General features: G+C 42.4%; 1 protein-coding gene and 1 non-coding gene across 2 annotated transcripts; both read right to left on the bottom strand.

Annotated features, from left to right (window-relative positions):
• Window positions 1-28,205: 28,205 nt before the first annotated feature.
• On the bottom strand, window positions 28,206-35,987 carry Zbtb14 (zinc finger and BTB domain containing 14). The gene is given in 4 exon segments (XM_028874069.2): window positions 28,206-31,063; window positions 31,066-31,474; window positions 33,681-33,764; window positions 35,899-35,987. Coding segments are annotated over 3 exon segments (1,347 nt in total). The 5' UTR covers window positions 33,684-33,764; window positions 35,899-35,987; the 3' UTR covers window positions 28,206-30,128.
• Window positions 35,988-47,657: 11,670 nt separating this feature from the next.
• Trnak-cuu lies at window positions 47,658-47,730 on the bottom strand. The gene has a single exon. It is a non-coding gene; the product is annotated as a tRNA-Lys (tRNA).
• Between the last annotated feature and the right edge of the window lie 24,359 nt (window positions 47,731-72,089).

Raw genomic sequence — 72,089 nt, 5'->3', positions numbered from 1 at the left:
TGTATTGATTGTCAGAATATGGAAAATAGTTTGGTGATTCTTCAAGAACTTAAATATATATAAACTTTTCATAAAACCAAACAATTCCACTCTTTCAGCCCCCAAATAATTGAAACGAGTACTAAAATATGTATATATGCCCACTATTCATGAGAGTATTATTTACAATATCCCAAAGACGCAGAGTTCTGTTCCCAGGACCCACATGAAGGCTCACAACTACCTGTAATTCAAGCTCTAGGAATTCGGGTTGCCCTCCAAAGACACCTGCACTCACAGGTACACTGCCCAACACAGATACAAACACACACACACACACACACACACACACACACACACACACACACACATACACAGGTAATTAAAAACATAAAAGAGGAGCTGGGGATTTGGCTCAGTGGTAGAGCACTTGCCTAGCAAGCACAAGGCTCTGGGTTCGGTCCTCAGCTCCGGAAGGAAAAAAAAAAAGACAAAGAAACCTATCAAAGCTATAATATTAAAGTTGAATATAATGCTACAGCATTATTATAGTTATATATTATATATTATAATATATAACATTATAGTGTTTTTATATAACACTATAGTGTTATATAAATAACAGTATTACTTCACATAAGGGTAAGTTTCAAAGTTGAAGTTCATTTAAACAAAATATTTTAAAATCATAACCAACATTACTGAACATTTATCATTAGCTTGGTACTCTCCTAAGGTTTTCAAATATATTGATGCATAGAGTAATTCAGTCAGTTTTAATGCAATACCTACATGCCAAACTATGAAAGTATTCTTCACATGGCTGTTGTGGTGTAATTGAAAGATATCAGTACTTTTTAAAAAAACACTGGGAACAATCTTGGCCATTATCAAGAAAACAGACACAAAAACTGTCTATTCTTAGTGATGTATTATATAGCAACGAGATGAACTGATGAAACATGACACAACTTGGAATCCTAGAAACACAATCACAATTCAGTGAAGCTTGTTAAAAAACTTAAAACTCCTTAATATCATGGAACATCAACTACACGTGTATGTAACAATAAACTGTACTTTAAAAAGAATACATACAGGGCTGGAGAGGACACAAGTTCGGTTCCCAGCACCCACAATGGGAGGCTCACAACCAGTTTTAACTCCAGCTCCAGGGGATCCCATGTCCTCTTCTGGCCTCCACAGGTACCTGTCTGCACACACATGAACGCTCATTCCACACAGACACACATATATATATATGAGTAATTTTAAAAATAAAACTTTGGCCGGGTAGTGGTGGCGCACACCTTTAATCCCAGCACTCAGGAGTCAGAGCCAGGCGGATCTCTGTGAGTTCGAGGCCAGCCTGGGCCACCAAGTGAGTTCCAGGAAAGGCGCAAAGCTACACCGAGAAACCAAACCCTGTCTCGAAAAACCAATAAATAAATAAATAAAATAAAACTTTGAAGATATAAATAGGAAATCATGCTTTTTAAAAGCCGGGGATTATAAGAATACAAATGTCAGGGTGCTGGGTAACTTCGGGAAGATGCATTAGGGAGTAACACAGTAAATTCAACAAACTAGATCTTAACATAAGTCATAGATTCATAAGTGTTTGCCTTTTTATAATGCTTTATTGTTTCAAAATATACACATTCATTGGGCATCTATTCTATATCTGGCCACGTAGTTTTAAAACAATTACTTTACAATAAATGATACTGCAAAAGAATGCATATGGACACCACTACCCTCAGTGTTGGGAGCATTAGTGCCCAGACTTAATGCGTTTCACAACCTTCTATTTCACACTAAAGACAAAGTAAAACTCTTGACTTTCAAACACAAGTGACATTCCAGTCTGTCACTCCAGATAAGTGCCATAAATTATACTCAGTAGCTGGTGGGTTTTTTTGTTTGTTTGTTTGTTTTTCGAGACAGGGTTTCTCTGTGTAGCTTTAGAGCCTGTCCTGGAACTCACTCTGTAGCCCAGGCTGGCCTCGAACTCACAGAGATCCGCCTGGCTCTGCCTCCCAAGTTCTGGGATTAAAGGCGTGAGCCATCACCGCCTGGCTGGTTTTACTTTTTTGAAAGAAAGAAAAGAAAAAAGAAAAAAAAACCTGAAAACAATTATCCTTCCCCTCAGAAAAGAAAATAATCTTGAACTATAAAAATACAAACAACATTATGTCGTCCAGAAACATTGAAAACGACAGAACCCTGGGCACCAGCAGCGGAACCGCAGCACCGAGGCGCCTGGAGACTTCAGAAATTCCCGCTGTCCCTTTAAGACGCCCGAGAAACCGGAAGTGACAGCACGCCCCACGAACCGAACCCCTCCTCCGAGCGCGGCCTTCGCCCAGTGCGTGCGTTCGCGGTTCCGTGGTTTCCCTGTCCTCGCTGCCGTCCTCTGCCCAGTCCCCTCCGCGTTCGCAGGTCGCATTTCGGTCACTGAGTCCCAGAGACCCAGCCTTCCCGCGCTCTAGCCCAGGCCGGGCCTGCTCCCACGATCCGGCCCGAGGCCAGGCTCGCTCTAATGACGCACTTCCGGCGGCGACGGGGGTGCTCCTGGGAATCGTGTCCCGCGGTGTGGCCGCGGCGGGAGCCGGGTTGGTGGGGCTGGTGGTGCGGAACCCGACCCCGTGCCGAAAGGACAGCGAGCTCCCTGACCAGGTGCGAGCCGGTTGGCGCAGGGACGGCCGCCGTCCTGCCCTGTGGCTTTGCCCGGCGTGTTTGACGGCGACCCCGCGCGGCTCCCCGACAGTATGATCCAAGCGGCCCCCTCCAGGACATTTTCTTCGAGGCCAGAGTCACAAATAACAGCCAGAGGGTGGCGTTTGCAATTAGCCGCTTTCTGGTCCCGCAGCGCAGTGGGTGACCCCCATTACGTCCAGAGGGACAGCCCCATCCTGGCGCGAGTTGTGGACGCACCGAAGCGGGCCTTTGGCGGAAATGGGTAGAAAACCGCCTGGCCGGGGGTAGTCTTGTCCACTAACTCTCCAACTCCAGGCTGCTGGGCTCCAAAGCTTTGGCCGCCGCTGCTTGTTTGTGTTCCACTGCCCCAGTGTCTCTGCACAGTCCAGCACCCCCTGCCGCTTGCCGCAGGAACCTTAAATAGACAGGACTTGTCACAGTATCCCAGCCAGGGTGTGTCACACACCCACTTAGACCAGATGTTTCTGGTCTCCCTCGGGTTTCCTCCCCGGAATTACTTAGTTTTACACATTTCGTTTCACATGCATTGTGCCTTTTAGATCGAGAAGTTCAGGCAAAAGTGTTTACTTTCCAATTTTCTTTGTATCTCTCACAATACCCTATGCCTAGGACTGAGTGTTAAAGGATGAAGATAAGACGTATGTTTTCAACATCTGCAAAATATTGTAGGGGGGAAGATTCATAAGCTCGTGTTTGGTTAAGTAATGCTTCTATGTAAAAAAAAAAATCGTTCTTAAAACTGTTTTTACTTTTCACCCCTTCACACGGTTGGTTGGTTTATTTTGTAAGAATATATGCAGCTTAGAAAGCTACACAGAAAACTCACCTTGAGCAGTTTTGGTGTTTGCTGCTGAAAATGGTGAGTATAAAGTTTGGTGGCAAAAGGAAAAAGAAATGAGTACAGTGCCTCCACTGAGGTACAACCTCTTGGCTTTCTTTGTTCCCTTAAACTAAATGGAAGAGAATTAGCTCACTGTCCCTGGGCAAGTCACTACTAATAAAGCTGCAGTTTTCTTTAAAGGCATTACCTAAATCATTAAAGTTTGGTTTAGCACTCTGTGACTTTTTTTCTGGGTCAAAGAAGGTAAGGAAGAAGAGTTTGCCTCTTAAGTAGAGGTTCTCTTAGAAACCCCTCGGTGAAATCTGACCATCTTGAAATGTTCATGCTCTTTATCGTTGGATGGCCAATATAGTCTCACACAGGCATCTTCATGTCAATTTAAAAGCTGTCTCCTTCATCGACAGTTTACACTTCTGAGAACTATAGTAAGGAAAAGAGTTAAACACTTTTGCAAAATATAGTTTAAAGACAGGTTACGGTGATTGCCAGTTATTGTTAGAGAGGTTTGAGAGTGGGAGTGGGAGCCCCCTACATAGATTCCATGTATACTTACAACACATGCATCCTTTTCTTTTTCAGTTATTTTAAGGATTTTTGGTTTACTAGCCCTCGGAAATTTGCACCATCACACAGTGCAGATCACTGCAGAATCTCTGCTCCTTTTCTTGCCAGCACCAACATTGGCCTTTGCAGTCCCCGTGACCTTCATTCTGTTTTTGTGTTCCTTTCCCTGTTTTCTGGTAGTCTTTCTCTGCTCATAAAGGTCATGCCTTTTGAGTCTCTGTCTAAGTTCATTCTTCTTTCATTCATAATCCAGAGAATCATAAATTGTGCTGAAGCCAGGTGACTTTCGACCACTAAAATGGCTTCCGAATCCAAATACGAAGATGGTGTTTGGTGTGGTTTCGTGCATTTTTGCTAGCTTTCCCCACATTTCTGCCTCCAGTACTGTCTCCTTTCCTGGGTGAAGGGCCCCGGTGGTGAATTGTACCCCCACCCTGAAGCTCAGGTTAGACATAAACGCCCAGGTTAAAGAGCAGTGCTGTGTCATGCATGATGGCAGCTGTTGAGCAGCCAGAGAAGAAAAGAGTTTTCAATGTTTTTAAGATTTATTTCAGGAAGGCAGGGGTGGTGCACGCCTTTAATCCCAGCACTCAGGAGGCAAAGCCAGGCAGATCTCTGTGAGTTTGAGGCCAGCCTGGTCTACAGAGCAAGATCCAGGACAGGCACCAAAGCTACACAGAGAAACCCTGTCTCGAAAAACCACACACAAAAAAGATTTATTTCATTTTTTATGTGCACATGTGTTTTGCCTGCATGTGTTTACACTGCGTACTTGGTGCCGGAGGAAATCATGTCTAATTCTTGAATCTAGAGTTGCTGATTGTTGTTAGCTACCTTGTGCGTGTGGGGAACTGAGCCTAGGTCCTAAGCAAGAGTAATAAGTTACTCTTAACTGCTGAGCCATCTTTCTAGTACTGTACAATGCCTGGAATTTAATTTAACAAAATTCTATTAACTTTAATTGGACAAAGTTAATTGAGCTTGGGTCCTACCTGATAATTTAAAACAAGCAAACAAACAAACATGGGTACACACAACAGAAAAGAAAAATAACATCTCACAAGAACACATATTTGATAGAATATAAAGACTTTCTTTTTTAAAAAAAGCATTCGCATGTAATAAATCATGAAATAAAATCTAAATATACTTGATTTTCTGTGGTTTTTCTTGTAATGATCATTGTGATCTTCATCAGACAACAACAAAAAAGAAAGAAGGAAGGAAGGAAGGGAAGGAGGGAGGGAGGAAGGAAGGAAATACACAAGTGTAGGCAGACTTTTCTCTCCCACCCTGCCAGTTTCCAAATAACCAATATGGAGACTTAATTATAAATATTCAGTTGACAGCTCAGGCTTATTGCTAACTAGCTCTTAAATTAACTCGTTTCTATTAATCTACATTCTGCCATGTGGTATTACCTCTCTTTCATCTTGTACCTCCTGTTTCCTCTCCATGTCTGGCTGGCGACTCATCTGACTCCACCCTTCTTCCCAGTGTCCTTAGTCTGGTTTTCCCACCTAACCTTATCCTGTCCAGCTATTGGCCAGTCAGCTTCCTCTATTAAACCAATCACAAGGACATATATTTACATAGTGTAAAGGAATATTCCAGACCCAAGGCTGGCTTTCAGACAGTTACATGGAGAGTTACATCAGATTTGTATATACAAATGAGGTTGTCAGAGAAGCTTATCAGTAAATGTTTTCTTAGTCTTCTACTGAAGACTTCCTTTTCTGGGGTAATGGCTCTCACCTCTCCCCTGGGTAATCTCATTTGTAGATTGAAGTTTCTCTTCTGTCTTCTACACAGACTTTCAGTGACAGGTATCTCATCTTGTTGTCCTACTATGTGATCTTCAACATGCTTTTATCCTTGTTAATTATGATCGGCTTTAGTCTTGCCTCGTACTTATCAAATTTCTTCAAAAAGTGAGAGACAGATTTTCAAGGACTTATATATCTGCTACTTTGTTTGTTTGTTTGTTTTTTCCCTCAGAATGTTTTTGATTCCAGCTTCAGCAAGCTCCTTGTCGGATTTGAGGTGAAAGTCTAAAAATCTCATCAGTGATGTTCCCCATCTCCAAGCATTTTTTTTTCCAAATAGAGCAGGCATAATTGCTTTTCAGTTTCAAGTTTCCAAGATTTTACTACTTCCAGATCCTATGTAAACTACAGTATATCCATGGTAAGCTGCTGAACAGAGTGGAGGGAGGAGGGAGAGGTGCTCATAAGATGTGGGAGCGTCCATCACAGGAACACCCAGAGTGCCTACAAATTCAGGGTCCACTGACTTCATTTCAGATGGACATCTTAGGACTGATTGGTATCACAAGAGCTGTATTTGTTTCAGTGGCCTTTGAAGCCAGTTTTCTGGGCCTAGGTTTCAAGAGTGCATAAAATTCCATGCATAAAGACTTCTCATGTTAGTCTCCTTGGCCCCATGCCTAGAAATGTAGCTGCGTCTCTAATGTTCCTGTGCTTCTGGTAGGCTCTGGCCCCTGCCAAAAGGGGGAGCAGGGCTTACTCCCCAGCTGCTCTCATGAACTCATTAGCCAGAGAACCTCTTGTCCTCTCCTTGTGCTCAGTGTTCCAGTACAATATCTGTCCTTAAACCTATCTTCAGGTGCTTTGAGTTTACATCCAAATTGAGAAAGCAGTAAAAGACTTGAGTCCCTACTAGAGAACCAAGTAGTTAGGAAGCTCCTCAGGGGGCTGGTAGCTAGTTCACTGGACTGCCTCTTTGTTTTTAATTTAGTAATTAACTCATAACAAATAACCAGTGACTTTTCATAAGTTAGAAGATGAACTTTAGAACCAAATAGGCATAGTTTTTGTTTTGTCTTTTGTTGTCTTTGGTTTTGTTTTGTTTTGTCGCAGGCTGTTGAGGTTTGGCTGTCCTGGCCAAACTGAGATCATACATCTTTCGTTTTAGGTGACCTAATTTCTTGCCTATTAATTGGAGCTAACATGCTAGCAGAGAAGATGACCATCAACTCAAATATAATTAAATCTTCTACCTTACCCATATTCTCTTCCCATGGTCTGCTGTCAATCCTCTCCACAGATTAAGCTTTAGTCAGTACCATCAACATCATCACCACCATCATCATCATGAGGGAAGTTATTTTTAAAAGTCTCAAACTGCTACACTCAATCTCCAGAGGTTCAGACCAAAAGCTTGGGATGGAATCTAAGAATTTACATCTCTAAAATCCCTAGGGGACACTATGGAGGGATAAATCTAAAATAGGAATAGCAATAAGACTGATTCTCACTGATACAGAGAAGGTTGTGCCTGTTCCCCACCCCTCCCATACTCGCTATCTGTACTGTGTGTACATTTCCTTTAGAAAAGAGGTCTTCTTGTGCTTCTCTGAAATCTATGTACATTTTCCTGGAAGCTAAATAGGTTACTCCCCACTTTTACAACTGAAGAAAGGATTCCTTGTTGACCTGAAAGCCATCTAGATGGAATTTTATCATGAAGCTAGCACCTCTGTCTTCAACTTGCTGCCACATTGTGTACCCCAGTGAACACCTGCCTCCAGACTATAAATCTACCTGCCAGAAAGAGATGGGAAGATTTTTTTTAAACTTTGAACAGTGAACAAATTTATGGTTACCAAAATTGCAAGGTTAAGTCTAGGATGGTTTCTGTGTGGCCAATGGTCCTGTCAAGTGCTCTTATTGGAGAACTAGTTACAATGAGAAAATTCCATCAGCTTAGCCTAAGGGTGAGACTTCCTACTTGGCAATCTCCTTAGAGATTGCCTGTTACACATATAGCATTCTGATATAATGCTTATTCAAAAAAAACTGACACTTGTCTTCCCTCTGTGTGGGCTGATTTTTTGAAAAAGATTTGGGTTTGACTGTATCTTTACAGCATTAGTATTAGTTGAAGCCACACTTAGAGACCTACTGCACAATATGAGCCTGAATTGGAACTTTAAATTTCTCTCTAGTTCTTTCAGCCTGTCCTCATAGTTTGTCAAAGACTCTTTAAATAGTTTCATTTTTAACTTTGATTCTATCACCCTTCCCACCTTATGGTCTCTGTAAAGTTGGACATTCATCATCTGCTTTCCAAATCAGTAGTGAGTCTTGGAAAGAGACCCCAAAAGTCACTGGAGCCAGGCGATGCCCACATTGTTATTTGTTGGACAACTACATAGCACAGACTGATAGGCACTAGGGAAGCAGCTATGGGCAAGGCAATGTTGACTAGAGTTTATGACTAGGAAGAGGAAGAAATGCTACAAAGCATTTTGCTTCAGTAGGGAGAGTGTTGGAAATCTAAAAATGTGTCTCAGAGGAACTTCCTAGGATAATTGACTAAGTTGCTACCCAAGGATCAGTAGGAAAAGGGTATGGGGAAAAAATTCACTGGTCTGTAGGCAACAGAATAGTATTTGCAAAAGTCCAGAGTAGTCAGAATGTGGCATGTTCAGGGAACTGCAAATAGGTAGTTCAGTGAAATCAGAGTAGGGAGATGGAATGGGCCATGGGCAGACTGTGGAGCATAGGTACAATTTCAGCCATTCACAGATCAGTCTAATGACAGTATGACCTGGCCAATTACTCCTTTTACCCATGTCTATACCACACTCCTTGGTCAAATGATGTAAAATTGTTGACATGCACTAGGCATCCATCCAGTCCCTCATGCAAGTAATGCTACTGAAATGAAGTAACCCTGACAGGAATGTTTATAATTATATGTTGTCCCCTGATAACTACCACTTCCTCAAGCAAAATACAAATTATCTACACAACAATGCATTATAAAAATGCATGATTCTTTATCAATATTCTGGTCTATGATGTGAAAGGATTTTTTCTTTTGACATTGGGCATATTTTTGTGGATTTTATTTATTTTGCTTAGTCTTATGTGTTGCCTTGTTTACATTTTATGTCACACAGTTTCTGTACATTGTACATATGTGCATCAGTTTCTGTCATTGCCCTAGAAGAGCCCTGGTCTCAAGACAGTGTGTATTGTGTAGCTGCTTTCTGTGTTGAATATGATCATTGTTTCTGGATATGAAAATCAGAACAGCTGTGATTACCTAAAAGAGACCCACACCTGAGATTCTGGTCTCTTGGTCTCTCTGCTGTAACTGCACGTGATCCTGACCCAGCCGCACATGTTCTTGGAGAAAAAGCAGAGTATAGAGGAGGTCGAGGGTTAGTGCTCTGGTGCAGCCTTCATGAGTCATCAGCCATGCTGGGCTGGGGCTTTTCCATGATGCAGCTGCCTCAGAGTCATCTACACTTCTGCATGTAACCGCTTAACCAGGCTCCTGTAACTGACCTCAGTACATTCATTTGTTCCACAAGCCAGGCTTAGGTGGGATCATATCTCTGGTTTGCTGGTGTCCTTTCTTGAGTGAGTAGGTATTAATTCTGTGCATCTCCCCAGAAAATCATGCAACAAACAAGATGAATGATTTCCAGAAGAACTTGTTCCAGCCCTCTTCACTAATGAAATTTAGCGTCCTTCCATTATGTTTTCCATCTTGAAGAACTCAGGAAACTAACAATGGTCAAAACTAAAGAAAACATTCTGACTCATGAAACTATATGCTGGATTCATCTTTTTCTCACTGAAAGTCATACTTAGAATTTTCTGCAACCCCTGTTGTGCTGTATGACTTTATATCAACTTGAAACAAGCTAAAGTCATCCGAGAGGAGAAATTAAGAAAATGACTCCCTAAGATCATGCTGTAGGCAAGCCTGTAGGACATTTTCTTAGTTAGTGATTGATAGGGAGGGCCCACCACTTTTTGGGTGGTACTACTCAGAGATCTGAGCCAGTAGTCTTTGGTTCTATAAAAAATCAGATTGAACACGCCATGGGGAGCAAGCCACAGTCTTTACAAATTCAAACACATTAAAACTTCAGTCTCTTTAAAACATCCAATCTCGGGTTGGGGATATAGCTCAGTGGTAGAGGGCTTGCCTAGTCCTGGATTTGATCCTCAACTCAAAAAAAAAAAAAATCCAATCTCTTTTTAAAGTTTAAGTCTTTCTTCTGTGGGCTCCTTTAAAAATCAAAATTAAATACCTTCTTCAAGTAGGAAGAACCAGGGCACCTTATCTGAATCGAGCAAAATGAAGCTCCAACAGTATAAATAACTCAATGTCCAATTATCTGGGATCCACTCACGATCTTCTGGATTCCTTCAAAGGGCTTGTATCAGTTCTTCAGCTCTGCCCTCTGCAGCACACACAGCTTGTCTTTCGGGCTCCAGCTGGCTCCACTGCACTGCTGCTGCTGTTCCTAGTGGTTATCTCATGGTACTGGCATCTCCAAAATGCTGGGGTCTTCTACTCAAACTGGGCTGCACTTCTATCAACAGCTTCTCATAGGCTCTCTTCATGGTGCCAAGCCTCAACTTCTTTGCATGACCCTTTCAGTCCTGGGCCTTCAACTGCCACTGAGGCTGCACCTTCACCAATGGCCACTTCTGGTTTCTCACAGTGCCCAGTCTCAGCAGCTCTCCATGACCCCTTTGTGCCTTCAAAACCAGTACCACCTGAGTGACTCTACACATTACCAAGTCCTGCCGCCAGCATGAGGTACAACCTTGGCTATCCCTGAAACACTGCTTCTCTGTGCTCTCAGCAAATACTTCCCACAGGAGTTCACCTCAGTGATGCTGGGCTCTTCTTAATCACCACTAATTTCTTAGCTCCAGCTAACCAGTATCAATTGTCCTAGTAACGTAAAGGTTTCACTTCGGTAGTTCTGGTATCTTGTTAATCACATCTGATTCTTCAGCCCCAGCTGACCAGAACCACAGAATCTTAAATCAAATTAGCAAACAGCCCTGGTAGAGTCTAATATTCCTCTGAAATTTCACAAGCCAGGCCTCCATCTTCTTCATTGCTCTCAACATTCTTATCTTCCAAGTTCCCATAGAGCTCTTTGTACTCAATGGCTCTTCCATCCCAAAGTTCCAAAGTCCTTCCACAATCCTCCCCAAAACATGGTCAGGTCTGTCACAGCAATACCCCACTATGCTGGCACCAATTTGTCTTAGGGTTTCTATTGCTGTGATAAAACATCACGACCATAAAGCAAGTTGGGGAGGAAAGGATTTATTTGGCTTACAGTTCAACATTGCTGTTTATCACTGAAGGAGTCCAGGACAGGAACTCAAACAGGACAGGATCCTAGAGGCAGGAACTGATGCAGAGGCCATGGAGGGGTGCTGCTTACTGGCTTAGTTCTCCTAGCTAGCTCAACCTATTTCCTTATGGAACCCAGGACCACCAGCCCAGGGATGGCACTGCCCACCATGGGCTGGGCCCTCCTCCATTGATTGCTAATTGAGAAAATGCCTTATAGCTGGGTCTCATGGAGGTATTTCTTCAGCTGAGGCTCCTTCCTCTCTGATGACTCCAGCTTGTGTCAAGTTGACACACAAAACAAGCCAGCGCACCAGACATGGAGAATATAAGAGTTACAGCATCATGGATGCCTCCTTCTAGATCTCAAAGGAAGACGGGGAGGGCACACAGCATACATTAGATTCAGGATTCTTGCAGGGTGCCCTTGAGTATGTGAGGTTCTAAAGGTGAAACCCAAGCTACACTGGGGACCTTGGCACATTTGAGATGCCGAGAGTGGAGACTATAGCAAAGCTACGGCTATCAAGCACAGCCAGCCTAGTAGAGAGGCCACGTGGACTGCAGTCACTAAGGCTGTACAGGGATGGGGCTGTCCAAGCCACCGAAGCCCACATCATGACCTAATGTGGCCAAAATGCTCTATGTGGGGGCTGCAAGATTTGCTATTTGTCCTACTGGTTTGAGTTTGGCCTCGGCCCACTCCTCCTCTCTGTCCATTTGGAGGCGATATGTTTATTCTGTCCCACTTTATGCTGAGCGTCTGTAACTTGTTTTGGTTTTACAGTGCCTTAAAGCTATATATAAGTTTGCTTCAAGCCTCAGAGGAGACTTTGAGATTGGAATCTGAATCATGCTGTAACTGTTAAGAGATGCCTGGAGATGGGCTGCATACATAAATACATTTTATATTATAAGATGCAAATGAACCTTTTGGGGGTCAGGGATAGAATATTATGTCTCGGTTATTGAGTACGCCCCCCTTTCTTATTTATAGAAAGTATGTCCTTGAGCGCTGTGTAGACTAATCTCTCTCACACGCTCTCTTGTTCTTTCCCTTCCATGATGCCATGAGGTAGAAATATACTATTGCTACCATGTAACTATCCAGCTGCATGTGGCCAAGCAACCGTGGGCTGAAATCTCTGCAAAGATCAAAAATAAATCTTTCTCCTAACTTGTTTGGTCAGATATTTTGTTACGCTGATAAAAAATGAGTGAACACAGTGTCACACTTCCTGTGTTGGTTCCTCTGTGTTTGTGGCTACACTGTGGGGTGGCACCATGCCTGTGGCCTTCTAACCACATCCACCTTTCCTTGTTTCCAGTCCGTTGGTCACATCGATTATAGATACTTTTAAAAATCCCAGAAAAGCTCATTAGATCTTCCTGAACACACTTGGAAGTCTACTTTTGGATTCTGATGATGGGGACATTGTTAAAATTCCAATTCTTTCTTCACTTTGATGCCACAGTCGCATCATCATCTTCATGATATCACATTGCTTGTGGCCCATCACTCTTTCACTGGACATTGTCGTTCAATGCCAGCTCTTTGTTCAGAGACATAAATATCTGCACGAAAATACAAAGAAAAGAGAGCGTCCAGTTGTTTAAAAATGGGAAAAGGTAATGATATTTTCCATCTGCAAAAATCTTATTGGAAATGAAAATATTCATTTAAAGTTATGAAAAATGCATTCACTAACCTTTATAGTTTGGCAAGCCCCCAAAGAGCAAGACAATTAAAGAAGACAAGCAAAGACTCCAAGAAAATCTATGAAGCCTGACTTATAAGCATGCTTGAGATAAACAGTGCATCTGCATAAGTTATTGATGGCCTTATCATTTCTGAGTTCTGAGAAAAATGTAACAAGGAATGACTTGTGGAAGGTCAGCCATGGCAACTAAGAACCCAGCCAACCCATTGCTTATTTGGTAACTGATTATTGTACAGGGAAAAAATAAACTGCAAAACAAGAAGGATATTAGAAAGGACCTATAGTTAGTTAATAGTGTCCCTAGAATTCATCTTTCAAGGCAAGACATGGAAATACCTTTGCAGATGCAATGAGTTAAGATGTGATCACATCAACTAAGGTAGGCCCTAAAGCTAATTCTGTTTAAATCCTTATTAGAAAAGGAGATGTAATGGTTTGAATAGGTATGGACCCCATGGACTCATGTGTTTGAATGTTTGGCCCAAAGGGAGTGGCACTATTAGTAGGTATGGCCTTGTTGGGGTAGATGTGGCCTTGTTGGAGGAAGTGTGTCACTTGGGAGCGGGCTTTGAGGTCTCATGTGCTTAAGCTATGCCCAGTACTTAGTCTCTCCTTCAGCTGCCTGTGGATCCAGATGGAGAACTCTCAGCTCCTTTGCCAGCACCACGTCTGCCCGCATGTCACCATGTTTCCCACCATGATGATAATGGACTAAACCTCTGAAACTGTAAGCCAGCCCCAATTAAATGTTTTCTTTTTTAAGAGTTTCTGTGGTCATGGTGTCTCTTCGTGGCAATAAAACCCTAAGACAAGAGGGAGCACAGAGAATCACAAGGAAAAGAAAGCCTTTTGATAAGAAAGGGAGAAACTGAGTGATAGAGCTTCAAATTCGGGGAGCCAAATATTGTCATCAGGCACGAGAAATTGAGATTAGTAAGAGCACTGAGTGAGTGAACTCTGCCCTACTTACACCCTGAAGCAGCCTCCAGAATAGTGAAAGAATGTATTTGATTTTGGCTTTGTTACTGCCATCCTAGGGAACTAGTACATAGTTCAAAAACAGAATATTTAAATGAGTCTTTAACTTTAGAAAGTAAAACAGTGTCATAAAGAATGTAGAACAACTGCAATGATGTGAATCATGATTTCTAATACTAAATGCAGTATTTATATTTGCCAAAATCACAGAGCAACATAGCAAGTCATATATCTGAATATAAACTTCACCTAAAAATATTCAGTTGCCTTCTAGAAGAAGCCTGAGAATGCTTAAGACCTTGATTGATAAAAAGAGAATTCAAGAAATTATAGACCTTAAATAGCTTCATTCATTATGAAAATAGTTTAACAACAAAAGAACCCAGTATGGTAAAAGACACAACACTAATAAATGCCAGGAGAACGCTGTAGTGATGGTTGAGAGAGTCAGGAGCCTCCGAAAAAGGATAGGCTGCAGTTGCGGAGCATAATTCTCGAAGTCAAGGATCGCTGACCGGGAGAGTCAACACCCTCAAGCATGTCCTACTCAAACTGTGCTCATCTCTGAGCAGTGGCTCACTCTGCTTTGCCTGCCCTCGATTGTTCATTCACATTTTCTTTGTGGAATCTGCACACTTGTGTTGGAATTAGTTCTGCTTGAGGAGTTACCACTAAACTAATAATAGATGAAGTAGCCTGAAAACAGACCAGAGGTGAAATAGCAAATGCATGTTAATTATGAACACACAAGTTAAATTTTGCTTTGAAATTAATCATTCTTTCCTTAATATGTGATTCTGTACTTACTCATTTAATAAAACTTTAAAACTCAAACATTTTCTTCTTTTAGAGTATAATCAGTTAATGCTCAAAATGGACATTATTCATGTTCAAAAATACAGCTGGGGAAACTTGATTACCGGATTCTGAGGAAACTATACTATGGTTGAATTAAGTTTTGATTGAGTAAATTTTATCATCCTCAGTTGTATAATCTTGTTACTTTAAGTATTTCTTTTCAAAATGCCATTTTAAGTAGTCTAATGTAGATCACTGATGAATGTTAAAATATATAAATTCTGGAAGTAATTATAAAATCTTATTAATGTTCCCAGAACTCAAAAAAAAAAAATACTTTTAAAGAGCTGCTGGGCCACCCAGATCTTGGTATTCAATACTGTTCTTCAATAAAAGGAATCAGGGCCCCTTCTAGAGATTGCTGTTTTCAAGCTGAAGCCGAAAATGCACAAGCTGAACCTACAACATAGAGTGCTTCTGAAAGGAAAGAGGCATGGTGGGATTTGGGGGGGCGGGGAGGGTCATGTAGGTTGGAGTGCTATGCTGAGAAACCTGAAACAAGCTGCATGACAAGACTAGCGCAGTGCTGGGTCATAGGTCACAGAGCAAAATAATCATCTGCATGCCCATACTCATGCCAATAAACGATTGAATCAGTATGATATAGGAAAAGTGTCATCTCATATCATAAAGAATTTTAAATAGGTTATACAGATACTCTATTGTGGAGGGAGCATGAGTGTGGGTGGTGCAGAGTCACCTGCTTCCAAATGATACAGTATACAAAAATGGGCCAGAATCAACCCACAATGAAGAAATCTGGCAAGCATCATCAATGCTAAGTCCTGCTGATAACATGTGCCCACCATAAAACATGATGACCACAGCATTTCATCTAAACAAATGGAACTTCTTTCCCCAAACCTACAGCCTCCGTACAACCATAGGAAAATTATCAGACAAGCCAAAATTGAGGGAGACCGCACAACATAGAGACGCGATATATGAGAAGCAATAAACAAAGGGAGCCCCACATTTTCTAGCTTACATCTAGAGATGCTTTTCTTCAAGGAGAACCCACAAAAGGCTGCTGCCTCAGAAGGGCCACATTCACCCTGGAGTCAAAGCTGTCTGCCCCAACCCCCCGCCCAAGAAAGTTCTAAGCCTTAAAAGATCAAACTTCTTTTAAGTAAATTGTTTATATCCTAAAGTTCAATATTGTTTAAGAAATGCAGAAATATCTTGTCCAATAAGATAAAATTCACAATTTCCTAAACCAAATCAAAGAAATAAACAATTAAAAATATGTTATCAGGAATATAAAGGACCATGAGACTTCACCACTTGCATAATCCTGGACTTTTAGACATTAAAACTATAAGCTATAGAACTCTGTTGTCTTTATAATGTATTCAGACTTGAGTACTTTATCATAGCAACTAATAGTGGACTATTTCAGGTGATACAGACTTTGTGCTCACATCCATCCCAGTTAGTTGTGAAGGCTAAGTCCTGGACTTTCCTTCACCTAGACTGAGACACCAACATTGCTCCAAGGCTTTGGTTCTACATAACAAGGCAGGTGTAATCTGTCTACCATCATAGTTATTTCCATGCCACTAGAAATTATTTTATAGATCAGCAGTTTGAAAACTTATGTGTGTAGTCCTTTATGTTGCTAAGAATAGAAAGTCTTGGACTCCACTTGAGGACTTCAGATTCAAAATCTTTGGTGATGGACTCTTTAAGCCTGATTATGCCACAGGTTTTTTAAGATAGAGGCACTGAGAAATTAACAGTTTGTGGGGGAAAGAAGAATGCAATCACGGGTCAGCAAGACAGCTCAGAGATTAAGAGAGTTTGCTGCCAAGCCTGAAGACCTGAGCTTGATCCCTGCAACCTACATAGTAAGAGAGTACTGACTCATGAACGTTGTCTTCGACCTCCACATAAGCACTAAGACACACACTTAGGAACACTCACTAATTAATTATTTAATCAAACATAAAATTTCAGATTTACTTATTTGCACACATATGCAAACATATGTAACAACAATCAAGAAAAAGCTATGCATTTGAGAAGGCATGCCTGGGGCCACTGAGGAAGGGGACACGAGAGAGAGATTAAAGGGGGGTTGTAATTATATTTTTATTGAAAATCTATACAACATATTCTGCTTGTGGTTTCTACTCCCTCATCTCCTTCCACAGCCTTCCCATCCATCGGACTCCATGCCATCTTTCTCTGCTTAGAAACCAGGAAAATGAAAAAAAGTAAACAAAATGAAGAAGCACAAGAAACACAGACACAAAGTAAAACTCATGAAAACACAAAATTGGAAACCATACTATACAACCAAAAGACCAGTAATGAAAAAAAAAACCCAAGCAAAGCAATGCACAAAAAAATCTAGGAAAACAACAGTGAATTAGGTTAGTGCTGACCAGCTACTGCTGGGCATAGGCCCCACACTTAAATGTGGTTTCTATACCCAGTGAGTGGGATTCCGTCACATGAACCTAATTTTTCCTTTTCAAGCAGCTGTAAATTGGAGATAGTTTCTGGATTCAGTATGGGAACTCTTCTTTACATCCCCACCTCTCAGCCCTGAGACCCAGGCTGACTTGAGCCTGCGCAGGCCCTCTGCATGCTGTCAGTCTCTGTGAGTTCATCTGTGTTTCAGTACTGTTGGGTCTGGAAGATACTGTTTGCATGGTGCCACCCATCCCCCCCCCACACTCTTACAATCTTCCTGCCTTTTCTCGTGTAGAGCTGCCTAAGTAAGCCCTGTGGGAAGGGGCCTTAGATAAACATTTAGGAATAAGTGTTCCAAAGCATGTCACTCTCAGCCCATTGCCCAGTTGTGGGTCTCTGTATGTTTTTTTTTCCATCTGTTGGAAGATGAAGCTTCTTTGCTGATGGCTGAGTAAGACACTGGTCTATGGGTATAGCAGAATGTCGTTAGAGATCATTTATTGCTGTGTTCCTTGAGCAGAACAGAAGTATTTGGTTTTGCCTGAGGCCTATGGTCTATCTAGTCTCAGGTTCTTCACCAGCCAAGCAGTGTCGGGCATGGGTTCCATCTCGTGGAGTGGGCCTTACATCCAATCAGAGAGTGGTTGGTTACTCCCACAGTGTTTGCACCACTATTGCCTCAGCACATCAGGTAGGTTGGTCATGATTGTAGATCTCAGGATTTGTAGCTGCGTTGGTATTTATCTTTCTCCTTTAGTAATATGCAGAGTACCTTCCAGTATCATGAACACTAGTACACTAGTCAGTAGGGTGACCAGTCAGTAGTCTAGTTAGGCACCAGCTCAACTTCTTCATAGTCAATGAGAGATGTAAGTGTTGTCTTTAGCAATAGGACCTTGCCATAAGTTTGTGGAGAGCAACCAATAGCCTTGACAATAGCCTGAGATGTTTGGAGGCTTCATTAGGGCCCCTTTGGTCAATGACTCAATTAGATATAACCTATTCCTGGCACTATAGGTTTCACTTGATGGCAAAGAGGTCTAGGTGGGCCTTTGTCTCCCCCATTATTTTTTGACTCCACTTGGCTTCTTTCATATATGTGCATAGTTTAAGAGGCTTCTACAGTAGTAGATTTCCATATGGTCCTTAGTGTTAACTATCCCTTCCTGTGGTCCCTCCCTTGCACTTTTCTCTCCCCTCCCCATTTAATTCTCCCACTCCAATCTCTCCTGTTTTTCCATAACTATGTATTCTAATCTCCACTCCCTGGTAGGTCCTCCCCCACCCCAGTCCATTACTGTATACCTATGGCTATAGCATACCTACCAAAAGCTTAAAATACAATATTTGTGTTTAGGGGCTTGGGTTACTATACTCAGGAAGATTTTTTTCTAACTCCATCCATTTACCTGCAGCTTTCATGATTCCTTTTTTTTTTAAATCAGAGCTCAATAATGTTCCATTGTGCAAATGTACCACATTTTTATTCTCCATTCACCAGCTGATAGAGACCTAGGCTGTTTCCAATTTCTGGTTATTATGAATAGAGCAGCAATGAGCATGGATGAGCAAGTGTCTCTGTGGTAGGATGAAGCATCTTTTAGGTATATGCCCAAGAGTGGTATAGCTGGATCTTGAGGTAGATCTATTCCCAATGTCTTTAGGAGCCTCCACATTGATTCCCATAGTGACTATACAAGTTTGCACTTCCACCAGCAATAGATGAGTGTCTCCAACCTCACCAACATGTGCTCACCAACAAGATCATTTGTTGTATCGATCTTGGCCATTCTGACTGGTATAAGATGAAATATCAAAGTAGTTTTGTGTTGAGGGCCATGAAAGTATACGGCAGGTGATAACTGATGTTCATATATCAACCCACCAAATGAATGACTCTTTGATGGGAAGCCCCACCTGGCAAGGCCATGAGGTTACTGACTATAAATGACCAGTTGCTCCTTGTCTGTGTTTCTCTCATATGCCACTTCATTTCTTCCCTAAGAAGTGCATTCCTTCCTTAAGAACAGCTCTGATTCCCCCATTTACCACACATTTCCATGTAATGTGTACATGTAACCTCATGATTACATCTCAATCCTATGGGCACACATAATTGTGGATAGTCAAGAAGGTGGTTTCTTATTTAACTGTATAATTTTTATGAATAGAAACATACTAAAATATGCTTCATACTAGGTCTACTGTTCCATGTGTACTGTAGACACGTAGAGGTCTTGTTCTCTGTCCTTAGCCATTGATAAGGCAAATTGGCCAAAGTGTCCTCATAGAACTTTCATAGCACAGAATTGCAGGTGCCTGGCCTTATTGGATGAAAACCCTTCAGAAGAATTATAGTGAACTAGAAGTGATAGTGCAGGTGTCTGGCCTTGGTATAGGTATATCTTAGTCCTTCAAGAGATCAATAGCAGCTATCTTGCCCTAAGCTTCCTCCACTGGCACCTCCCACTCTGATTCAAAAGACAATTAACACTTTGTATTTATTTCTACACCAGTTTTTAATGCAAGATTTTAGGCTTAGTAGACCAACTGTTTATATTATTAATCACATAAAATAGTACACACAGTCTTTGCCTTTTTCTTAAATCTCTCATTGGTTTAATTTCTTTCCTTGTAACCTTTGTAGCTATCCCTTTAAGAGATAGCCAGGACTTTTTACAACCTACAGCTGTTGTCAATCTCCAATTAAGCTGACTAAGTCTTTGCCAAATGTGACTCTTATCAGAATACTTGTCACTGAGAGTTGACTTTGTAGTTTTTAATTAACAAGTTGTTAATGAATGGATATATATAATTGAATAATAATGAATGGATAAATAAATATATATATATATATATTCTTGGGAATTTATAATGAGTAGAATAGAGATGTAGTAGAATAAAGATGTAGAAGAATAGCCAGGCAGTGGTGGCGCACGCCTTTAATCCCAGCACTCGGGAGGCAGAGCCAGGCAGATCTCTGTCAGTTAGAGGCCAGCCTGGGCTACCAAGTGAGTCCCAGGAAAGGTGCAAAGCTACACAGAGAAACCCTGTCTCGAAAAAACCAAAAAAAAAAAAAAAAAAGATGTAGAAGAATAAAGATGAGAGCAATAAAGATGGAAGAAACCAAGAACACGACAATAAAGATCACACAGAATGAAGAGCATTACCTGTGTGTGTAAAGTTATTATAGAAATCTTTCACTTTTTCCCTCGCTCCTGGGAAGCATTTCTCAGAGGACCCCGTGTAGGGGCTGAGAGCAGGCACCTCACTTCTACAGCTTTTAATCTGCATTTCCCTAATGACTAGGGATGTTTAATATTTTTTTGTGTTTCTCAGCCATTTGCTTTTCACCTTTTTAGAACCATTTAGTTTTAGAGCCCATTTTAAAACTGGGTTGTCTTCTTTATGTCCAGTTTTTTCAACTTTTTATATATTTTAGATATTAACCCTTTATCAGATGTGTAATGAGGAAAGATCTTTTCTCATTCTGTGTCCTGCCACTTTGCCCAAATGATGGTATCCTTTGTCATAAAGAAGCTTATCAGTTTCATGAGGTCCCGTGTGTGTGTGTGTGTGTGTGTGTGTGTGTGTGTGTGTGTGTGTGTAGCTAGAGACTTTTCTCTCTGGGTCCTGCCAAGCCCTGGCAGTCCAACAGCCCACTTATAAAATAAACACATAGATGCTTATATTATTTAAACTGTTTGGTCTAGTGGCTCAGGCTTCTTGCTAACTGTTCTTATATCTTAAATTAACCCATTTCTATTAATCTATACTTTGCCACGTGGCTCGTGGCTTACCAGTACCTTACATCTTCCTTGTCATGGCAGCGGCTGGCAGTGTCTCCTCCCTCAGCCTTCCACTTCCCCCAATTCTCTTCTCTCCTTGTCCTGCCTATACTTCCTGCCTGGTTACTGGCCAATAAGTGTTTTATTTATTAACCAATCAGAGCAACACATTTGACGTACAGAACATCCCACAGCGTGTGTGTGTGTGTGTGTGTGTGTGTGTGTGTGTGTGTGTGTGTGTCTTAGTGCCTGTATTATTGGTGTCCTGTTAAGAAAGCATTTTTCTCTGCCAATTAGTTTAAGTGTATTTCCCTACTAGGGTTCCTTACTTATAGAAATACCATGGCTTCCCTGTGAGAAATCATCCAGAACACTAGAGCTGAAGAAAAGGCTCTTAATAGTGCTTGTCTGGCTGGGGCTAATGCCCAAGGAAGAGCTGGCCCGGGACAGCCAACTTTAATAACTTATATTCACCTTAGGCTTATGTGTTTGACGGACACTCTTATCTCTAAATCTCTCTTAGACCCTGGCCCCAAGTTACACCTCAAACTATTTAAACAGAGACAGGAGACTGCCAGTCTGGCCCCTTGGACAGATGGGAGATATACTCCGCAAAGATGATGCAATATTTCTTAAGCGCACCTGTGTTGTTCTTTTTGGAGCGCTGCTACCCAGGGCTGTCTTGCCCATCTGGCAGAATCATGTCTTTCTCCAGGAGAGAACAGCGGGCTTTGTGGGAGCCCAGAACTTTGCATCTGTCGCGATCCTGTGCTGCCCCCCTGAGCATGCCAGGGGCATATTCTCTGGGGACGGGCCTAATAGCTGGCCAGTCCTGGTGAACAAGCATTTACATCCTAGCCTTGTAAATGTTGCTTGCCTCTAACAGACCTGGCTAACACACTGCTTGTCTGTGGGGCATTTTAGAGGCAGTGGCCCCTTAGCCACCTTCTACTTTGTGTGGTTTATGGTCTCCTAAGAAAACCCATCCGTCAATCTTTTATGACATCAATTCAATGACTTTGAGTTTCTTCTAAATCACTTTGAGCACACTTAGGTCAGTCTCATGACACTTGATTCTTCTCCTAGGTGAGCACACTTCCTTGTTAAGAACCTTACTAAACCAGTTTCTCAAGAATCCCCAAGCACAGTATCTAGTCTTCAGTTTCACCAACCTGCAGGGGATGTCCACCCACCCTGTCCTGGCTAGAGCAAGAATCTACTTGGTCAGTTTAGATTGCTGCTCTACTGAAAAACAAAACAAAATGACAAAAATGGGAGGGGGGGCAGAACAGGTTTAAAAAAAATTATTTATTTACAGTTTTGACCAGAACTGGGGGAATAGAGAAATTCTCAATCTCTGCCTTGACTGAAGACATTTGACAATTTATACAAGAAAGGAAACAAAAGACAGGAAATTTATGCCTGTAGATTTAGCTGTGACTGACATACATTATTAGAATGGTGAGGCTAGTTTTTTTGCTGGGTGATAGCTTCCTATAGGAGGCCTATCCTCTGCCTGCTTTACAATCTCCTGAAGTAATTCTCAGCCCTTGGACTATGGGTACATTGGACCAGATGCCTGTTCTCAGTATGTTCTGTCTGTGGCCTGTTTCCTGGTCCTTTGTAGTAAACTCCCACTTCCCCCTCTAGCCTTCAAGTCCAGTTCATTTCTGTCCTGAGCTCTCTTATCTATGATTGCAGTAGGCTTAGATAAAAATCTGCTTTTACTGCCTGAGGTACTGTTCCAGCTCTGATTTTTCCTTGATGTATCAAGGGTTAATCAGTTCTTAACTGTCTTAACTTCTACTTCCTCAAACTCCTAAAACAGAATGTTCTACAGTGCTCCGTGCAGAAGCTCATCTGCCTCACTGCCCACAACTGGCCAGTGGCAAGGGTCTTGATTTATCGTCTCACTGGGATGCGACTAGATCCCGATGGGACACACTCTCTGTTTCTCTGGTCAGCTAGTTAGTTTCCTGGGTCAGGTCTTGTCTCTGTTCTGACATGCCTGGGTCTGGTGAAACAGCAGACATTTGGCAGGTCCCTTCCCTGCAATGGTGAGGAGGGTGAGTTCTCATGTCATGTGTAGAACATATATGTGGTATTCTAAGAAAGTCTATTACATGAACTTGCTGGAATGAATTTGAAAATGGTGATCTTCGTTATCCACATATGAACTACAAATGTCCTTTTAACATTATTATTTAATCTCAGCCTCTAAGGAAATGAATAGCTTTATACTTAAAGAAAATAAACATAGATCATATATGTGTATACATACACATTTTTCTCTCATGGGACTTATGTGGGCCTAGAAAATTAAAACAGTAAAAATATATAATAAAGACAAATGTTAACAGTGTAATGACTGAAAGTTAATTTAAAAATCAAATGTTAATTTTAAATATTAAAAGTTAATTTAAATATTAAATTTCATAAAATTATTAAATATTAAATCATAACAGTTCGAGTTCATAGAGAAATGTGATGGCTATTTTTGTTTATCAGCTTGACCACATCTGGCATTAACTAAAACCCAAGCTGCTGGGTACAACTGTGAGGGATGTTTCTTTTTTCTTTCTTTTTTTTATTATTTTTTTTTATTATCAGCTTGATACATTACAAATTCTTATCCTAATAGTGAAATGTTTCACTGAAGCTTACCCAGTGATTGAGTAAAACCAAAAGAGGAATGTTTCTTGGTTGAATTATTTGAAATGGAAGACCTACCCTAAGTCCAGATCTTTTGGGGTGGGAAGATCTACCTTTAAATCTTTACCACAACTTTTGGTGGCCATCTATATAAAGGACATGGAAGAAGGAAGCTTTCTCTTTGTCTGCTCGCCCTCACTCTGGCTGGCAACTCCATTCCTTCCAATGGCATTAGAGCCTCCTTCTTCAGGATTCTGGTGCATGCTGAAGACCAGCTGAGACATCCAACCTCATGGGTTGAGCTACAGGATTCTTGAACTTTCCATCGAGAGACAGCATTTTAAAAAAATCAGACCATAACCTGTAAGTCACTCTAACAAATTCTGTTTGTGTAGCTACATTTTCATTCTACCAGTTCTGTTTTTCTAGAGAACCCTGAGAAATACAAGAGGCAAGTTCAAAATAAATATTCTTACAGGGAACAAATCACAGATTTTTTTTTTTTTTTTTTTTTTTTTTTGTTTTTTTTGGTTTTTCGAGACAGGGTTTCTCTGTGTAGCTTTGCGCCTTTCCTGGAGCTCACTTGGTAGCCCAGGCTGGCCTCGAACTCACAGAGATCCGCCTGCCTCTGCCTCCTGAGTGCTGGGATTAAAGGCGTGCGCCACCACCGCCCGGCCCCAAATCACAGATTTTAGTGTAAACATGCTAAGTCAGCAGAGGACAGATTGCTCAGCAGGCACAGACCTCTTCAGCGCCAAAAACAAATAAACAGCATCCAGTGCAGACCAGTCTGAGCTTCCAGGACACTGACCTCTACTTCTCCCAGGGCACTTCTTGCTTTGTTAAGTAGGAATTTTATCTAAATGAAGAGACATGCTTGTCTCTCCTTCCAGACTAAATTCTTAAGAGCAGGGTCCGAGACTTATCAGGTCTGTACATTCTTTCTCCTTTGTGCTTTGATCTTAGAATTCTGCTCATTCAGGGTAGTAGTGGTGGCGCACACCTTTAATCTCAGCACTCAGGAGGCAGAGCCAGGCGGGTCTCTGTGAGTTCAATGCCAGCCTGGTCTACAGAGCAAGATCCAGGACAGGCACCAAAACTACACAGAGGAACCCTGTCTTGAAAAACAAAACAAAACAGGGGCTTGAGAGATGGCTCAGTGGCTAAGAGCACTGACTACTCTTCCAGAGGACCTGGGTTCAATTCCCAGCACCCACACAGCAGCTAACAACTGTCTATAACTCCAAGATCTGATGCCCTCACACATGTATGCAGGCAAAACACCGATACACATAAAATTAAAAAAATAAAGAAGAACCATTAAATTTTTTTTTTTAAAGAAAAACAAAACAAAACACTGAATTCTGCTCACTTGTTTCATGATTGTGTTCATTTGAGTGAAGAGAGTAACAGGTGAAAGCGGGACATAGGCGCATGTGTTAGAGATGTGGACATGATACCTTTACGTTATTTCCTAGCAGTCCCTTCATATTTCCTAGGACAGTCTTTCTTCCATTCTTTCTTTTGACAATGCTTCTTGTATTAAATATTATAAAACACCCAAGGTGGAGAGCAGCTAAATCTGGTCTTCACATTCCTGTGCATGCATGCTCATATGCTCGTACACAAAGAAAACAGATAACCATACATATCTAGAGAAGGAAAAGAAGACTGTAACCCCGAACTAGGTCAGGATGTTGGGAAAATGGAGCAGGAAGGAGGCATTTCAAACCATAGATATTTGCGTCAGTGTATTGCTGTGATAGACATCATGACCAAGTCAGCTTATACAAGACAGCATTTAATCTGGGGGTAGTAAGGTCCATGACCATCATGGTAGGAAGCATGGCAGCACGTAGGCAGACATGGTGCTGGAGTAGCAGCTGAGAGCTCGCAGACAATCCACGAGCATGAGGCAAAGAGGGAGAGCTAACTGGCAAGGGCTTGGGCTTTTGAGACCTCCAAGTCTCTCCCAACCCCTGCCAGTAATACACCACCTCCACCAAGGCCACGTCTTTTAATCGTTCCCAAACAGTTCCACCAACTTGAGACCAAGCATCCAATTGTATGGGGAACAGAATAGCCAAAGCATTTCTGGATTTAGGAAAGGTGCTCATAATGCTCTGTTCAATTAAGTGTAAACACCCCAACTTCTGGGTCTGTCATTCTGTTTAAGGCCAATAATTCTTCATGTCGATTATGTCTTATTTTAAAGCTAAATTTGTTTCTGTATTTTGGAATAAGACTGATATAAACTGGGCAGGGAATCAAATACATTTTGTTGCTATTGTTTCAAGACAGGGTTTTTCTGTGCAGCCCTGGCCATCTTGGAACTTGCTCTGTTGGCCAGAGTGGCCTCTAACTCAAGAGATCTGCCTGCTTCTGCCTTCCAAGAGATTAAAGGCGTGGGACATCATGCCCAGCAGCAAATTAGAATTACAGGCAGTGGTGAGCTGTCATATGCTACTTGAGATTGAACCCACGTCCTCTGGAAAAGCAGCCAGTGCTCTTACCCACTGAGCCATCTCTCAGGCCTCAAATATACATCGACCAAGGAAATTAAGGAAAATTACTTAACCAGCAGAAGAAATTTTGCACATCTGTGGTGGCTACACTACTTTAAAGTCTGTAGAATTTTGTGAAGTGTGGAAAGCTGAGGCAGTCATTTCTGGATAGCAGGAACGCAGTCAGTCCTGTTCACTGCTGCATTCCCAGCACCTAGTCCAATGCCTGGAAATGTAAATATCAGGCATTCAACTAGTCTGTACATGGACACTAACCTACTCCACAGAGAGTGGTTTCCTGTAGGATTAATGAAAATATCCTCTAAAGAAAAGTAAACAGAAAACTCCAGAACTAAGATAAAAAGTTCTGGGATGGCAGTCTTAATCCTTTCAGCAAGGAAACAACAGATATTCTTGGAATTTATGCAACCCAGGAAGGGTAATGCCTGTAGTGTAGTCTGAAAAACACTCACTTTAGAAAAGCTTTATGTAAAAATGTTTTCTAAATGGATGACTTCACATATGGCTCTCAAAACTGCAATTCTGGCTGTGCTGTCATGGTTCCGAAGTAGGTTTGGAAGTCAACCAACCCAGGGTGTACACTTGTCTACATGCCAATGACCTACTTAAAAATGGACAACTGATGGGTGATTATGAAACCAAAGAAAATTCTAGGATGAATATGTTTGTAAGAACAAAACTGTGAATGGGCAGCTTATAAATGTCAAGATGAAACACAGCTTCTATAGATATGAGTTCAGTTATGAACTCTTTAAAGGAGGTTATCAGTCTACAATCCAGAGTGAGCAATTATAGAATTTACAGACACACACACACACACACACACACACACACACACACACACACACACACACAGACACACACACACCCTATTTCTGTGTCCACTGAGAACTTCCTTAACATGGTGGGATTTGTTGGCACATGCCTATAGTCCCAACACTGAGTATGCAGAAACAGGCAGATCTCTGAGTTTGAGGCCAGCCAAGCTAGAGTGACACCCTGTCCCAAAACAAACCAAAACCATAAAAACCCAGGAAATATTTTTGGTACACCTAGAGAGCCGAGTACTGGGCTCTGTGTTACATAATTTTCATGGTATGTAATGAGGTAGAAATCCATACCATTACCTTAAAAGCAAAGCAGTCCAGGTTCAAGGCAGTAGAAATGTGTTTGAATCTGTGCCAATGACCCCTCAATCTCTCAGTATAGGGGACTGGATTCCATGCATGATAGGCAAGCACTTTGCTACTCTGCCATATCCCTGCCACTCATTTGCTCAAAGCGGTCCTGAATTCACTCTTTAGGCACACAGGCAGGCTTTGAACTCATGATCTTGCCTCAGCCTCCTGAGTAGCTGGGATGACGGGCCTGTGCCACCAACGGCCAACTCTCTTGGCTGTTTTTACAGTCATAGAAGACTAGCTAGCACTAACCCTAACATACAGTTTCTAATATTCACCTTCTAACCCAATGCCAATAGAATGGAGTCAAGCATGAAAGTCAACATGATGTCTGTGGACATTCACTTTGTACAGAAAGAATTGGTACTGATGGGAAGGTCACAATGCCAATGCTTAGAATTCTCCTTCCACTCTCGCTGCAGATTTTCAGGAGGAACTCCCTCTGGAGAATCCCTTGGGATATCTAACATGATGTTTACTACCTAGTGGGTGACTAGAGCTAGGTGGATGAGGAGAGAGGGAGTGTTACTACTCAGGGCCAAGAAAAGCAATTTTAAGACCCCACTGTCACTAAAAATATCTAAACAAAACACAGACTCCAACAGGAACCCAGCACCCATGGTAGAAGCTGTAATACAAACACATTTCTTGTATAAAATAGTTCAAATGCTAACCGCATAAGACAAAGTATTGAAAGCTCCGCTTTGTACCAACATGATTACAGGCTTTCTATAGGGACTAATTCTATATGTTAAGTCTGCACCTCCACAAAACCAAGACTAAAGTAGTATGGATCTGGATGTGTACAACGATGCCATGAGAAAACAATCAAGAACAAGACAAGTCTATTATTTTCTTTATATACAAAAACAAAGGCCCAAAATATGGTTTGTTGAAGTAGCTATCAACAGGACGTCAGCTGATTTCACATTTGCTTTGGTCAACACAGCCTGGGAACAGCAGTCGGCCCCCTCTTACGAGCACAGAAACCCACTGACAGGGCTGCCTTCAGGACAGAACAAAGAGCTTTCAGGAAAAATAATTAATTTAAAACCAAAACATTTTACCAATAAATAAGAAAATTTAAAAGGTAGCATCCCCATCTGACAATCTTGGGCATAACACATTCACCAATTTGGAAAATAAAATTTTTTCTCACAATAGTAGTAGCAGGTGATAATACAGCAAGCCATGTAATGAAATTTTTAATGTAATTTTTTTTTTAAAAAAGAAAATCTTAAGAACCAAACATGAACTTTAAAAGTTGGCACTTTCTACAACTGTACATATCCTAAAACAATCGTCTAGTACTTTCTTACAGAACATAATTCAAACTCTGTTGGCGTTTCAATATATTCCTAAGGAAATAGTTAAAATCACATTTAGTATGCTGGATCTTAAACAAAGTTCATAATTCTGATTTATGGCTATGAAAAGCCTCTATCGAAAACTGTAGCCAGTGATAAAATAAACTTGGAAAACATAAACATTTGGTCTGATGATCTTTAACTTTAGTATCAGTTAAGACAGTCTGATGTCTGATGCCAATGAAAGGTACTTTAATCCAATGTGCAAAAAAAAAAAAAAAAAAGAAAAAAAGAAAAAGAAAAAGAAAAACGAAAAAAAGTGCAGCTGTCCTTTTCCTTGAAACACACAGGACCAACACTACTATTTACACATTCCAAAGGTTTTAAATTTCAGCATCTTCTTTAGGAGAAACTGAGTGCTGCTGTAGAGAGCCCAGAGCTTGATCATCCGTAAACCACAAAGACATCTCAAGAAGCATTTTGTTTCTTGTCCTAATTTTGATTTTAAATACAAAACCAATTTTGAAATCATTCAGGATTTGAAGACTTAGGAAATCTCAGGGTTTTTGTATCTGTGAAAACCTTGTCTCAGAGATTTTTCTCCTTTTCTCACTACGGGTTCACTCCACAGACACCCACAGGTAGAGTGGCCACACTGGACAAAAGAGGAACTCAGTCTCAGCACTACCAGCACCCCGGTGGTCTCACTCATCCTGAGGTACACATGGCCTGCCTGCAGCATTTGGGGTGGGTACAGGGGCCATCACAATGAAGAAACACTTCAGCAAAGCAACCATTATTGTCCACAGAAACAGTAAAAAACGATGATATATCGGTATTTTTTTTTTTTTAAAAAAAGCAACAAACCAAATATAAAACTAACACCTTTCCGTGTTTCCAAACTTAGTTTTGTACTCATACAGTGTTCTGCGTCAGCATGTGCCAACGTTTTCTGCATCAACATGAAGTTCTTGTATCCAGTTATTAAAACTGCTGTTTGGACTGTAAGTCACATACATTGGGAAGATTAGGAAACCAATTTATCCAAGTACTCTGCAGTGCACTCACCACCTTGGCAAGTGTAGAGAAATGAAGAATGGAACAGAAGCCGCTCACTTTGAACGGGACAAGGGGGTTTTCAAATTAAAACCACAAAGAAGGGCAGGGGAGCTTACTGGGGACATGAATACTAGACACCACACACACACACACACACACACAAAAAAAAAAAAACAAAAAAATAAAAAAAAAATAAACTGTTTGGTCAGGACGCAGGAACGTTAACTGCCTTGAGAAATTTGAAAATCACCTAACTGGAGTGAGCACTGCCTTGGGTCCAGCCAGCACAACACTTTTAAGTTGCCACAAAAGCAGTCAAAGGTGTTCCGGTGACCATGATCCATGCCACCTCGGCGTCAACCTCCCAGGCCAAGTGTTTCTGACCCATCATCCCCTCTAGCTACAGGCGATTGTCTCCAGCTGCTGCTCAGCCTCGGCGGCCATGGCTGCCGCCTGCAACTGTTCTGTCTCACTCTGGATGGCACTGGGGGTGACCTGTTTCCTCTCACTGTGCATATTGTTCTCATGTCTCTTCAGATCCGAGGCCTTGGCAAACGCCTTGGTGCAGGAGCCACACACAAAAGGCTTCTCCCCTCTGTGTCTCCTCTCGTGGTCCTTGAGGTGAGACTTGTGTTTGAAGGCCTTGTCACACATGTGACACGCGAATGGCCTCTCGTTGCTGTGAACTCGCTCATGTTTCTTTAGGTCCGGGGCCCGGATGAAGGACTTCCCACACACCTCACAGCTGTAGGGCTTATACCCGGTGTGAATTTTCAGGTGTTCTTTCAGGTGGGCCTGGGTGGTGAAACCTTTCGTACACATTTCACAAACAAATGGCCTGTCTGCGGTGTGGAGCTTCTCATGCTTCCTCAACCTGCCTTCGTCAGAAAACGTCTTACCACAGGCTTGGCAGGCAATCTGCTCCCGATGGTGACCGTAAAGCAAATACTCAAACTTCATGTCACTGGCGGCCGTGGTCCAGCCCGGGGTCTGTTCGTCTTTCACTTCACCCATCCCGTCATTAAATGTTAAGGCCTGAGGGGTCTGAGACCCCAAATCTTTGGACTCAGGAGTCTCCATGGATTCTACTTCCTGGCCGTAGCAATTCACTTTGCGAACTTCCTCGCTCCCCAGCTCTTTCAAAATCGCTTCCTGAACCCGGAGAGTAGTTGTGGGAGACTTGCCATCCTCCTGACTGGGGGGTGTGCCCTCTACGGTGTCGTCGGAAGGGCTGTCATCCTGATCCCCGATTTCTTCCACATCATCATCCTGGGCGTCAGCGGCATCTCCAATGGGGCGGTTTAATTTGAGGCAGTACTTACTCTTGGACTGCCGTTACTCTCATCAGGACTAGACACGTCCCGCTTCTGAGAACAGAGTTTATCCAAAAACCGGATACCCAGTATCTGACCCGACGACATCATCAAGTTAACATCCTCCTTTTTCACGGAAATCTTGGCTGTGTACATGTAGTTCAGGACCTCTTCAAATATGTCAGAGCGGAGGAAATCTATCTCTATGACCGAGGAACTATCCACCTCCAGCTTCTTGAAAAGCTTCTTAAAGTAGGTGCTGCAGGCAGCGAGAACACACCGATGGGCTCTGAACTTTACATCTTCAACCACAATGGCGATATCACAAAATTCTCCTTCCAGGCGCTGTTCATTCAGCGTTTTCAGGAACAGTGTTTTATGATCGTCGTCATTATACTTTATGGTTTCAGACATACTGATGAAAAACTCCTGCAAAAAATTTTTTTTGAGTTTAATTATTGTGTGGTACTCCCCAATACTCCCCCTGCAACCCCTGCCCAAAAGAAAAATCAGTCATACTACTGTGAATATTTGGAACCTAACAATTTAGAAAATCAGTGCTTTTTTTTTTTTTTTTTTTTTTTTTTTGGTTTTTTGAGATAGGGTTTCTCGGTGTAGTTTTGGTGTCTGTCCTGGATTTCACTTGGTAGACCAGGCTGGCCTTGAACTCACAAAGATCTGCCTGGCTCTGCCTCCCAAGTGCTGGGATTAAAGGCGTGCGCCACCACTGCCCGGAAAATCAGTGTTAATAACAGTCCAAAAACAGTTAGAAAAGAATGACCCCAGCAAGGGATTTCCATATTGCTATTTTGAAGTACTTTCAGTTTACTAACAGCTTCCTAGTTATAATAACAATGGCAACTTTTGACAAAATACAGGCATTATTCTATATGCTTTAGATGTCTCAATACACTTAATTACAAATAGTCCTATGAAGTGGTGCTCTCTTCAGCTTATAAAAGGGGTTAGGAAGCTGCCCAACATCCTACAGCTATTTAAGATGTGGTAATCAAATCCAGGAAATGTGGTTTAAAAACTTATGCTGTCAGACTGCCAAGACAGTGGAAAGACTTATAAACAGCCTGACCTCGAAGTCTAAGTTACAAGCTTGAGACAAGAATCCTCAAGTCCTGGAGCCGCAGACCTCAGTGGGTAAAAGTACTTGCACAAGTGTACGGGGGCTGTATCCCCATGCCAGGGTAAATGCAGGTGGGCACATGTCTGTCACCTCTAATTTTGAGACGGTAAAAAGGAATTCTGGAGCAAAGCTGGCTAGCTCTACTAGCTGAACAGTGAACTCCAGGATGAACTGAGAGATCCTGCCTCAGTGAACAGTGGAGAGGAATCAAGGAAGGAAGACTCCCACCCTGTTGGCCTCACTCAGGTCTCCAGAGGAATGGCCATACCCATGTACACGTACTCACACACATGCAGACATGAATACAGACACCACAAATACAGAAGGACAAAAAAGAATCCTCAAGTCCTATCTGTACGGAGAACCTGGGGAAATGACATCAGGGCAGGGCATTACACTTTCTTGAGAGGAGAGACAAACACCACTGAAGAACTAGAGAGGGCATCGCAGCCACCATAGTCTGCACGGTCTTCGAGTGTCTCCACAGCAGTTTCAGGCCACTCCTGGATGAGTGTCAAGGTTTAATCTGACTCCAAAAGACATCTGGGAAGAGACTGGTGAGTGGCTTCACGCCACAGGATGACAATCTTCCAGCCTTCCAGTTAAAAGTCTCACCACAACAGGTGTACAGGTTGAATATCCTTTCTCTGAAATGTTTGGGACCAGAAGTGTTTCAAGTTTTAGGTTTTTCCAGACTTTGCAATACATGTAACATGAGATAAATTGGGGATGGTAGTCCAAGCCTACATATAAAACTAGTTGGTATTTTATATGTACCTTACACACATAACATGAAGATAATTTATATAGTATTTCAAATAATATTTTATTTCTGGTTTCTTTTTTCCTGTGTGTGTTTTTTTCTTTTTGGTTTCAAGACAAGAGTTTCTCTGTGTAACAGCCCTGACTGTCCTGGAACTCACTCTGTAGACCAGGCTGGCCTCAAACTCAGAGATCAGCCTGCCTCTACCTCCTGAGTGCTGGGATTAAAGGCATGCGCCACTACCGCCTGGCTCAAATAGTATTTTAAACAAAACTTCACAGTACAGAATTTTCATTTGTGGCTTCTTATCAGTCGTCAAAAAGTTTCAGATTTTTAATATTTTGGACTTACGGGGAGGGGCAACCTGTACTCAGTAAGTGTTGGAGTATTTTAAAAGCAAAGAATTTCAAAACCATCATGAAAGACCTACCATTGTGTTCAAGAATTGATCTAAAAACAATGTGTTTTACACTTTCTACCAAAAAAAAAAAAATTGTCTTACTTTTATTCAACCAAGCATAAGTCTGAAGAGAAGAATTTTGTCCTCATGGAAATAGAATTGTAAATGTATAACAAGAATGTGTGTGTGTGTGTGTGTGTACAGTGGGGACCAGGGACTTGCTTAAATCAAGTAAATACACTACCCCTTATCTGATACCCTTAGACCAGAGATACTTATTTTAAATCAAATGCCAAATGATATTCTAAGCCTTAATATTCTAAGGCATACTTACCATGAACAATTCAGGCTATTTTCTTAATGCCTTGAACTCCGAAATCTTCAGATCAGAGTAAGTCTGATCAGAGGCAAGCCAGATCTGCCAGGAAAAGATAAAGACTAAGTAAGACACTGTTCTACCTCTTGCATATGAACCCATTTTTCTGGGAAGAAATGGGGGGGGGGGGGGCTAGCAGTAATCAGGCCTGGTTCTACACAAGGCCTACAAGTGTGGCAGGTGACACAGATTCTGAAAACCTCACTGTGTGTTCCTTAGCCCCACCATTTCCTGTTGGGCACACAGTTCTCCACATCTCCCTTTAGGATCTATAAATGTCTAAATATAGGGAGGGCTGTAGGAGACACACGCCCAGCAGTTAGAATGGGAAGGGGTAAGTATGCTACTTTGTTCATACAAGGACAAACTGTCCGAAAGACTGCGGTGGTGGAGAAAGCCCACCCTTTCCCCTCTATCCTTCCCTATAGGAAGGTTCAAAGAATTTTCCTGGATTCTTAACTCTCATCTAAAGAGATCCCGCTACTGCCTGCAGACCAATAAAGAACAAAAACATCCTCTACTGACCACTAATCCCACAAATACAGAAGTCTGTAGAAGCAGGTGGCTGTCCAGTCCTGCACAAAGACTTGGCGCCAGACTCCACCAAAGGACCTGAAACAAGTTCCTGCAATAGGGACCACAGAGCTCTGAACTAGCAGGCTTTTTCATCTGTACTATGTGAGGGCTGGTAAGATGGATTTCTAAGGATGCTCCATTCTTCATCTCAGCCTTCCTGTATTCCAGATGCAGCCTGGGCCTGCAGTCGGGCTGAGGGAGGGAACTCCATCAGAATCTTTAGTGACAATTCTGCTGTCACTAACTGTGGAATCAAAGGGGCATGGCACTTGGGGAAGAGTGGCCCTACAGTAGCCATGGCAACATATCAGCGTGCAGCTCCTCATTTCTGGTTAGTGTGTATTCTTTTTCAAAGGAGGTCACGGGCCAATCGGCTCGTTTTTTTCCCCTATAGAGATGTTCCCATTGCTAAGTTCAAATGAGTCAAACCGGAAGATAGCCATTGCCAGTATGTGTGTAAGTAGGTGTGGGACAAGACACAGTCCAAACACCTACAATACCATAAAGCAGCTCCTTGCTAGCAGTTTTCCAAATCGCGGGAGCGCTAAGGCTCCCTCACCGAGCAGGGAGCCAGGCTTTCCCAAAGCAAACTTACATAAGCAGCCGCAGCCGCCTCCTTATTCCGGAGCAGCTGCGACAATGGCGGCCACACCACTTCCCTGTTGCGACCGCACAACTTGAGAGTGGGGAAGACTGGGCCGGGCACCGGACCTGGGGCGCAGCCCGCGCGTGGGTAGCCCACGCTCGCATGCCCCAGCCCGTGAGCCGCCGAGTGCAGCGAGCCCTGAGCATTCTTTTCCCCCAAACAAAAGCAAGCTCCCCTGCGCGGCGGCGGCGCCCGCCAGCGACCGACCACTTTCCCTTCCGTGGTCCGCCACTTCTCCAGGTGGCGGCGCGGGAGCGAGGCTCCTCCTTGGCCCGCAGCAGCCCCGGCGGCGCGACGAGCACGGGAGCGGGCATGCGGCCGGTTCCGCAGCCCCGCGCCGCGCCGCGCCCTGCTCCGCCGCGAGCCCCGAGCTCGCGCCCCGCGCACTCCGCGGCCTGCGCGTCTGGTCCTCCCGCGCCCTCCCGCGGCCAGGGGCGGGGGCGGCGCGCGGCCGGCTCCCCGGAGCTCCGCGGACGCAGGCGGGGGAGCGTGCGCGGGGGTCCCGTCTGCTCCGGGGAGTGTGGGGTGGGGTGGGGAGTGGGGGTGAGGACAGCTGCGAGGGGCGGCGCCCGCGGGCCGCGCTCGGGCCCGGCTCGGCCGTCCCCACCCCCACCACGGTGCACTGCGGCGCGGAGAGCGGGGCGGCCATGAACTCGGCCGCCGAGCGAGCGAGCGAGCGAGCGAGCCAGCGAGCGCGCGCGCGGGCCGCCGCCTGGCCTCTCCTCCACCCGCTCGCTGGCCTGCGCGGTCCCCGGGGCGCCCGGCCCCCACGCCCAAACCGCGGCCCACGCCCGATCCCGCTCGCACCGCGCTGCGCCGCCACATCCTGCAGCTGGCTGCTGCCCGAGCTCGGCGGGGACGCGCCTCCTCTCAGCCGCCCCGCCGCGCCCGCCGCCGGCTGCCCCCGCGTCCCCGCGCCCGCCCCGGCCCTTTCAGCACCCGGCCCGCGCTTACCTGCAGCCTGATACAGCCACAGACGCTCGCCGTGGGCTCCCGCGTTCGGCAGCGCGCAGGCCAGGACGGGGATGGACGCGGGGGCACGGTGGGTGGCAGTGTTTTGGATTTTTTTTTTTTTTTTGTAGTTTGGGGAGGGGGTGGGGTGGGGGGAATCGTGCACGTCCCTGGTGGTAGCAGCCCTCCTCCTGCACGAGCACAGAATATCTAGCCTGCCGCGAACACCCCCACCACCCCCCCTCCCCGTGCATGCGCGGTGCGGGCTGGGGGAGAAGGCGCGCCTCCGCTTGCGCAGGCACGGAACCCGATCGGGCCTCTGAAGTGAGCGAGCAGGGAAAGGGTTAAACTGGGACCTTACGGGTCGACGCTTTCCTTGGGTCTACGGGGCCGCCCGCGGAGGGCCCTGGCCTGCGCACGCGCGCGCACGCGCGCGGCATGGGGCGCGCGGAGCCCGCGCGCGGGAGAAGGGGATGGGCGGGGCGGGGCGGGGCTTTCGGCCGCCGGGGGAGCGAATGCTCGAGCTCAGTTCTCGGGCACCCGCCCCGCCTGGAGCTCCCGACTCTTGGGCTCCCGCCCGGCGCCCGGCCTCGGCGCTGCAGCGGGAACGCGGGAGCCTGCGCTCCCGTGCGTGTGCATGTGCGTGGGCCAGGACTGCCCCTGGGCGCGCGCGATTCGGGCGCTGCGCTCGCCCTGGCTTTTGGGCAGGTGTCCCGGGCACCGTCTCTCACTGTGCACTCGCCCGGATACCCAGGCGCGGTTCCTGGACGCCAAGGGCTTGGTTCATGTCGCTGCGGCATTGTTTATGGGGAGCAGGCATTGGCAGAACAAATGAAGTGCCATCTTTGATTTGGAACGGAAGGGGCAATTCCAATCACCCAGGACAAACTGCACAACCCCAAAGCTCTGGATCTGCCGGACCCATCGGTGCCCTAGGGTTTACCCAGGTGCTTCCCTCTCTAGCCGGCAGGCACTTGACGCTCCCATGGGGAGATCTGATAGCTTGGTGCTGTCAGCACATCCGTGTACGTTGTAGCTCCCTTGCCATTGAACCTTGTGTTTCCTGTGCTGCTCGACCTGAGCCTCATTACCTCCCCTCAGGCTCAGAACCTGGGAAGTCCCTTTAGCTCCCACATTTTCTGTTCAGCCTACAAGACTGGCAGCTGGGCTGAGCTATCCTGCCCCTTAGAGTTACTTCTACTGCTGTATCACACTTCTGTCTGTGTTAAATCACGTGAATAACATCTGAAATTAGGGCAGGACCGTGGACTTATGGGAAGATGATGTAAGAATGCCTGTTCCAGGCACGTAAGTAAACATGAAGGAACACTGTGATTGCCTCTATTTTCTAAAGGACATCTGTTTAGCCTCAGCTGTAATATTAACCAGTACTGGTTGAACATTTCCCAAGGTGTTTTGATAGACATCTTCATTTTTTTTTTTTTTTAATTTTCTGTGTGTGAGTGTTTTGCCTGCTTTGATGGATGTGCACCACATGTGTGTGTGGTGCCAGTGGAGGTCGGAAGAGGGCGTCAAATCCCCTGGAACTGGAGCAGGATGATTGTTAGTCACCACGTGGGTTCTGGGAACCAACCCGAGTGCCCTGCAAGAACAGTAAGTGCTCTTAACATCCGAGCTGTTTATTGTTCCAGCTCCCACACACATCTTTTGATGCTTCCAATAGCAGTTGTGTTAGCAGACGTGGCAGAGTTGACATGGAATAAACCTGTTCTAAAGGCAGGCATATCTGGTTCAAATACTGGGTAAACTAACTAAGCCCCATTTTTGTCTTTTTTTTTTTTTTTTTTTTTTTTTTTTTTTTTTTTTTGAGACAGGGTTTCTCTGGGTAGCTTTGGAACTCACTCTGTAGCCCAGGCTGGCCTCGAACTCAGAGATCCGCCTGCCTCTGCCTCCTGAGTGCTGGGATTAAAGGCATGTGCCACCACCGCCTGGCTACCATTTTTGTCTTTTAATGATTTATTTTTATTATTTTTCAGTGTGTATGTGGGGGTGGGGCTGGAGGGATGGCTCAGAGGTTAAGAACACTGGCTGCTCTTCCAGAGAGTCCTGAGTTCAATTTCCAGCACCCACGTCTCACAACCATCTATAATGATATCTGGTGCTCTCTTCTGGTGCTCAGGCATACATGCAGCCAGAACACTGTGTACATAATAAATAAATCTTTAAAAAAAAAGTGTGTTGTGTGTGTGTTTGTTTGAAATAGATATGTGTATGATGCATTACTTTGAAAAAGCATGTGTGTGTGTGTGTGTGTGTGTATGTGTGTGTTCAAACATGTGGGTATATAATATGAATATGTGCCATTTGGAAGCCAGAGGCATTGGATCCCCTGGAGCTGGAGTTACAGACGATTGTGAGCCACCTGACATGGATGCTGGAAACCAAACTCTGGTCCTCTGGAAGAGAGAAGAAGGAGCTCTTAACAATTGAGTCATCTCTCTAGCCTTTTAGGCCTCACCCCCTTGTTTTCTGAGGTGGAGATAAGGAAAACAGGGCAGTTGTGAGGATTGACCCCTACAGTGCCCAGGTAAGTTCTTAGTGCACATATTAGTCCCCTGTTGTTAAGGACACCCATGGCATCCATGGTGCTGGGTTCCCATGGCAGAGGCAGGAAGTGGTCATCCTGCTGGACACTGCCTGTTTGCTTTCTTCTTGTTTGCACAGCTCCAGGTTTACACTCTGGTCCTGACTGTGCTTTGTTTATAGGGGAGCAGTGATAGCATCTGTCGTGGAGTTGTGGTGTGAGGCCACAGAGGCATGGCTGAAGTTCACGGTGTGGGAGCACGGCTTAGCTTGCAGTCATCTCAACTGCTACCACTCTGCTGCTCTTGGACCACACCTGGAGGGGCCTCACTCTTCCCGGGTTTATTGTCAGCCTCATGGTAGAGAGACGGTCTTTTTGCATATGGGAAATAATCTGCCCCCGCGTTTTGACCAAGCTAATCAAATTAAATTAGTTCAGAAGAGTTCATAAGCATTAGAACAATGAAGTGCCCGACCTTTTTAGTTTCGTATCAGTTATTCCTTGCACTTATGTTCAAAATCCATGTGCTCTGCCTGCCTGGTCCTTGCTTATCATTAGGACTCACAGGAACACATCTAATAAAGGGACCATTCTCATGGGAAGGAGGAGCAGGGATGGGAAATCCCTGCCTGTGCCAGCACCCTTAGCACCTATGAGACTCATAGAAAACACCAGTCGATAGCAAGAATCAACCTGGAATTCGGTATTAAAGGGTACATTGTGAAGTTGTTAGGGATCAAGGCCCTCCTGAAATACATTGAAATGTGAAGCCTTTGATGGAAGTGTTCTTCCTTTTCTGCTAACAACGGCTGTCATTCTAGAGGGGAGACAGCAGCTGGGGTCACTCGGAGCATGCTGTTTTTCACATGGGATGCTTATAGTCTCTGAAAGGAAACCTGCTTCTGAGAATCGTGAGACTGGAATGTGGGACATATAGTGTGGCCTGTGGGATGCCAGGGCTTTGACAGATACAAAACAGCCCTTTAAGGGACAGTTGAAAGTTGTCCTGTTATTTGGGGTTCTTACCAGTGAGTGGAGTTGATGTCTCCATCACACTGACCGTGGGGTCTACTGTTGGTTTTGACTATGGATACCAGTAGTAGAGGATGGGCAACTTCTAAGTAGTGTTTTTGAATACTCTGTATTCTATTCCTCATGCCCTTGGTCATCTGTGTTTAAAGGAACACTCAGGTCACCATCTCCTCTGCTACCTTGAATGACTAACAGATCTTAAAAAATGAGACCCATTGCATATGAACTGAACCTAGCCAAGTCCAGGTAGGCAACAGCTTACCAACATCCTGTTAGTAGTTAATATATTTGTTTTGTAGGCTACTGGGTGACTGTATTTTGTGCCTTTTTTTTTGTACAAAATCAAATTTATCAACAAAAGGAAAAATGTCTCACCTAGTGCCATAAGTACCCTTCCATCCTACTGCCCTGAAAATCCCAGATACAGTAAAGAACAAAATGACATGACAACATGGAGATAAAGATGTACACCTTCAACAAATGTCCCAGCAAGGACCTTAACACAAAAGTTTAAAAGCATACACAACCATGAAGAAGGAACCGGGAGAGCTAGATTCAAATGGGAAATCAGTAAAAGCTTCATTATTCATTTAAGACCTGTAGGATGACCAAGGGATAACAGAAGTGAGTCGAAGAAACAAAAGTTTTAGATAGCCAGTGTACAGTGAACAGTCAGTGTTCTCTAGAGTAACAGAACTTACAGAATGAATCTCTCTATATAGAGAGGGTATTTAAAATGACTTACAGACCACAGTCCAGCTACTCCAGCAATGGCTGGCTGTGAACCAAAAGTCCAAGAATCTAGAAGCTGCTCAGTCCACGAGGCTGTATGTCTCAGCTGATCTTCAGTAGAATCCTGAAGAAGTAGGCTCTAATGCCAGTGGAGGAATGGACATGTTAGCAAGATGAGGGCAAACAGGCAAAGAACAGAAGCTTCCTTCTTCCATGTCCTTGTATAGACTTCCAGCAGCAGGTGTAGCCCAGGTTAACCATGTGTCTTCCCACCTCTAGATCCATATTAGAGGCTTGTCTTTTCCCAGCTCAAAAGATTGGGATTAAAATCATATCTTCCTAACTCAAAGATCCAGATTAGAAGTGGATCTTCCTATTTCAAATTAAGAAAAAAAAAATCCCTCACAGTTATGCCCTCCATTTTTGGGATTTTAGTTCCAAATGTAGTCGAGTTAATGACCAAGAATAGCCACCACAGCCAGGCATGGTGTGAGTGAAAGAGTGGAAACAACTTGGTATGGTTGAGGACAGAGTGACCAGAATGTAGTGGCCAGGAGTTGAAGCCATGGGAAGAGCGGGACCCAGCACCTGTAAGGCCTTGTGGTCTGCCACAGAGGGGTCCAGATCTTATGCTAAGTATGGTGACAGCCTCCAAAGGGATTTTCTTTTTCCGTTTTAATTTTTGTAGACTTTATTGTTGCTGTTGGTGTGTGTGTGTGTGTGTGTGTGTGTGTGTGTGTGTGTGTGTGTGTGACTTTGTGGAATTGGTTCTCTCTTTCTGCCTCCTGAGTCCCGGAGATTGAACTGGGGTTATCTGATCTGGAGGCATGCGGCCTTCCCGAAACACTGAGTTGTCATCTCAGCCCAGCTTTTCTTTTAAATAAAATTGCTTAGGTTCTGGTGAGATGACGAAGTGGCGGGAGGTGTTTGCTGCAAACCTGACTCAGGTTCTATTCCTGGAACCCATGTAAAGGTGGAAGACACAGCCAACTCCATAAAGTTGTTCCCTGGCTTCTATGGTATGCTGTTGCCCTCCCCCCCACCCAACAAAAAAAGTAAATCCGACTTAGGTAAATGTGAGTCTCATATCCAGAGCCAATTGAGCCTTTGGCATACACACCATGAACTCTTGAGTTTCAAAAGTCTACACTGGTGCAGCTCTTCTTGCAAAACTCTTCGAGAGTCATGTAACGAGAGACTTTACATTTTAATATAGCAGGACTGGGGAGTGCAGGTGCTGTGCTGTACAGGCAGATGTCAGAGGACAACCTGTGTCAGGAGTCACCCCTCTCCTTCACCACGTGGATCCTGGGGGTCAGACTCAGGGCCTCAGGCTTAGCACCAGCTTCCTTCACTGGGTGAGTCATCTCACCAGTCCCTAGTGAGAGACATTTTAAACACTATCAACTAAAATACTGTCCGTCACTACCTAGAAAGAGAAAATCAGCAGATTACTCACAAAACTTATGTCTCGATAGAATATGCCTATGCAGGGACACTTTGCTCAGCCTGGGAGGAGGGGACTGGACCTGCCTCGACGGAATCTACCAGGTTGAGCTGAATCCCCAGGAGAGTCCTTGCCCTGGAGGAGATGGGAATGGGGGGTGGGTGGCGGGGCAGGAGGAGGGAGGACAGGGGAATCCGTGGCTGATATGTAAAATTAAATCAAATTATAAAATAAATAAAATATGCTTATCAATCACTGTCCTAAGAATTATAATCTTGTCAGACTTCCACTTGACAAACTATGGTGATTACCAGAGAAATCAAAGTCTAATTTGTCAGAAAACCAAATGCTGCTATTCCTGGGTCAAAAGAAGAGACTTGCTACATGACAACGGACTATCAAGTAGGAAGCAGGTTACTAATAGATTCGCTTTTATAGAATATATACTTATAAGACATTATCCTGAGAGTTATAAATTCCACTGGCTTTCATTGGAACAACTGTATATCCACTTAAATAGTAACGTAATGCAAACTTGAACTTGTTCTATAAGGAAGATCAGAATGTTATTGCTTTCTTAATAAAGTATTTTACTGATTTTGTAAAGAATAGAAATACTTGCTGCAAGCTGAGTAAAATGGGGATACTTTATAAGATTTATCTCTAATCTTTGTTTATAAAATATCATAAGTAATTATATCAAACTTACTTTAGAACCATTATATATAATCTCTGCATTGATAGCGATTAAAGAAGCAATTCCAGTTACTTTAGTAGAAAGGTTGATTGGCCAGACTTTTCATCACTATGACAGATCAAATAACACCAGAGAACTAAGTTTCAGGAATTTAGTCCATAGTCCATGGTCTGTTGCTTCTCAGCCATGGTGAAGGAGACATCATAGTGATAGGAATGTGCCTCAGAGACCACTTACCTCATGATATGCAGGGAGCAGAGAAAGGGAAGAGGGAACAGTGGACAAGATACAGCCCCCAAAGATACTCACTAGAAAACCCCACAAGCTGGGGCTCATCCTCCACGATATAAACTTGTCAGGGGGCAGTCTATGATTCAAGCCATACATAGCACTCTGTGCTGGGTCCCCAAAGGCTAATGTCCATCTCACTATGCAAAGTGTAGTTAGCCAACCTCTAAGAATGCTGTAGTGATAACAATTCCGACAGTGTTCAGGAGGCCAGTCTGAAACTCTCCTTTGAGACTCAGGGAAAACTCATATCTGTGAGCCCCTGTAAACTCATAAACAAATTGTATATTTCCAAGGTACAATGGTATAGCTGTAAACATTTCCATTCCCCAAAAGGAAGACTAGAAAGAATGTAAGGAGGGTTCACGTCAAAGCAAGACTGAAACATAGCCTGGGAAACATTAGTTCCCATAGCCTTGTGCCCCACATATAAGGCATGTGATGTCATGACATAAGCTTGTTTTCCTGAGCGTACTGGCTGTTTGTAGATCACATGACCTCTTTCTTGGGCTGGCTGCACTTGCTTCTTGCAGCCTTGCTTGGCAGATGTGCTGTGGGGGGCCATCCCTCACCCCCCACATTTCCCCAGAATACTCTTGAGTAGGAGCAGCAGGAAATATTAGAAGGGTAGAGGGGGAGAGAAACAGAAAATACAGGATAGCCTCCAGAGGGCCTGGATCCTAATTGGGCCTCGACTGTCTCTGCCCCAGGGCATTTAAAGGAATGCCAAGGGGTGGAGCAAAAGACCTCCCCCTAGCACAGCTAAGTGCAGACCATCTCAGACACCTGCACTCAGGCCTGTGGTCCAATCATCCTCTCTATGCAGATCTGCTGGGTAAAGCCACTAGGAAGCCTAAAAATGGGCTCCAGCAATGTTCCATATCATCAACATGTCAAAGATCCCAAGGTCTTCACTGCAGCTTGTTAGAAACTTTTAAGTAATAGCTGTCTCAATGATTCTGTCACTTAATTCCAAATATCATCTTAATACCACCACCACCCCCGTTGTTCATGTTATCATATCAGTTGAGATTTCATCTTTGTATGCCACATAATTTTGGATTATGTATTTTAACTTCATGTAATAAGATTCTGTGTCTTTTTAAAGTCCCGTGGAAGATACTTGCATTTTTACTTCAGTAGGAAATCAGTGAAGTCATACCACCCATTGTCACAAGCCACCTGTGTGCTATGGCTCAGCATGTTGGGATGACAGTTGGATCTGTCTAGCTATGTTTCATGTGTTAGCCACTCTAGGGTTTGACCTGTTAGCTCACATCTGCAAGGCTTTTATGTGCTTGCCAGGATAAGATCTGCACGTACACAGCTCAGATGCAAACTCAGGTAACTTCCAGGGCTCCTTCCTCTTTACGGCCTCCCTTTCCCTCTGGAAACTAACGCATCAGGACTGTGTCTACATCTGCAAGTAGAACCAAGTGGAGGGATCACCAAAAGAAGAAGCAAGGGCCAGCTGCTGGCTCGCTTGATGATGAACCGAACCATCATGTTTCCAGATACATTTGATTCATTTATGTATTTGTTCATTAATTAATTTCGTTGTGTGTATTAATGGGTGCGGGGGTCTGTGTGTGGGTGCATAGGTACTGTGGCATCATGTGGAGGTCAGAGGGCAGCTTTCAGGAGGCAGTTCTCTCTTTCCGCAGTATGAGTTCCTGAAACAACTCAGGTCCCCTGGCTTTCTGGCAGGTGCGTGTGGTGCTGAGCCATCTCATTGGCCGATATGACTGTTTAGAGTTATACATATGCTTGTAAGGTTTCTTTTTTCCCTTTACAGTGCCTTTATGTAATTCTGTTTACATTCAGCTCTATATACTTCCTGTATTTCTCTGGTACTTCTTTTTAATATATATTATTTAATTATGTGATTAAGTGTGATTTAATAAAATATCATTTTCAAATATACAGAAATATTTTCATTACCTTTTAATCGATAACCCTTAATTTTATATGATTCTACCTTACAGTTTGCAAGTATATCATGAAAAACTCATATATGTGTTTAACTTTTCATTCGTATTTACCATGGCTAACATCTCCCCTCCATTTGCCCAATCATCTTTCTCCCTTTTTCTCTCCATACATACATACACATTTGTTCTAAACCAATTTCTAACAGAAAGTCACGGATAATGCTGTTTCCCCCTAAATACCTCAATGTGTATTTCCTTTTTTAAACAGGGGACAATATCTTACGTAACCACAGCACAACGAACAGAAATCAAGTCTGACGCCGGTGTGATGCCATTACATAACCCATGGCTCATATGCAGGCTCCCCACTCAGTCCAGGGCATCTGTTATGGTGACTACTACATCTAACTGTCATGGATTAGCCCTTCCATCTTGTCGCTAAGCTCACTCTTACAGCTTTTGGTACAAATATGGGTCGTCTTCCAAATTCTGTGGTTTGTGTTATGGGAAAAAAGTACCTCATTGGGGCCTGGCGGTGGTGGTGGCGGTGGCGGCGGCGGCGGCGGCGGCGGCGCACGCCTTTAATCCCAACACTCCGGAGGCAGAGGCAGGCGGATCTTTGTGAGTTTGAGGCCAGCCTGGGCTACCAAGTGAGTTCCAGGAAAGGTGCAAAGCTACACAGAGAAACCCTGTCTCAAAAAAAAAAAAAAAAAAAAAAAAAAGTACCTCATTGGACTATTTATCGTCATTTAAAATTACATACAGAAGGACATGGTACACTTTCCCCAGCTACAGGCATCCCCATCACCAGAGACCATTTTTTTTTATAGTCCTGCTTTTTTAAAACTTTAGAATAACTTTTCTTTGCCTTTCTTCTCCTCTTCACTTGCAAGTGGCAAAGCTCTACCACGTGATTGATTCCACAGTAAAGCATTGAGCCACACTTGAGAATTACTTTCTTTTCCAGTGGCCAAACCTAAAGATTGAAATTTTGTCATTGGTCAAAGACTATTTCATGTAATGAAAGGGAATGTCCACTCTTATGTTACTATCCCAAATGTTTTCTTCCCTTTGAGCAGCAGGTATTGAAGCTGAATTTTGTTTGTTCTTTATTATGCACACTTGAACTGTGTGGAGGAGCAATTCACCAGTGTGCTGCATTATGCCAATTACCCTTCTCTGGGACAGCGTCCAAACCTCCTGCATTCAGGTTGTCCAGACTGTGACAATCTGCAGAACTGACAGTTTTTCACTTTGAAAGTGGAATTCAAGTTCTATCTATTATAAATGTCAAATTCTACTGACATTCAGTTCATTTTTCTGTGACCCCAAATGTTCATTTTCCTACTGCTGAACTTCAGAAATTTGTCTATCACATTGAACTTTTAGGCATATGATATAAAACCTCTATTATATTACTTATGGCGTTTAATAAACTGCATATCATACCTTTTATACATAAGATGAGCTTATCAATTTGGTATAAAATATTTTATCAAAGTTATCATTCTTTCAAATATTGTTAAACTCAAAAAGGCTGAATGCGTTAGTGTTTACTTCAGGTGAGCAAAAATTATTTTCTTTTTTTGGAAATCAGGAAGCCATAAATACTTCAAAATCAACATAATTAGTAATTAATTGAAAAATTGCAACAAAAATTCCTTTAATTGTCATTTGTAATTGAGTCATACCATCTCCACTCCCTACACACCTTGTCTGTCAATCCAGGGGTGCACTGAGCATACTCTCAGAACCTTTTGTAATATATATATATATGTATATATATATATATATATATATATATATATATATACTGTCCTGTGGATTTTTTCTCAAGTTCCTATATAAAGTGGTGTAGTATATATATATATATATGCATATTACTTAATACATTTGTCATAGCTGGTCAAATGGCCATTGAACCAGCCCATCAATGTCACAGTATTTAGTTTTTTATCTATATCAGAACTCAGCATCCCTTTACAAAGTTAGTGTACAAGTGTTCTGTAGATGTAACCAACCGTCTTATTAAATAAGAAACACAGAAACAATGTAAAAGAGAAAGCCAAGAGGTCAGAGCTCAGAGCTAAAATCTCACCCTTCCTCCTGCTGTGTCCCAGCTTCTCGAAAGAGAGCTATTTCCTGTGTATAAGTCTTTTTTTCTAGTCATTCTTCCTTCTCATTGGTTGTAAACCCAAACACGTGACTGCCTCGTCACTGTCTGAATGTACAGCCCCCTAGGTCTTAAAGGCATATGTCTCCAATGCTGGCTGTATCCCTGAACACACAGAGATCTATGGGATTAAAGGTGTGTGCCACCACCGCCACACTCTTGCTATGGCTCTAATAGCTCTGACCCCCGGGCAACTTTATTTATTAACATACGATCAAAATCACATTTCAGTACAATTAGAATACCACCACATTTCCCCTTTTCTATTTTAATAAAAAGAAAAAAAAAGCAAAAGGTTATAACTAACAAAAGAAAAACTATATACAAAAGTACAATAACTATATACAATATATACAAGTAATAAATACCTAAACAGGTATTTGACAAATCAGAGAAAATAATTCCATTATCTATCCTATTTTGGTAAATCCAAGATGTATCTAATGCACTTTCTATAACCTTATGATCCAGACTTGAAACAACTTCACTGAATGTGGTAGCATTCTAATTGTACTGAAATGTGATTTTGATCGTATGTTAATAAATAAAGTTGCCCGGGGGTCAGAGCTATTAGAGCCATAGCAAGAGTGTGGCGGTGGTGGCACACACCTTTAATCCCATAGATCTCTGTGTGTTCAGGGATACAGCCAGCATTGGAGACATATGCCTTTAAGACCTAGGGGGCTGTACATTCAGACAGTGACGAGGCAGTCACGTGTTTGGGTTTACAACCAATGAGAAGGAAGAATGACTAGAAAAAAAGACTTACACACAGGAAATAGCTCTCTTTCGAGAAGCTGGGACACAGCAGGAGGAAGGGTGAGATTTTAGCTCTGAGCTCTGACCTCTTGGCTTTCTCTTTTACATTGTTTCTGTGTTTCTTATTTAATAAGACGGTTGGTTACATCTACATCTGGCGCCCAACGTGGGGCCCGAACCCACGACCCTGAGATTAAGAGTCTCATGCTCTACCAACTGAGCTAGCCGGGCAACTTTATTTATTAACATACAATCAAAATCACATTTCAGTACAATTAGAATACCACCACAGTGTTCAAATAAAAGCAATGAAGAAAGGCAGCCTACAGCAAGGGGTGACTCCTTACCCAGGCTCCGGGTCCTAACTTGAATCCTCTGCTGCTGCCTATCAACCAATGTTCCTCGAGCAGGCTGCTTCATGCCTCATGGTTCATTTTCCTTATGATATTTCATAAGGAAATTCATTTCCTTATGAAATGCATTTGTGCAATCAGAAGAAAGATAGGCATTCCTCTAGGGCCAATTAGTTCAATAAATGAAAATAATTGTTTCTTGTTACACATAGAAGATTTGTTCTAGACTGTCCTGTGGATTTTTCTCAAGTTCCTTATATAAAATGGTGTAGTAGTTATATATAACCCACACATGTCTCACCATGTATATTAAGTCATCTCTGGATAACTTACAGTACCAAATAGAACATTAACACTTATTACATTGTTTAGGGATTATTGACAAGAAAAAGTCTGTACATGGTCAGGACAAAGTGAGATTTTTTTTTTTCCTTCCAGAATATTCAGTCTGCAGTTGGTTGGATCCAATATGTGGTTCCTGTGGTGTATGGAGACTGACTGCATCCTTCTTGCACCAGGCAGTCTAGCCATCATAGATACAGCAGTGAACAAAACACACAAACGCTTCTTCTGGGAAGCAGATAATAAACCAGGAGACTAGCTGTACATTGTTGCATGAAATGCTATCCAGAAGGACGAAGCAGGGGAGCTACGAGGAGAGCTGAACACAGGGGTGAGTGGTCTCAGATAAAGCTGCCAGGGAAGCCCCACCGAGCAGGTGGCAGACTCCCGAGGGAGGTTGGGGCCATCATTTGGGTGAAGATTTTGGTAAAGTCTTCTAGGAAGAAAAACCCCAAGCAAGCATCACGGACCTTTTGAGTTGAAGAAATGGCAAAGATAAAGGTAGGCAAAAGGAAGGCTTGCAAAGAGGAGGAGGGGCCACCTGTTTGTATTAGAGTTCTCTAGAGTATGTTGCTAGAGGGCTTCTCTCCAGGTTCCCCAAGCCCCGCAGTCCCACAATCCACTTATGAAATAATCACTCAGACGCTTATATCACTTATAAACTGTATGGCCATGGCAGGCTTCTTGCTAACTGTTCTTTTATCTTAAATTAACCCATTTTTATAAATCTATACCTTGCCACATGGCTGGTGGCTTACCAGAGTCTTTACATGCTGCTTGTCCTGGCGGTGGCTGCAGTGTCTCCCTCCTCAGCCTTCCGCTTCCCAGAATTCTCCTCTCTCCTTGTCCCACCTACTTCCTGCCTGGCAACCTACTTCCTGCCTGGTCACTGGCCATCAGTGTTTTATTTATATAGAGCAATATCCACAGCAAGAGTAACTGAACTTAGGGAATGAATCTCTCTCTATAGATACTTATAGGCTCAGTCCACAAGGCTAGATGTCTCAGCTGGTCTTCAGTATACACTGGAATCCTGAAGAAGTAGTCATTAATGCCAGTGAAGGAATGGACTTGCTAGTAAGGTGAAAGCGAGCAGGCAAAGAACAAAAGTTTCCTTCCATGTCCTTATATAGGTTTCCAGAGGAAGGTGTGGCCCAGATTAAAGGCATGTCTTCCTGCTTCAAGATCCAGATGAAAGGCATGCATCTTCCTGCATCAAGATCCAGATTAAAGGTGTCTGTCTTCCTACTGCAAATGTCTGGTTTAGAAGTAAATCCACCTACTTCAAATTAAGAAAAAAAATCCCTCATAGTTGTCTTCTCTATTTTGGGGTTGGGGTTCTAGTTAATCCCAGATAAGTCAAGTTGACAACCAAGAATAGCCATCATACTGCTCCCAGTCAGAGGAGTGCCCTAATCATAGCTCTAGGATCTTCTAGGAAGAGTGAAATCCGTGAGTATCTGAGTACAGGTAGACACCTGTCTTAGTTAGTGTTCTTTCTGTTGCTGTGAAGAGACACCATGGCCACAGCAACTCTTATAAAGGAAAACATTTATTTGGGGTGGCTTGCTTACAGTTTCAGAGGTTCAGTCCATTATCATCATGGTGGTGGAGTACTGGCAGACATGGTGCTGGCTACATCTTGATCAGAAGGCAACAGGAAGTGGTCTCAGACACTGGGCAGTATCTTGAACATAGGAAACCTCAAAGCCCACCCCCATTAGTGACGCACTTTCTCTAACAAGGCCTTACCCACTCCAACAAAGCCACACCTCCTAATAGTGTCACTCCCTATGAACTTATGGTGGCCAATTACATTCACACTACACAGCCCCTGAGTACAGATCTGAACCTCAGCTGCACACTGCAATCACCTGAGATGGTGGTGCTAACCATCTTGGATCCTGGCCCCAGGTGTCTTACCCACAGAAAGCCCAATTAATCACACTGGGGTATGGCTTGTGTTATCAGGACATTTCAGTGCTCCCCAGGGGATTTAGAGTCATAGACTCAGTTTAAACTTAATTGTAACAGGTATTAAGAAATCTACAGAAGGGCTGGAGAGGTGGCTTAGTGGTTAAGAGCACTTGTTCTTTCCAGAAAACTGAGGTTTGATCCCCAGCATCCATGTGGTGGTTCACAACCATCTGTAACTCCAGTTCCAGGGCACCTAATACCCTCTTCTGACCTCCATGGACACCAATCACATGTGGTACACATATATACATTCAGGCAAGACACTCATATAAAAAATGAATAAATCTAATACATTTTTTCATAAAGGTTACAGGAGAAGATGGATTTTAGATGTAAATTGATTCCTACTAGAGACAGATGTCAGTTTCTTCAGATCTGAACACTTAAATCCTGACAAAACTAAGGTGATGCTCTGTTCTGTTGGGTTGATTGATGTGCATAAAATACCTCCATGGAATTCCTTGAACCACCTAAGATACTGTCTTCATGGCATAGCTTCATTGTTCCTTAGCTCAAAGTCTATCTAGAAATGAGCCATTTTTTTACCTTCATGTTTTAAGTGACTATAGATGAAGTTGTCTTAGATAAGTAGAAGATATATTTTCTCCTCCAAATTTATTTGAGAATTAGATTTTTCTGCATAACTAGTTTTCACGTTGGATCTAAATTCCAGTTTTACATTGGGATGAGTGGAGCAAGAATGAATTAAAGCAGGTAATTTATGAGGTGTTACTCATATTCAAACTGTGCAAAGTGACAGGTGACCCTAAAAATCACACAACTATCTGTACAATTAGGGAATAGACTAATATATTTTCCCACATTTCTTTTATGTTGCTAATAATGTTAAGGTTTTACTATCTGCAGTTAAATAAGAAATGATTTAATGAGAATGTTACAGAATTCGTAGAGAGGTATAGGTCATTTCAGAGTCAGAAGTTAAACCATTGAAATAAGTGGAGAAAGAAATGGTCATATGATGTCATTAGCTTCTCACTGTACCTTGTCAGGTTAAAGGGAAGTGACTTTCTTTCTGAGTAGATTTATGAAACAGTTTAAACTACAATAAAAATCATTTTAATAAAATTTTATTCTATTAAAAACTATATGGCTAAAATAAATATTCATGGGGAAATTAGCAAGCAAAAAATATTTGTAGAAATAGTAAAGAAGTTGGATATGTTCATGTTAAATTTTCCATCCAAGAGAGATATATTTACTCATGTTTGATCCCAGAAGAAATCCATATACTGTGAGCCAATCTAAGATAACGCTCCACAAAAGACAGCATGTCCATTAGTAAGATATATGTTCTCTGAGATAGGGTCTCACTTTGTAGGCCAGTCTGCCCTTGGATTTATGACCCTCTTACCTCTGCTTCTTATGAGTTAACCATTTTACTTAGGACTAATTTTTGACCTATAGAAATGTTACAGATAGTATAGAATGCTTCCAAATTGTGATGGCTGTTCTTGGTTGTCAAGAACTTGACTCTGGACTTAACAAAAACTCAAGTGGCTATGTACATCTGTGAAGGATTTTTCTTAATTAAATGATTTGAAGTGGGAAAACCCACCTTTAGTCCAGATCTTTTGTTGTGGGAAGATCTACCTTAAATCTGGACCCCACCTTTTTGTGGCAGCCTATATAAAGGACATGAAAGAATAAAGTGCTTGCTCTTGGTCTGGTTGCCTTTGCTCTCACTGGCAAGTTCATTCCTTCACTGGTATTAGAAACTATGTCTTTAGGATTCTGACATATACTGAAGATCAGCTGAGAAAGCCAGCCTTATAGACTGACAGCTACTGAATTCTTGGACCTTTCCATTGGCAGATAGCCATTAGATTAGCTGGACCACAGACTGTAAGCTACTTTTTTTTTTTTTTTTTTTTTTTTTTTGAGATAGGGTTTCTCCATGTAGTTCTAGTGCCTGTCCTGGTTCTCGCTCTGTAGACTAGGCTGGCCTTGAACTCACAGAGATCCACCTGGCTCTGCCTCCTGAGTGCTGGGATTAAAGGTGTGCACCACTACCACCTGGCACCTGTAAGCCACTTTAATAAATCTTATATATAATATATAAGAATATATTAATAATTGTTATGCTAATTCTTTAATTTTTTAAGGTAGGGCCTCAAGTAGCACAGTAAGGCTTCAAACTAATTTGTTAGCAAGGATAACCTTGAACTCTGGATCCTCCTGCCTCTGTCTTTTAAGTACTAAAATTATAGGAATGTGACCCCATGCCCAGCTGAACCTGTTACATTTTCAAAAGAAATATACCTATTATAGATTTTTTAAAATGATAAACAGGTAGGGAAAACCTGTACAACCAACATGTCAGCTGCTGTGGGTCAACTTTGTTTCCCACAAGCCATGCATTCTGCATGGGTCTCTAAGAGTTGTAGAATACTATAGATTATAGGAGTCTGTCTTAGTCAGAATTTCTATTGCTGTGATGAAATACCATGACCAAAAGCAAATCGGGGAAGAAAGGGTTTATTTGGCTTACACTTCCATATGACTGTTCATCATCGAAGGAAGTCAGGACAGGAACTCAAACAGGGCAGAAACCTGGAGGCAGGAGCTAATGCAGAGGCCATGGAGGGGTACTGCTTACTGACTTGCTTCCCATGGCTTGTTCAGCCTGCTTTCTTGTAGAACCCAGGACCATAGTCCAGGGATAGCACTGCCCATGATGAACTGGACCCTCCCCTATCAATCATCAATTAAGAAAATGCCTACAGGCTTGCCTACAGCCTGATCTCATGGAGGTATATTTTAAATTGAGATTCTCTCCTCTCAGATGACTTCAGCTTATGTCAAGTTGACATAAAACTACCCAGCACAGAGTCTATTGAAGTATTCCCACCCTTGGCTATGCTCACCATCTAAGGCAAATACATTGGTAAGCCAAGCGTATCTCTAAAACAAATGGAAGCAAATGAAAATTCCAATTTTCAGAATAGGTGAGAGTGTATTCAGCTATAGAGATAGCAAATAGAAGGATATTTTCAGCCCAAGGAATCTGTGAATCCTTGGTGAGAAAAGGAAGAAAGGTGTAAGGGGGGAGGATGTGAGTGGTGAGGAGTAAGAAGAAGACACACCCTTTATCATATGTAGTTGCCTTCATTTTCTTTGATGCCCACTCTATTTTGCGCTCTCTGTGCGATTGAGAATCATCATATCTGGAGTGTAACATTCAAATGTTTCGTAATGGGTGTGGTACTGAACATGCCCTCAGCAATGCCCCAAACTCGCATTATGTTTGCCTTCTATTTATGGTACTCAAACATTTGTCGTCTAATTTGACCGTTGCCACACTCCCACATATTTACAGTTTCCATCTCAGGGACAGGAAACACTAAACTGTGATCATTGTCTCAAGGACTCGCACGACCAGGGTCCTCACTGGCACTGCACTGCTCTCTGTAGTTGCTGGTTCAGGTGCTGAATTTCTCTTTCCTGGGAGGAATTTTGGCCTTTCCAGGGAGAGGTCTGTCTGCTTTAGTCCAATCACTTACTCCATAAATGCATGGTGAGTACCTGCGACACATGAGAGACTGGGATGTAGCCATGAATCAGACAGATAGAATCCTTGTACTCAAGGAGACTGTGATTTAGGATTGGTGTGGAGTGTGGGAATTAGGATGATAAAGGAAATGTTTTCTCACAAGAACACAGGGATCTCGCAAAAGGATGTAGCAAATTGATTTCATGTCTGGTACTGAAACCCCTCAGGAGATCATAGGCCCTGGGAAGGAAGCTACTGATGAGGTTTCACTAAATGGTCATGTTGTCAAGCTGACTTTAAATATTTATGTTTATATCTATAGATTTGTGCTGCTCTCAGCTTTGACCAGAGAAGGCTCTTTTTACAGTTGGCAATAGTTAAAGCCAAGACCCATGACTTGTCAAAGTGCTGGTAATAAGTTGTGGGAGTTCACAGAGGTATCCTAGTGAGACCGAGCTTGCTTTACACAGCAGGGTTGCATTAGGGATGGCTTGACCACGTGCATGGTCACCAGGTCTCTGGGATAGTCAGCACTTGGCTGTGCTGTGGGGAGGTCTTTTGCTCCACCCCTTGGCATTCCTTTAAAAGCCCTTTAGAACAGACAGAAGGGGCTGGTGGATTTTGACTCAGGCACTCCTGAGGCTACCCTGTGTTTCTAACTCTCTCTCTCTCTCTCTCTCTCTCTCTCTCTCTCTCTCTCTCTCTTCTCTTCTCTCTCTTCTTCTCTCTCCTTATTCCTAATTTCTCCCTGCTTAAGAGTTCAGGGCGGTGTGTGTGTGTGTGTGGGGGGGGCGGGCGCTGGTTTCCCTCAGTAAGTAACTGTGGATATTCAGCCATAGATGAGTCATCCATAAGAATGTCCCCACCCCAACTCCCCATCGCAAGCAAAGCTCCTGGGGGATCATGGAAAAAAAGGTAGAAAGAATGTAAGATCCAGAGAATGGGGAGGAGAGCTGAGAAATACTGTCTTCTATACATAACATGGGTGGTGCATACATCAATTCACAGCAGCTGTGGTTGCCAGCCCAAGACCTGAACAAAATCAAGCCAGTCAAAATCCCAGTATGAATCGAAGAGGGGCCTCCCAAAGCCTCGACTGTAGCAGAAAAGCTATTGGCATTTGATGACTGCTGGTGGATGGAGATCCTCTTTGGGGTGTATGTGTGTGTGTGGGGGGGGCAGATCTGGCCATTGATAGGTTGTCCATGCTCCAAAGAATAGCCTCACACTGGTGTGCATATGGATAACACTAACTGGACCCAAGACATTAATTAAAAATGAACAAAAAAAGACACGAAGTGGGGACGGATATAAGTTGGAGAGGGGGGTTCCAGGGAGAGTTGGAGGGAGGTATTCTGAAGAGTGGACATATCAAATACTCTGTGTACATGAATTTCAAAGAAGGGATTAAAATATTATTTTACAAAGGTGTAGCATATTGGGGCTGAATATAAAGTAGTTCCTTATTAAGTTAATAAGTATATAGTTAAATGCTAGGCAGGGTCCTAGTGATGCTTCAGAGAAGAAACAATGGTGAGGACTTTGGAATGTGTATGTAGAGTAGTAATAACTAATGTATGACCTAGATTGGAATTATTTTTGTTTTATGAATGAGTGTACTTATGTGCAGCACATGCATGTAGTGCCCACAGAGGCCAGGACCTCTTCCTGGAACTGGAGTTACAGATGGTTTTGAGCCACTGTGTGGGTGCTGGGAATTGAACTTGGTTGTACTGCAAGAGCAGTAGGTAACATTCACATTTTTAAAATAATATTTGTTTGCCCAGGTTTGTTTTACATTTCTCATGTGAAAAGGACTTTCTCCTATCAGTATTTGGATGGAAGCAAACTGTACTGTTTGAAATGAATGGCAAGATTCTCTCCTGGCCCCAAACAAGCCTCTATTTCCCAAGACAAAAAATTTGAAATGTCCTTCAGCACAAGAATTGAAAACATTTCACATGTATCTTGATATGCCTTAGTACTCTGTGGAAGCTAAAACTATTTAGAGAGTTCAGCCAGAAATAATTCTTGTACATTAATCAGGCAGCAAGTGGGAACTTGGTGTATCCTCTGCAGTGGGATAAAATCTACAGAGGGACATCCAATAACACAGCTTCAAAATTTTTCAGGAAAAATGTGAATTATATTTTTGTGTTTCACATCTGCATAATACCTATGAAATTCATATATTGTTTATATTTCATGATTTATGACCAAATGTAAATTTGGGAAGGCGATTAGACAGGAAATAGAAACAATTATTTAGTGTTCTATTCAGCTTCTTTATTTATTTGTGCCAACTCGTAAATTCTCTGACCTGGTCCCATTAAGCCAACTTGTCTTTATATCCATGCAATCATAGGGAGCTGACCAATCAGAAGCCACAGCAGGTAATCTCCATTCCAGCTTTGGCGACACCACAGGGCACCTATTGTTGGTTGAGTTGTCCTTTGTCATTTTCTGCCTTAGCTATTACTTTCTCCCCACACAAATTGCTCGCCCAGTGTTTCTACAAAAAGCGTGGTCGTTTCCACTTGGAACAACTCACTGTAGGATGCCCCTCTATCTTCTGCTGTCAACTTCAAAAACCTGGTCAGAAAACCCTCCCACTCTCGCCACAAGTAAATCATTACTTCCTGTGAAATTCCTCATTTTTATTGTGGAGGTGTTAAATGCAACTGAGATTCACAGAATGATTTGTTTCCTTGATGACTAGAAAGGACATTAATCAAGTGTTTCCAAAATCATGCACAACAGCAGCCAGGCTGAATTCAACTCCAAATTATCTCCAGTGCTCTCTGCATCTCAGTCTTCCTGTCTCTTACACTTCAGACTCAGAAGAACAGTGATGCCTTCATCAGATCATTGTAGAAACACCCATTGCATTTTTTTGCCATGTAATTTACATGTATATATATTCACTTGAATTCCCAACATGTGAAAAACACTATCAGATTTGGGGTAGTGATACTTTAGAAGTGGAAAATAACAACTCAGAAGCTCAGCTCTTGGCCAGCATAACCCAGGCAGTGAGAGGCTGTGCAGATTACTGTCTTCTGGCTCTTCTGTCCCATGGGCACTTAAGACCAACAGTTAGCAAACAGAGGTACTATATTTGCAATGGACCCAAAGGCCTCACTGCTGGAATGGACCATCTAAAGTACCCATAACCCATGATCCCTGGGAAAGGACTATAAGTTAGGTGAGCCAGTTAGCTAGCTACCCCTGGGCCACTTTATTCTGTTTCCCCTGTTTCTCTCTCTTTTAATGTAACCATACGTCTTTTGGCATGCAGCCAATTCATCTTCTGTCTTTCCTCAATTTAGGCGTCTTTCACTGGAGGCCTGTAGCACCTTAGATTTCTTCTAGTCCTTTAACCAATTTCATTTAATGAAGATTTTTTTTTTTTTTTTTGTCTCATGCTGCTTTTTCTTACAGACAATGAAAATCATCCACGAGCCTCAAAATTTTATTCACTCAAGTTGAAACTTCCAACTATTTTTTCTGGCTGGGTGACCCTCAGGCATATTGAACCCCCCCCCCCCAAGCAAAATGTAGATAAACTAGAACCCTTGTGAGATTTTTTTTTAATGGCAGGTTTCTTTCTGTGTAATATCTGGCACAGTGGAGGCCATTCAGATCCAAGCTCCATTCCGTTGGTTTGAGCGGATTCCACCCTCTGTAGACATTTAACTACTTGCTCATTTTGCATTTACATGGCCCTACCAAAGTGTCCAAGGGGACAGTAAGGGGGAAACGGTCAATGCCTGTTTTAGTTACTTTTCACTAGTTTAGATGAAACATCACCACAAAAGCAAGTTACAGAAGGAAGCAATTCCTCAGAAGCTTGCCATTCCAGATGGATAACAGTTCCTCTCCACTGGCGGTGAAGCATGGCAGCAGGCAGACGTGGCAGGTGGAGCAGCGGCTGAGATGTTACATCTTCAGCTGCAAATAGGAAGCAAAGAGAGAAAATCAGGAATAGTACCAGTCCTCTGAAACCTCAAAGCCTGCCCCCAGTGATGCGCTGCCTCCAGCCAGGCCACACCTCCAAAACCTACCCAAACAGGGCCACCAACTAGGGCCCACGTATTCAGATGCTTCAGAATATGTGGGGCATCTCATTCAAACTACCACATTGCTCAACATCTGTGTCATCCCAACAAATTTAAACTAAAGCATACGGAACAGACTACTGGAGTGAAAAGCTCAGTGATTCATCTGTGCAATAAGGTACACCTTGTACTCAGAAAATGGTTGAGTATATTCTTTCAGTCCAGTGCTATAAAACTCATGGGAAGGGACACAAGGGACTAAATGTATCTAGTTAGTTTGTCATTGTTCAGGGACTAGACCAACTGGGTTCTTATGATATGCCTGTTTTTCTGGATCCTGCTTAGTTTCCAGAGAGAACAATTGGAGGTAACAAATGGGTGTTCTTGAATTTGCGCATGTTCCCAGTTGATAAGGAGAAAGGCAAGACAGGCTTCAAACAAATAACTAGGAATCGACAGACTTTCAATATCAACCCAACACTAAAGAATACTAACACTGTTGAGTTATTTAATGATGGTGTTTGGTATTGGTCATTGACGATCCCTTCTGTGTATATGGGCTCAGCTCAGAGCTGTGGACACTCTTAAGAGGTAACAAGGAGATGTCCCTCGAAATTTGGACTCTAAATTTAATCATGAGTGTCAAATGTGAAAGATTCTTTTGAGGCCATCTGAGTTCAGCTCCTATTGTATAGATGAAGACATTGAATGTCCAGCAGCACAGGGAGAACTGCTGAGATGGTATGTTGATTAGAACCGAGCCCACTGTCTGGCTATGGCAGATAAGATATAACAGTGGTCTAGTCACTGCCAAGAGCAAACTGTGGTATGCACATTGTTGTTACTTTTCAAACTAGGCTTGATCTTACCTTCAGAATCCACATATCCAACAAATGACAGAGGGCTAAGAGGTTGCATTATATATTGTATTTTTACTTCAAATTGGACTGTTTATCTAAAATTCAAATTTTAACTGAGCATCATGTATTCTATTTTTTTATTTGATAACCTCCAATCCCAGGGTAAGAGTGATAATAACAACTGAATAAAATATTAGCCAAGCTAAACTCCTTGAAGTCGGTTTCGATATTTTATATATGCAGTCAGTTTTATATCCTTATGTGCTAGGATACTTCGCTAGAATAAGAAATGGTCCATGGATCGTGTAAGGCCCTTGTCTTCGGTTTAGGTATTCTAGTTGAGGATATTGTGTCCCTAGTGTAAGACATTTGGAACTGTTCTCTGGACAATGGCTCACTAAATGAGCAGTGGCATCAGCCTCCCAATGTTTGTGCACAAGGGACTAGTTAGAGGAAGTCGCGTCCATTGCAGCTACTTTGCAGTTCTCCATACATGCTCAAGCATGTCCAGCAGAGGTTACAGAGAGGAAGGCGAGATTGCCGTGCAGAAGCTTGCCAGTGCCAGTATGCGGGGCGAATAAACTCTCAGTTCCCTGCCAGTGGCGGAGCGAGAAGAGGCGAGTGGCATACAGCTGCAGACGATGGCAGTGTTGGCAGCAGCGGTTGATGACTCTTTGTAATACTTTCAGCCTGCAGCAAAATCAGGAGAAGCAAAGAAGAGGAAGTACTCTCGAGAGATAAGCTACCGAGGTCCTCTAGACAAACCTCAAAGTCTCTAGGCCTCCGGTCCTCAGAGTAACTTGCGCATGCCTCGAGCAGTTCCACACATTCCCAAAGACGCTTACACCACAACCACTGGTCTCCCAACCAACAGAGGTCATCACACCGTTAATTCAGTATGCCTACAGAACTCGTGGGGCACACACTCTCTTATCGCAAATTAGACCTGACAAATTGCTCCTTCCTAATCATTTGGTGTATAGCCAAATAAATCTTTTTTAACTAAAGCATACGGAACAGACACATATACTGGCAGGTTCAAACACACTCATGTTGCATTATCCATTTAGCGCTGCCATATTATTTAAGAATAGCATACACCTTGCTACTCATAAGACCATAAATAAAGATGGATATGTACCTTATATTATCATAATCCGTACACATATCATACATAGCTGTATACATACATAGATTGAATTGACGGAATTGCATACAAAGGACTAAAATTTATTCTAGTATCTTATTTATTATAGCTCTCTTTTCACCTGGGTTATTAGGAGGATCATAAGAACATCAATAGAATACTCATGTTGAGAATGATGGGGGGTGGGTAGGTGGTCCTGTGACTCAGAGTCATGGAATTCCCACCAGTCCTTATCAGGTTGACATCCCTTCTGTGTATATGGGCTCAGCTCAGAGCTGTGGACACTCTTAGGAGGTAACAAGGAGATGTCCCTCGAAATTTGGACTCTAAATTTAATCATGAGTGTCAAATGTGAAAGATTCTTGAGGCCATCTAGTTCCTGCTCCTATTGTATAGATGAAGACATTGAAGTCCAGAGCAACAGGGAGACTGCCTGAGATGGTATGTCTGATTAGACACCGAGGCCACTGGTCTGGCTATGGGCAGAGATATTACACAGTGGTCTATCACTGCCCCAAGAGCAGACTGTCAGGATGCAATTGTTGTTCATCTTTTCAAACTAGGCTTGATCCTACCTTCAGAATCCACATATCCCAACAATGACAGAGGGGCAGAGGTGCCAATTATATATGTATTTTACTTCAAAATTGGACTGTTTATCTAAAATTCAAATTTAACTGAGCATCGTGTATTTATTTGTTTTATTTGATAACTCCAATCCCAGGAAAGGTGATAATAACCAACTGAATAAAATATTAGCGCAATTTAATCATTTTAACACTATTGATAGTTCGGTTTTCAGGATCATTCTTAGTATGTATGTCTGTATTTTATAATATCCCTAATGTAGATTATTTGGGAATTGTGGTGGTTTGAAAGAAAATGGCTCCCAAAGAGAGTGGCACTACTAGGAGGTGTGGCCTTGCTGGAATAGGTATGATCTGGTTGGAGGAAGTGTGTCCCTGTGAAGGCAGGCTTTGAGTTCTCATACATGCTCAAGCTATGCCCAGTGTCTCAGACCCCTTCCTGTTGCCTGTGCAAGATATAGAACCCTCAGCTACCTCTGCATCCCCCATCCACCACCATGTCCCACTATGATGGCAATGGACTAAACCTCTGAACTGTAAGCCACCTCAATTAAGAGTTGCTGTGGACATGGTATCTCTTCACAGCAATAGAAACCCTAACTAAGACAGGAACCTGTGACTTTAGTAGTGTTTTTTACTTGTTAGAATGTAAATGATGGGTCTGGAGACATGGCTCAGCAGTTCAGAGCACTGGCTGCTCTTCCAGAGGACCTAAGTTTAATTCCCAGCACCCACATGGTGGCTCACATCTATCATAGGATTTGATGCCCTCTTCTGGCATGTAGGTATATATGCATAGCACTCATACATGAAATAAAAATAAACTTAAAGAATGTTAATGATTTACATATGATCCACGATCACTTTTTAACTTACGTATTATGAAGGTTGAAGCACTTAAAATAGGTCCTCCATGTGTAAAAATACTTCTTCCTGTTCCTTTTCTTTTTCAGAGGGAGGCTGACAGCATTGCAAAAGACCGAGATGGGGATAGCATTCCATACAAACATGATTGGTTCGGATGGACGGTGATACATTTTCGGCACATTCATCAATATGATCATGATTGAGGCGTCAGTGACGTGTCAGCTGAGAGCCAGTCTGTTGGTATTTTACAGAGGCCATCGTGCCACTGATGATGACAGTTTCTTTTTTCTTTTTGTAACAAAGACAGTGGAAACCAAAGGAGAAATATTCAAAGTAGGATGAAAGGAATTAGTGTCAGAAAGACCCTGCAGGGTCCGGAAAAGACTTGTCAAATTCTCCACTGTAGGACACATTAGTAACTAGCTTCATCTCTTGTAGCTTTTTTTCCCGTTGTCTTACCCAGGGGCTTCCCCAGCCTCTGCAGAAACCAACAGACGGAGCTACATGTCCCAATGCCAAAAGCTGAATTCATCCAGACACAAACTGGATGGTTAGAACACTTCTTGTCTAGTTCTGGGTGCTTGATGCCTGAAATCAAGGTGTCCTTCTGAAGGCTTTGGAAATTTTTTTCTTCCTGTGTGCCCAAGTCCCCGGTGTTCCAGAACTGTCCTTACCATTCTACACTGTGATGGCTGCTCTCCGATGCCTACCTGACTACACCCGGAATTCACTAAAAATCCAAGTTGCTGGGCACACCTGTGAGGGATGTTTAGTTAACTGGATCATTGAGGTCAGAAGAACCATTATAAATCTGGGTCACTCTGTCTCATGGCAGCCTTTATAAAGGGCACAGGGAAAGAAGCTCTTGTTCTCTGTCTACTTGCCCTTGCTCTTGATTCACTGGGATCAGGGCCTACCTCTTCAGGATTCTGATGTACACTGAAGACCAGCTGAGACCCCCAGCCTCATGGACCAAACAACTAACTACTGGATGATTGGATTTTGCACTAGGAGACAGCCATTGTTGAACTAGCTGGACCACAGCCTGTAAGCCACTCTAACCATCTCTGTTCCTCTAGAGAACCCTGCCTAATACACACATCTTAACTCTGATCTCTGCCCCCATGACCTTTGAGTACACCCGTGCTTTCTCTTCTCCTTCTATGGACAAGTCATTAGATGTCAGCCTAATCAAGTAGGGCCTCTTCTGAACTGGTGATGTTCACCAAGACCTTACAGCCAAAGGAGGTCACATTCTGGGCTCCCGATGGATATACAATGTGAGATGTCACCATTGACCCACTATATAGTATATTGTAATACTGTGGAGTCCAAGAATATATACTTTCCCATCCTCCACTAGATAACGTGGCCCCTGAGGTAGGACTAGACAATGCTTTATTGTCCTTCTGCTGTCTACTTCAGTATCTGGCACAGAGAACTATGAAATACCCCTGAAAGACTGATGATCTGAAAACATGGTTCTTTCTTTACCAATTAAATTCCCTCTAAGTTGATTCCTTTGATCTCTTCCAATGTCAACTATATATACATACATACATACAATAGTTTATCATGAAATATATTCTTCAAGGCTTTACCCAGAGTGTCTTTACTCGTGATTTCCTAAATCTTAAGTACTGCATAAAGCCACTGACATTTAACACAGATTTTCAAAGTACTATGAGCTTAAGTCTAAGTGTGAGCATCAGGAAAGAGCCTGTTAACTGGCAGAGCCATCTGGCCACGTGTGAGACTACAGAGCTTAACAGGATCTTTCAGGGAGAAGATAAATTAATCTCAGAGGATCTTGCTTTATCCTCTCAGAGACCAGAGATTAAAAGCCCAGATGGTGCTGGGTGTGTAGTCAGACTCAGAACTTTGGAGGAAAAGGCAGGAAGATGGTAAGTTCAAGGCCAGCCTGTGCTTAGTAGCAAGACCATAGTCCAAGACAAAACAAGACAGCCCAGATGACTGTGGTTCTCTGAAGGACCAGGTGTCTCAACTCTCTTCAGATTGCTGCCATTACAAAATGTATTCCCTTCCCAAAGCAGATCTCTCAGCCCTTGGATATGCAAGAGAACCATCTCAGATGGAGCGCAGGTGGAAGGAAGGATTCTCCTGGGCGGGTGAGCAACATTTTAGTGTCCATGGCTAAGAAAAAGCTGCTCTAGATAGTCCAGAAGAGTAGAGAACTTCCTTTTTCTGTCTTTGAAAATAAAATCACAGTCTGAAGGTCAATTGGAAGAAGAAATTTAGTAGATAAGAAAAACAAAACAAAATAAAAACCAAACCAAACCAAACAAACAAACAAAAAGAAGCCATGTGTGGTGGCACACACCTTTAACCCCAGCACTGGGAAGACAGAGACAGGAAGATCTCTGTGAGTTCCAGACCAGTTTGCTCTGCATAGGAAATCTAGGCCAGAGCCTGTATCAAAAAAAAAAAAAAAAAAAAAAAAAGGGAAATCATGAAGAGCAAAACCAGAAAGTACGGAGAAATGAACCCAAAACCAAAATTTCAAGTAATAGGTTCAAAGGCCAAAACATACAAAGGTAACTGGAAGGAATTTTATTTGAAAGAAAAAGATTACATGAACATATTAAAAGGACCTACAGAGCCTTGCCAGGAGAGAGGAGAGAGAGAGAGAGAGAGAGAGAGAGAGAGAGAGAGAGAGAGAGAGAGAGAGAGAGAGAGAGAATTAGGAGCTGCATAAGATGTGCAGGACAGACTTAGGAAAAACATCTTCAGGAGAAGTTGAACAACATGTAATAGACTCCACAGTGTGTGTGTGTGTGTGTTGTGTGTGTGTGTGTGTGTGTGTGTGTTTGTGCGTGCGCGCGCACGCACGCTTTTATTGGTTACACTTTGGTGCGTTTTCTTTTCTTTTGGGGTAGTATTTTATTTTGTTTTCTTGGTTTTGGGGGACTTTTTTTTGATTTGGAGTTTTGATTGTTTTTTGAGAAAGAACTTAAATTTGGGTGGATAGGGAGGGGGAGAGGGTCTGGAAGGACTTGGGGGAAGAATATGACAAAAATATATTTAATGTTAAAATTGTCTTAAATAATAAAAATACAATAAAAAAGGAAAAAACATGCAGAAAAGGTAGGATTTATCTCTTTAAGAAAATTTCAGATAAGTAAATATACATATGCTAAGCTGCTCTTTGCGATAAAATTACCCCAGCATGCAATTAAGTGAAGTGCGAGTAAAATAAGTATTTTCCTTCATTCGGTGCACTTTTTACTTTCCGAATGATGTTAATTTTAGCACAAACATTTTGCTGGTATTTAATTTACCATTTTCTCCTTCAACTATAATGTCTTATAAAACAAATCACAAAGCCACACAGATTTACTGTTGTTTTCTACTGAGTATTTAGTCTTTGTCCTTTTATATTTAGAATCAAACCATTTTGGAGTAAACTTTTGTATATGGTTTGTGATTCCTGAGTTGTCCTATCATTATTTCTTGAAAAGATTATCCTTTTCCCTTCAAACTGCCATGGCATCCTTGTCAGAAATCAATTGGTCGTAATATTAAAGCTTATTTATGAATGCTTAACCCTTTCTCATTGATTTGTGTGCTAACTTTATGCCTTCTATGGCGAAAACTGCAGGCCACAAGATGGCAGTGTTTCACATAGAGGGCCCTCACAGCCGCAGGTCACTAGCCAAAGGGGACAGGTGATTGGAGAACACAGTGTTCTTCTTCAGCAGGGAAGGGGAGAAGGGATGGAGGTGTAGGGGAGTGAAGGGGTCTCAGCATTAGGGAGCTCCGGAGTGCAGAAGCTTGGGCTTTTAATTGCTGCCGAGTCTGTCTGTATGGACGGTAGGCGTTGGGTGCAGACTTAACGTCACACGAGCAGTCTCCACATAGTTTAAAATGTGTCTACCTTGGCTGTGTTTAATGCAACGGATGTGTAAGACCTTGAGGTTTGCCGCTAGACAGCTTTGAGCCGATGGTCCGACAGCTGAAAGGAGGAAATCAGGCAGAAATCTACAGAAGCCAGACTCTGCCAAACTAGTAACACAGTATGAGACTACCTCAATTACTATGGTAACATGGTAAACGAGGTGGTGGCACACGCCTTTAATCCCAGCACTCGGGAGGCAGAGCCAGGCGGATCTCTGTGAGTTCGAGGCCAGCCTGGACTACATAGTGAGTTCCAGGAAAGGCGCAAAGCTACACAGAGAAACCCTGTCTTGAAAAACCAAAAGAAAAAAGAAAAAGAAAGAAAAGAAAAAAGAAAGAAGAGTAAAAAGAAAGAAACAATCCTTAAGGCACGTATCTCAATTGGTAGAGTACTTGCCTAGCATGCACAAGGCCCTGGGTTCGATCTCCAACACCACATAAACCAGGTGTAATGGTAACCCTAGCATTTTGGAGTCTGGGAGAGCAGAAGTTCAAGGCCATCTTTAACTACATAACAAGTTTGAGATCAGACTGGCCTACACAACACCCTTTCTCAAAACAAACAAATAAGTCTATTTAAAGAGGACTAATAGAAGCACAAAAGTCTATGGACAGCACAAATTGGAACCAATCGGTTATTAACTAACAATAATAAGAAGACACAAAGTTGAGAAGAGGTAAGGAAATGGGCAGATCTGTAGGAGATGGGATTAATATGATCAAAATACATATATTTCTCAGAGAAATAATAATTTATTTAAAGAAACCATTGAAATTAATTTCATTATTTGAATAAAGAAGAAAACATAAGCACATAAAAATATGTAAAAAAATACATTTGACAAAATTCAGCACCCAAGATAAAGCATTTTTTGTATTTTAAGAAGGATTTTCATGTAATGAAAAGTATGTAAACACTATAGTAAATGCGTACTTTGTGTTGAGAGTAAGAATCCACACTATGGTGGTTTGAATGAGAATGACCCCCATAGTCACATATATTTGAATATTTAGTCATCAGGGAATGGCATTACTTGAGAGGGATTAGGAGGGGTGGCCTTGTTGAAAGAAGTGTGTCACTGGGGGGCAGGCTTTGAAGTTTCAGAAGTTCAAGCCAGTCTCAATGTCACACTCTCTTCCTGCTGCCTGTGGATCCTTTTTATTTTACATCCCAGCCACAATTTCCCCTCCCTCCTCTTCTCTCAGTTCCTCCCTCCCACCCTCCCTCTGTACGTTCCGCCCCCCTCCCCCAGGCATCCACTCCTCCTACATTTCTGTTTAGGAAAGGTCAGGTCTCCCATGAGTATCAACAAAATATGGCTTATCAAGTTGTAGTAAGACTAAGCACCTCCCCGTTTATTAAGGCTGGGCAAGGTGACCCAATAGGAGTAGGGTCCCAAAAGCCAGGAAAAAGTTGGAGATAGCCCCTTCTCCCACTGTTAGGAGTCCCACAAGAGGACAGATCCTGATGTAAAACTCCCAGCCCCTTCTCCAGCACCATGTCTGCCTGCACACTGCCATGCTCCTTGCCATGATGATAATGGACTAAACCTCTAAACTATAAGTCAGCCCCTATTAAATGTTTGCACACACCAAGACTGGGACTGAGTCAGCATGAAACTCTTGCCATGAAGAATTGTTGTATGTTCTGACCAGCTCAGCAAATCAGAAAAAGGCAAACAAACAAGAAAAAAAAAAAGAGTAAGATTAGAGTTGATGAAAAGATTATCTTCAGATTCCACAAGTATGTACTTTGAAAGCAAAACCATTGGGAATACAAATGTATTCATTTACACCAATATAAACAATTAGAAAATGTGACCAATACCTGTTACATACATGTAATGAAGTAGCATATTATATCTTACAAATATGTACAATTATCACACACTAACAAAAAATAAGTGTTTAGGGAAGTGGAAATGCTAATCATTCTGGTTTGATAATTACAAATTGTATATGTGTACCTAATTATCATAGTATACCCCATAAGTATGCATAATTATTAATAATAAAATTAAAAATTAAAAAATATTTAAAAATATTAATTGATCCCCTCAAATATGTGTAGGAATATGTTAAAAATGTGCAAAACCATTGTATCAAAATCTCACAATGTAGGACTGGGGAAATGGCTCAGTGTGTGAAGTGATTGCCACAGAGAATATGGAAATGTGAATTTGGATCCCCAGTACCTCCGTGTAAAGGTCAGGCACAGAGGTTCCTACCTGTGATCTAAGTAACTGGAAGCAGAGACAGTAAGACCCTGGGGGCTCATCACCAGCCAGTGCAGCCAGTCAATGAACTCCAAGTTCATCGAGTCAACCTGTCTCAAAAAAAAAAAAAAAAAAAAAAAAAGGTGGAAAGTGAGAGAGAAAACACCCAGTGTCCACCTTTGGCCTCCATACATGCACACATAGGTACAGGTACTGGCAGACACACATGCACCCATGTGTACATCACAAATGCACATCAAATCTAAGAATGTTGGAGAAACCTAAATGAACGGAGCGCCACAACACACTAATGTATTAAAGACTTGGGATAATGAATTTAAGAGTTAGAATCTACATTAATGGATTAAAATATGCAAGGCAGCTCTCCAAAATTGATCAATATATTGAATACACTTCAAAAATTTTAATTCTAGCAGGTTTCTTTGGTATAAAAGTCTGCAAGTTAGTTCTAAATTTTATTTGGAAGTGAAAAATGCCAAGAGTATGGAAGAAAATGTTGAAGGAGAAAAACTGAAAGGTCTTCACTACTGGACAAGATTTATTATAATGCTATAGAAATTAAGTATTGTCGACAAGCGTAGCTGAAGGGACAGAGCAGAGAAGACAGAATCAGCCCACACTAAAACCGATGCCTGATTTAAGGAAAAGCACACACTGCTAACTGGTGTAGGAAGGATAGTCTGTCCAATCAGATGTTTGGGGGCAGAATTAAATATACAGAATTAATCTTGCTCCCAGACAAAATCCCAGAATAGAGAGGGGTAGGTGGCTATGAAATCCCAAACTAACCTAGGAACTACTGATATTTGATAAAACTTCTGGATGGTGGAGGTCTAGCTTTCTTTAAGGCTGTATAGCCCTGGCAGGTCAACCATGATCCACTGGATGACCCCACACCTAGGAGTATGTGGACAGCACAAATTGGAATTGATTAATTAATTTTTTAAAAAGGGAAGAAACAAATTGGGGAGGATAGGGAGGTAGGGGCTGATCTGGGAAAAGCGAAAAGAGGAATAATGACCAAAATACATTGCGTGGCATTTCTGAAGTGTGTGTATATACATATATGGATATATAGGACTGTGTATGACTATGTGCCTTGAAACCATGTACTGTGGCCAGACAGGGGTGGCGCATGCCTTTAATCCCAGCATTCGGGAGGCAGAGCCAGGTGGATCTCTGTGAGTTAGAGGCCAGCCTGGTCTACAGAGTAAGACACAGGACAGGCACCAAAACTACACAGAGAAACCTGTCTCAAAAAACCAAAACCAACCAAACAAAACAAAACCAAAAACCATGTACTGCTCATGGGTCACTTACGAGCCCTTTGGCAGGGCCCCAGGATATAGAAGATATTAAAATCTATACCATCCACCAAAACTATGATTTCTCTGTGGAGATAAGCAAGTCATCTTATGTAAAAAATTACATTTCTGTCCTTGGAGTTTTCAAGTTTGGGAAATTCACCTTTAACTTGTCAGACCATACAACTGGTGAAAGTTAGGGGAAGCTAGCAGTTGGGGGCATGCATGTGTAAGGGCTACCCCATGCAAGTTAAGCAAGTGTTTTCATTACATCAGAAGAAAGAAATCGCTACTGTGTTCTTGAAAAATCCAATTTGTCCTGAAACAAATCATCCTACAAAATGACAGCCATGCTCAAAAGGTCACAAGGCTAGTGATGCAGTATTCCCATGTTGAACCACTCATTCAATAATATTGACTCTCACCTGGGGGTTATAGTCCAAAAGGAAAATATCACATTATGCATGATTTTTATTTGTACTACATACATCAAACTCAATATAAACCACATTAAGGCAAGCAGGAGAACAGGCTTGGGTGCCCCTCTGAACCTTCAGAAATGCAGGATATCTCTGGTTCACATTAGCATCTCAGGCTGGAGTTTCTTAACTCAATGCAGAGGAGATAGCTCATCCTCTGCTTTCAAATGTTTGCCTGGACTTTGGCTATAATATCATAGTTTTCAATGGCAGGTGTAATTGAAAAAAATGTCAGATTTTGCTGAAATTTACAGTTAGGTGAAAGCCTCATTTCCTCATCTCTTCTTTCCCTTGACTTCCACCAAAATCCTAAGAACATTGTTGTCAGATAAGAAATATGGCATAGGGTGTAGATGTAATTTATTGGATCTAAATCCTTTATAAGAAATTCTATTTAAAAATCATATGTATAGAGTCCAAAGATGAGAGTCAAAGGCCAGAAGTATGTTATGAGTCTTTACCCCATTTCTTCCAACAACATATGAGTAAAACATGACATGAACTGGGGGTTGGTGAAAGGAGAAGTTGTAAAGTATGGCGTAAATACATGAGAATGGACTTTGATGCACTGGGGCTTTCCAACTGGTTTCTTTATGGCGTAGAACACCGGGAGGCATGGAAGTGAGCTCTGAGGCTCAACTGGCTGGCAGAGCATAATTTTCTAAAAATTTCAGGAAAATTGGTTGAATTTTAAGACACAAGAAGTAAATTATCTGAAAAGAAATTAAGAAAACAGTTTAATTTATAATATCATTAAGATAAAATAGGAGTAAGATTAACCAAGAAGACAGACAACTTATATACTGGACAGTAATTATTTTCTGTTGTGGACCCAAAGGTAAACCCACAGGACTCTGGTAGATAGTTTTAAACTTATGGCTATGCAGATACTGGATACAGTCATGGGTCACAAAGAAAAAAAAAAAGACGTGGATGTGAGAAAGTGACATGTATGTTGGGGCGGGGAATGACAAATAAGAGAAGGGGTGGGTGAGAGTAAACAATGTATGTGTGCATGTACAAAGTAGTCAACGAACTAATTTAGTCAATTAAAAAGACATTGAAAATAAGCATAAATGGAAGAGCATCTTCAGTTTGCAGACTGGAAGACTGGCTATTATGAAAATATCTACCTGGCCCAAAATAATTCCAGCCAAGGCAACTGCTATAAAAAGTCAATGGTGTTTTTTTGCTGCAATAGAAAAATCCTTCCCCAAATGCACTGTTTGAATCACAAATGGTCTCACATAGCTGAAATAATACTGAAAAGGAAGAACAAGGTTGGAGTTATTACAGCTTTCTTATTTCAAAACTTATAAAAGCTGGACATTGCACACCTTTAATCCCAGCACTTGTGAGGCAGGGGGCAGTGTTTGTTCAAGGCCAGTCTTGTCTACACAGTGAGTTTCAGGACAGCCAGGGCTATGTAGAGAGACCATGTTTCAAACAACAATAACAACAACAAGCAAACAACCCAAAAGCTTATAAAGTTGTAACACTCAGGATAGTGTGGTAGTGACAAAATGACAGATACACAACTAGCACAGGAGAACAGAGAGCGTGGAAGTGACTTTGTGTGCATGGTCAAGTGTTCTCCAGTGGACACCAAGACCATGCAGTAAGGAAAAGAAAGGCCCTTCATCAAATGACATTTGGTCAATTAGACATCCATGCTCAAAAGACCCAAGTGCAAAAATCACCTCAAATGGGTTAAAGTCACAAGACCCAACACTGTAAAATAAGGGAAAAGTCTAGACTTGAGCAACATTTTTTTTGGGTTTGATATAAAATATGATATGAAAAACATAGGCAGCAAAAATAGATGAACCAGACTCCATCACAATTAAAACCATTCACAGATCAAAATGCACTTTCAGTAGAACAAAAGGGCAATCCACAGAAATAACAATATTTTCATTTCCTACATCTAATCATTTCACGTACAGACTATACAGACTATACAGAGAGGCCTTCTATATCTCAAACATTCTGATTTTAAAGGCTACAGCTTATGAATATGGAAATGCAAACCACATTTATAATGAGATACCATATCATGCCTATTAGCGTGGCTATTAGTTAAACACACACACACACACACACACACACACACACACACACACACACACCAGAAAAACCTTATGTGCTGATGGTTGGAATGTAAAAGATGTGACCACAGTCAAGAACAATATAGAGTTCTTTAGTGTACTCACCATAGAATTTTAATAAAGATCAACATATCTACTTCTTAGCATATGCCAGAAGAATTGAAACCAATGTCTTAAAGACACACACACACACACACACACACACACACACACACACACACACACTTACTCTGGCAGTATTCATAATAGCCAAACAGTCCAAGTGTCCATGGAGGGACAAATGGATAAGCCAAATGTCATACATAGATGTAAAGCAGTATTATCCAACTTTACAAAGTTGAATACTATAAGGGGAAGAAGTTCTGAAGCATGCCACAGTGTAGACAAACCATGATAACGGAAAAAAAGAGCCAGTCAGAAATGGGCAAATACTACATGAATCCCTCAATATTGTGTAGCTAAAGTAGTCAGATTCTTAAAGAAGGAAAGGAGAATAGTGGTTTCTGGGACCACCTGAGGATGGAGTGGGAATTGACACATGTGGTGCAGTGCTCCAGTTTGGGGTGATGAAAAATTCTGAAGAATCATGATGGTGATGGCTGGAGAGTATGGGAATATGTGTAATGTCACAGAATTGTATACTTAAAATGACCAAGATGATAAAGTTTTATGTAATGTGTATTTTTTAGCTCAATGAAAAATTGCAGACAATCTTGCAAGGACAGTTTAGGATAATAGAAGAAAACTAAGTTATTCTGTATCTTATATGACAAGGTCTTTTCCTAAGTCATACATTGCTGTGGGATGTCTTTCTGTATGCTGTGAATATGTGCTGCTCTGATTGG

This window comes from Peromyscus leucopus, chromosome 13 (assembly GCF_004664715.2).
Source record: "Peromyscus leucopus breed LL Stock chromosome 13, UCI_PerLeu_2.1, whole genome shotgun sequence".
NCBI lineage: Eukaryota > Metazoa > Chordata > Mammalia > Rodentia > Cricetidae > Peromyscus > Peromyscus leucopus.
The sequence above is the reverse complement of the archived record's forward strand: the minus strand, read 5'-3'. Positions and strand labels throughout refer to the sequence as shown.